Here is a 72,089-nt window from a genome sequence, read left to right as displayed (position 1 = left end):
GAGACATTGATTTAGTAGCTAATCAAATCCGCTCCTTACATGGTGACTGAATGAGTCAAGCAGACCATAGGAGTGGAACTACAGATGTTAGAATGTTAGAATTCAGGCATGGCAACACAGGAGTGATGCCAAGAATGAATGTGGATGACCATTCCAAACAAAGAATTTGATAAGTAGACAAGTGTACATTTTACCCAAGCTGTGTGTCTTGGGTGTATTTTGAGAAAATTTCCTTTACGCCTAGAAAGGGGAAATTTTTTTGAAAAGCTCCATGAAATCTTTTGCTTTCTTTGTGTGTGAAGACCCACCATATACGTAAAATGTTAAGAGAAACAAAAATCTGGAACTGTTTTTCTTGGTAAAGCTGTAGCAGAGATGTATGTAATGTGCAATAGCTTTTTTCCCTATAAAGACGCACCAAATATATGAAATGTTAGCAACATTACAGAACATCTTTGCACAAATGCAGTAGAGCTTTGAAAGTGTAACACTTATGTAGACATACACTGATCCTAACTGCAAAAAGCTATTGCATCTTATTTGGGGTTTGAACATTCTGTTTATTTAAATTTAGGAAGTGGTTATTACATTTCAAGTTGTATCCCAGAAAAAAGTAGAGTTTGGTACGTCACGTAATGCATGATGGGGATTTCTCTAAACAAATTAAATTAACAAGAGTTCTCCTTTTAAGTTGAGAGTGCAACTGCTCATATTGTTTTTTTTTTTTCTTTCTTATGGAGTGTCTGCAGTTTTATCAAGCTTGGAAGGAGAGAATTTTTACATGGACTGCAGGTGAGAACTGAGAACGCCTGTCTTCTAGACTCAATGACTCCTTATCTATAAATTCTGTGTATTTTTTTGCAACTACTGAATAGTCAAAAAAGTCAAAAGTAGATAGATTACAGTTGTTTTACTGGTAGCAATGGAATCAGCCGCAGCGTTAGTCTTTTCTATGCAATGTTCAGTACCTTTTATTTTATATTTCTGTGCAGTAATACATCTGTCCACACATTTACTTTCCTTATGTATATTACCCAGTTTATTTAAGTAAATAATTGTATTATTCTCCCTCAGCAGCTTGTGGTTTGGTATATATTATACATTTAAGAATAACTACACTAAGCTGGTGAATTTATACTGTTGGCTACCATCTTTTGGACAGACAGAGAGAGAGACTGCTCTGGCTGCCATGAGATGGTTGATTCATTTTAACAGGGTGCAGTAATTTGTTACCTTCGTGAGCCAGACTGATATAGTTTGCGGCAGTCAGTTACTGTGAAAGTGTGAAGGGGTTGGAGTTGTAGCATTGTAAGGTGTTATTAGCTTATGATGGAAAGTATTTGATCATTTTAGCCCGTATAAAGTTGCTATTGTTAAAGTAATACTGAGTGAGGTCATTGATCTCATGATTATTCCTCTGCTCCATATTTGTGCAGCGTGAAGCCTGTTTAGCTTCATCTGGTATTGGTCAAAAAAACAAGGCAGCACTGTTCATTTAGCATACCCCCTTAAGGCCATTTCTATCTTGCAGATTTGGCACACCAGTATTATTTAAAGCTTGTAACCTGACATCAACATAGACCAGCTTTGAAGCCACAAAGATATTAAGCAGAAGTTACCCGTAGTGCACACTTTCCCTTCCTACAAGAATAGAAATTAGAGAATCACAGAATTGCTAATATAGCAAGAACAGTGTTTAACAGTTGGGAGAGCATTCCTGATTTGAAGGTTAACTTCTTCACTACTAACTTTCCCAGGTAAGTGTCCTCGTACGTCACTTTTTGACTGCTTTTCCTCCATGTATATAGGGAATGATACTAGGATAATTACTACAAAACAATGTAAGAATGTGGAACTGCAGTTCAAGAGCAAATAAGCAGCCTTATGTTGAATTGTTTTGCAAGCAACTTTAGTCATCTAATGTGCATGCAAAAAAAAAAAAAAAAAAAAAAAAAAGCTAGAAAGAAAGAAAAAAGAAAATAATTTTTATTCCAAAGTACACATTGTTAGGCCCAAAAAACAGAAAAACACTATCTACTTTTTGGTTAGTTTTCACATTTGCAAGTTTGAAGCAAAATCTTAGGCTACATATCCAAATGCAAGTGTTGCAATTTATTTATTTTAATATTTTCCAGCCCTTCTTGAATTTGATTCTAGGTACAAATGTAATGCTTCCAAATATTATTAAATAGATTTTCAGGAAACAAAGCCTATACAGAACATTTTGCATGTGCTAACAACCGCAAAGGGAAGCAGAGGTGAGAGTCTCAAATATTGCTGTGTGCATCTGTCTGAGTAAGTAAGATAATGGTTTTACTAAACTTACAGAAATCTTTTTCAGAGTATTTTTTTTTTTTTTCATTTTGTAAGTCACAATCAATATGAATCAGATATATGTTACATTCATTTGTTGGCCAGAAAATGCTAAATATGTTTTGTTGTGAAGCAGATGAATAAAATATATCTAAATGGCTAATGTTGGCATATAGTGGTACATCATAAGATAGGACCACATTGTTGAAATATAGCAGGTAAATGTTCAATGCAGATAAACACTAAATGATTAGATATAAATGCATGACTTCATGCAAGGAACAGTTCAATAAAAAACTTTTATGTTAAGTTTGAGAGTATATATAATTTACTTCAGAAAAAGAATGGCATCGCAGATATTTTCTTGATGAGCTGCTTTTTCTACCCTGAAATCATACCACCCCAACTGGAAAAATGAACAGTACAATATGCCATGTTGTCCTTGTTAAGGTTCTTTAATATCATGCCTGCGGTAGCTATGTGTGACATGAGCAAACTACAGACACTAAACCCATCCCACTTTGGCTTTAAGAGAAGTTCATGCCTACTTAACCTGGTAGACTTCTTTCAGAGGGTCACCAAGTCAAACAACAAGGGTGCCTAAGTCATCTGATATAATACTCCACTCAGGCATTGTTGACAAGTTCTATGAGCTAGGTGTAAATCCTTACATAACTCACTGGATTGCCAGCTAGCCCACAGACAGGACCCAACAAGTCAGGGTTGGTGAGACCTCCACCGATTGGTCACCAGTGCAGTACCCTAGGGCTCCATGCTGGGCCCTGTCCTGTTTGTCAGCATCCACTTCTCAGAAGTTAATGCAAATGTTAAAGGCCTCTGGCTCACCACGTTTGCAAATAACTGTAAATTGGGAGCTGTTATAGATCCTCCCAAGACACAAACATCTTGCAAGTGGGTTTAACACAGACAAATGACTATTGCCAAAGCCATGGCCTAAAACTGAATGCCAAAAAATGAATTATACTGCCCTTTGGAAAACTGTCAACACAAGTTAATTACTCCATTAATAAATGGAGTTGACTTCACTGACAAAGAGTAAACCCAGTAGTAAGGGATCTAGAAAGATATGTAGATAGCAATCTGGCCTTTGATCAACATGTAGCTGAGATAATAAGAAAATCACTCTATGTCACCTAACTTATGGGAAAGGGTATGGCATCCAGGTTCAAGGAAGTTATAGTACCACTCCACTCGGTCCTTATCAGACCTAACATTGAATACAATGCCCCCTTTGGCATGTATCTAACCAGACACTTGCAACAGTTGGAGTGCCCATGTGCCCACAAAGGCTTCTCGCCAGCATAATTCAGGGCATGAATACCCCTGTCCTACACGGAATAAAGAGACAGATCCTTTAGGCAATCTCCCACAGGCTGCTGAGAGGGGATCTTTGCCTGGCTGACATGGCTTTCTCAGACACAGCCCTGATAGATTTGTTGCACATTTTCAAAACAAACAGCACAAGAAACACTAGTTCCAGGGATCTGAATTTCACTTCTGACATCAATAGAATGTGCTCTAGAGAAAGGTATCTCCCAAAGGGAGCCAGCACCATGGAATAGGCTCCCCATCCTTGTAAATCAAAGTTCATCCTTGATCCTATTCAGACAAAACCATGACAACTGGATGGGAAATTGTAAACTTGTTCCTGCCCTGGCCCCCATGTCCCTTATAGAAAGGGACAATCACCCTGGCCCCCATGTCCCTTATAGAAAGAGACAATCAATAAAAGTATTATCCTTACAACTCCCCGCTACAAATTCTTAGTACCATCCACTAACATGCCCACTCCTGTATGATGCTTGGGACCCAAATGGTTTGTTGAGCATGGCTAGGCTTGTAAGGGCCCTAGTGGTCATTAGCCTAATAATAGCCTTTGAACCTTATGTCAAAAAGCAGACAATGGAAAACCAATCCATTGTGCTAAAATACATTGTTATAAGTTTATTAAAATAAATTATAAATGGAACTAATCAACAGAATTAATATTGCTAACATTTGGACTGTTTTCAACTGATGTCACTATTCAGTGGGCTTTTTAATCTCAGAGTCAGCCATATTTTATATACAAGTGTCAGATTTTGTTGTGGCACTCATTTATTACATACCACTCTTTTTGGTAACTTTTGTCACTGGTGAGAATGGTTACATTATCTTACAGTTGAACTGCAACAGTTTAACTGTGTTATACTGCAAAACCGGTCTATGTTAAATATTCGAACATCCAAAATGTCGAAGGTTACATGGTGGAGACCAAATGTTCGACATTTGGATGTTCGAACATCACATTAAAAAAAATAAAGAAAAACACACCTTAACAGTGTGAGCAGGGTGGCAAGCCCCCACACACCCCTACTTAAATATACCAACTCCGAGACTGCACTTCAGACCAGAAAAGGGAAATTCTCCCTATCTGCACCATACAGTGCCAATGAAAGTCAATGTTCGAACACTTGAAATTTCGAACATTTGGTCCCGACCATGTAACGTTCGAAATTTTAAGCGTTCGAAGACTTCACACAGACCCTGCAAAACCCCACATAAAAGCAGCATTTCTGGTTATTTTAAGTGATTTCAAATGTAATGCATTTGTTTCATATATATATATATATATATATATATATATATATATATATATATATATATATATATATATTTTTTTTTTTTTTTTTTTTTAGAAGAAAGTGATCACTGATAAACTTGTTTGACATATTTATTGTGGATAAAAGTTAATTGGCGATCGAAGAACATGATAATTCATTCCATGGCTTTGTGTATTAGGTTCATAGGTTCATAGGTTGATACTAGGCTATCGGCCCTAGGGCCTATACAAGCCTAGCCATAACAAATCCCTGGCTATTTCTTCCCACACTATTTACTTCCCTGGACCCATGTCTAGCAGGGCGACTAATGTGATCCCCAGGGTGAGTTTCCTCTCTCCCATCCAATCATCAAGGTTCCTTTTGAAGAGGGCCAAAGAGGCGCTCTGCTTGACATGTATGGGCAGTCTATTCCAGAGTCTGGGGAGTCTCTGGGTCAGGACCCTATCCCTCCAGCATGTTTTGTTTATTGTGATGACAAGATTTAGATCCCCGGAACATCTGACTCTGAGGGATTTCTTTAAGTGTAGCATGTCCAACAGCTCTGGGTTTGACATGGCCTTGTATGTTAAGCAGAAATCGCCTCGGAGTAGACGATATGTGACAGAGTATAGCTGGAGTTTTTTAAGGCGGTCAGCATAGGGCATCTGCTTTAGGCCTGTGATTCTTTTAGTGAGGTATTTATGCTGCCTTTCCAGTTGTTGCAGATGTCTTGAGAGGTACATACCAAATGGGGCATTGTATTCTATAATGGATCTAATGAGTGGTGAGTACAGTGGGACAATGACCTCCTTTTTTCTGGATGAAAAGCCCTTAGTGATGAGGTGTGCCACATAGAAGGATTTCCTGACTGTTGTGGTGATGTGTTTATTGAAGGTGAGACCACTGTCCACCTGTATCCCTAAGTCTCTTATCACACTTTCGGTGTTTAGTGTACTGCCACCTATGTGATAATTCAGGGGTACATGTTTTTTCCCAAAGGGGATAACTATACATTTCTTGGCATTGAGCTTGAGCCCATGGCTCTGGCACCAAGCATCTGTTTCTGTAAGGCCCTTTTGTAGAGTATCCACATCATTTGGGGATTCAATAATGGCTCCCAGTTTGCAGTCATCTGTGAACTTTGTTAGCCAGAGTCCCTTAGTGTTGACCTGTACTTCAGTGAAGTAGATGCCAAACAAGAGAGGTCCAGGGACTGAACCCTGAGGTACTCCACTTGTCTGGAGCTGGATTTGGAGTCAGCTACTTTTACAGTGTGGGTTCTGTCAGTAAGCCAGTTGGCAACCCATCAAGTGACGTAGGGATTAATGCCCAGCTTAGTAAGTTTATCTATGATTCCAGAGTGGGGGATGGTGTCAAAGGCCTTGGCGAGGTCCAGATAGGCTGTGTGGACTGCCTTACCCTCGTCGACGGCTCTGGAGACTGATTCAAAGAAGTCAATAAGGTTCAGGAGACAAGATCGGCCCTTCACGAATCCAAATTGGGTGGGGTCCAGTGTTTCAAGGTTGCCAATGTCTTTGTTTATAAGTTCCATGATAATACATTCCATGGCCTTGCAGATCAGGCTCGTCAGACTGATTGGGCGGTAGTTCCCAGGATCCAAGGTGGATCCCCCCTTGTGGAGTGGGATAACTGTAGCTGTGCACCACTCAGTGGGCATGAAGCTTGAGGTGAGGGTATGATTAAACATGACACTTAGGTGAGGTGCCAGTTCATTTTGTAGTTCATGTAGTACACAGCCCGGGATGTCATCTGGTCCCATGGATGCTGTATTCTTAGCTTTGGAGAGTGCGTTTTTTACCTGTGTGGCCATTATTACCAGAATTTGGCAATCTTCCAGTATTGAGATGGGCCATTTAAGGGGTGAGAGGGGGGTGAAGTTGGCACTGAATTGATCTGCCAGGATATTGGCAATATCCTTGAGATCAGTATATTTAATGCCATTCTGTTGTAGCTCAGAGCAGATCTGAGCATTGCCATTTAGATTCTTGACATAGTTATAGAATGCCTTGTGGTTGTCTTTGGAATCTTTGGCAATTTTATTTTCGTAACTAGCTTTGGAGGATTTTATGAGGGATCTCAGCTTCTTACTGAGGCTGGTAAGGGAGTTTTTTGCATCCTGGGATTTTCCTCTTTTCTGCAACAGTTTTTTTCCTTTTGTTGTAAAGTTTGTTTATGGCAGGGGACCACCAGATTGGCTTTCTTTTTTTGGAGGAGAGCATCTTGGTTCTATTTGGGATGGCACAATTCATGCATGAGTGGATGTGCTCGTACAGTGCCTTAGTGTAGGACTCAGAAGTCGAACTTTCAGTTCCCATCTGCATGGGTGTCATGAAGTTTGTAACTTCTGACTTGAGTAGCATGAAGTTAGCCTTGGAGAAGTTTTTTATGGAAGTTTCCTTACTGGGGGATGGGGGTGGGATGTGGATGTTAAGGGTGATTAGCTTATGGTCTGACCTGACCAACGAGGGGGTGACCATAGGTGTGGAGCATCGATTTCCCATGTTGGTAATGACCAGGTCTAGGATACTGGAGCCCCTGGTGGGGCTATGGATTAGTTGATCCAGGGCATTGGAATTTATGAATTCCACGAACCGTTAGGCAAAGGTGTTGGTGCACGAGTAGTTTCCCAGTTAACGGCTGGGTAGTTGAAATCACCCAGTATTAGGGTGTTTGGTTGTATATTAATATTTTCCACTATGTTTAGAAAGGTGTAGTGAGAATCGTGGGGGATCTGTAGCAAACTACAATTTGGATTGCAGTCTTACCTAGTGTTAGTTGCACCTGGAGAATTTCAGACGCATTGTGTTGGGCAACAAACCTGGTGGTGTGAATATCCTTGGTGAATATGGACACTCCTCCACCTTTAGTGTTTCAATCCTGGTTTGGTGGCCAAAAAAGTGTGGTAAGAGTTGTAGCCTGGTATTGCAGGGGTGCTCTCTGGAGCCTTGAACCAGGTCTCAGTTACTGCACAGATATCGATGTTCTCCATTTTTAGGAGTGCCTTGAGAGAGTGCATTTTGAGGTTTAGACTTCTAGCATTGAGTAGCATTACCTTCAGATTTTGCATGCTTGTACCTGTTACGGTGGTGGTTTTGTCCTTTGAACTTTGCCTAAAAAAGGCACTATAGGGGTGGCAAGAGCCTTAGCCAGTAACCTGAATCCCAGGGGCGACAGGTGCAGACCATCTCTGGCAAAGCATTGTGGTCTGTCGATCATGTTGTCCCAGGCAGACAATTACTGGATCCCCTTTGAATGACACCAGAAGCTTAGCCAATTGTTGAAGTCAATCATTTTGTCCTTATATTGTGGTATCATTCTGGGCAAAGGCAGGATGCTACTCAGGGCTAGGGTCATACCTGCCTGGGCCACATGATCCAAGAGCTCTTCCATGTCTCTTTTCATGTAGTCCAGGGAGGTATGTCTCAAGTCATTCACTCCAACATGGACAATGACAGAGTCATATTTGTACTTGTTGTGGAGTGACTTGGGTGCATGAGTTATGTGGCAGATCCTGGCACCCGACAGGCAGCTCACTGTAATTTTCTCCTTGTTCAGCCTGATGAGTGGGACATCAGTGTGCCCGACTATAGAGTCACCTATGATTAAAATGTTAGGTACGTTGTCTTGCCTTAGGGGTTGTTGCTGGGTGGCACACTGGTGGTGTGAGCTATGTGACACTTTGGTTGTGACTGGTGTTTGTTTGCGTTTCAGGTTTGGAGGTCCTTGTTGCTTGGGCAGGTTACAGTTAAGGGCCTCCGCATATGTGGAATTAGTGTTGCTATGTGTGGGTGTTGGTGGTGTGAGTTTAGAAGGGCTATATGTAACTTGAGGTGTAGTGCGGGTGTTAACCTTCTCCTCTTGATTGTTGACCACTAGGCTTGTTAGACTGTTGGTTCTATAGTTCTAAGAGGTTGAGAGGTATGGGTACCATTCACCATCATTTCAGCACAGTGTGTTACCTTTAAGGTTTCAGATCTAGCAGAAGGTGGCCTTCTAATTTTCCTTAGCCTGACCTTACAGTTGGCCTTGTTGGATTTAATTAGACGTCTTTGTTTCTTGTTTAGTTGTATAAGAGCTCTTGTCTTTAAGGGAGTTGTTTTTCCTGATTTGTGGCCATGGGTTTTCTTTTATTATGTACCTTTTTTAGGGGAGGATTCCACTGATGGGGGTTTGTTTTTAGTATTTGTTTTAGGTTTACTCTGGGAGGTATGACAGCTTCTTTTCAGCCATTCACGTTTGTATAGTGACTCTGAATAATTCTCATAGGTAGTTGTGGTCTCGGGGTTAGGGGGAACCTTGACTTCTGACAAACTGTTACTTAATGAGATATAGTTTGTCCTTGAATAGTTCCTAACTGTTCTTGGTTTAGCTGTTTTTTAATGGGTTGATTTTTACTTCAAATGAGACAGCTTTGCGATCTGACCTCATTAGTGAGGACATGACATGGGGGATGGGGATGCAATGTTCTCCCATATTGGTGAGTAACAGATCCAGTATGTCTGATCTTCTGGTTGGAGTTTGCATTATCTGTTCCAGGGTGTTTTTGTTAAGTCTAGGAAGTATTGTGCCTGTGAGTCTGAGACAGTGTACTTTTCCCAGTCTATAGAGAGATAGTTAAAGTCACCAATGAATAGGGTGTTTGGGTGGATGGTGAGTGCCTCTTGTAGGTTTAGGTAAGAGTTGTGAGTCTTTAGAGGCATAGGTGGTGACTTGTAGCAAGTTATCATATGGTGAGGGACCTTATCTATGGTGACTTGCATGTGGATGAGATCCACAGTATTATCCTGTTTAACCAGCGAGGAGGTATGTGTGTTGCTCACATAAATCAAAACACCTCCACTTTTGGCCCCAGTCTGTGCCATTGTTGGTCTAAATGCGTGGAAGGCACTGTAGTCTTGCACTTCAGAAGTACTTTCTATGGCCTTAAACCAAGTCTCAGTCATGGTATAGATGTCTACATTCTGCAGAATGAGACGGGTTTGAAGGGTGTCGAGTTTTTTTCATTTAGTCTCTTAGCATTAAGCAATAACACCCTAATGTTGCTTGTAGACTTTCAGTATGTTGCCAGTTTTGTCTTTCTGGCATTACCTAAAAAAGGCTCTAAGAGGGTGGTTAAAGTTTTATCCAACAGCCAAAAGCCTGGGGGGAAGGTGCAAACCATCCTTGGTAAAGCAATGCGGTCTTTTGACCATGTTCTCCCATGCTGACAGACATTGGATCCCCCTTGGAGTGATACCAGAAACTAAGCCAATTATTTAAATCAATCATTTTATTTTCATATTGTGGCATCATCCTGGGTGAAGTCAGAATGCTTCTCAGTGTAAGACTCAGACCCATCTGTAACACATATTCCAAGAGATCCATTATGTCTCTTTTCATATACTCCAGTGAGGTATGTCTTAGATTATTTACATCCACATGGACTATGATAGCATCATATTGATACCTGGGGTGCAGTAACTTGAGTGGGTACGTTATCTTGCAGATCTTGGCTGCAGATAGGCAACTAACCATTATTTTCTCCTTATCTAACTTCATGAGTGTCACACAATGGCATTCCCAGTGACAAGAGTGTTAGGTAAAGTGCATGCTGTCCTTAAGGGCTTTGTGCACTTGGGGGACCACAAGGACCAAGTTTTCATTTGAGGCCAGTATTAGTTGGAAGTATAGATAAAAGGCAATAAGTCATCACAATTTGTCAGTTCTCACAAAATCTTCTAGCAATTATAATGGAATATTTTGGTACAGAGTCCACCTAAAACTACCATTCTACACTTGGGGATTTCAGGGTAGTTCAATGCTAATTCCAACTGTATCAGATTTCCCATGTCTTTACATGAAGTCAGTATAGTTATGGAATAGCTCCAATGGAAACAAAATGATAAATTCTGGTTGGGGTGAGTGTGTATGTATATATAAATCAATGTAGTGACATTTCAGTTGCATGAGAGTGGGTTTTGTTGAATTTTGTTATTAACTTTTGAAGTAGTTGTGCTTTAATACAGCATCTGTTGTATTATTTTATTGTTGTAGCTTTGAAACTATGGAGTTAGTGAGGTATTGTAGTGGTATGCGATATTTCATTTTCTTTTCATGTAGATGTCACATTTTTAGTTTTTGTAGTGTTACTTTTTGTGATCAGTGCTTGGAATTCAAAATGTAGTAATCTGATACTTTGTGTGAATTGGAATGCAATGAGAAAGTGACTTTTGATTAATGTTTTCAGCTATATGGCTTTATGACAATGTGCGGTTGCCAAGCTATTTTTTTTGGATAATATGATGTTTATTAAGTGTATGTGTGCTGTTAATGTATGATGTACTTGTGGTATTTACTTCTGATGTACTAGCAAGCAGACAGCAATGTATTCACAAGTGATGTATTTCTTCCCCAGTTAGAAGATATGCACTCACCTGTAATGAAAACAAAGTACATTGCATCATGTGAGGTTGTCATTGTCAAATACCTGTAAAGCCCTGCATGTTGTACTAATGCATAAGGAGTCCTGTATCAGGCCTTTATTTCAGAAAGTTGTAGCTGGACACTAAGCAGTCATATGTGCATTTTGTGCCTATTTTTCTCTAAGGTACTTAATTGCAGCTTTGTGCTGAAATTTATAGCATCGCACTGTCTTCCTTTGTACAGATTGTTTTGGTTGTGGACTTTTTTTCTACTTCTGGCAGTTAATGTTGAGGATTAAGGCTCTGAACTGTAAACTGTTTCCTGTAGTCAAGTATACAGGGTTTGATTCCTTGTAATTCTATCTGCCTATTATATGACTTGGAGCTAGTCACTTGTCAGTGTGCATTGGGTTTACTCAGTTAACAGATGAATACAATACAAAAATGAAAATGTTTCTAGTGGAAAAATTCCCTTTTCTTGATAAGTATATATGGCCTTTGTTTCTGGTGTAATTATAATTCAATATAGATATATTTTGGACAAATGCTGCATTCAACATTCCTAACAGAAAACAAATGTAATGCAACATGCCAATTTATCTCTGTCAAATGCATGTAAAATATAGCATTTGGTACATATACATAAATGGCCATACATCAGAGCTTTTTTGTGAGTCATCTGTAATTTTTTTAGAGAATTGTGCTTTTTCTACCTCCATACAAAATACAACGAAGACTGCCACTCTTTCCTGAGGAACGCAGCCAAGTACAGAATTTGACACCACCACATTGCCACAATCAGTACTGGTATTTTACTTCATGGCATGTTTCTAGTGACAAAAAGTTTTTTTTACTGAGAAATATACATTTACTTTCAAAGCAATGGCAGCACAATGCAGATTGATCAAGGAAATGTGCTGTATTCAACATGTGGAAAAGAAGTGCATATACTTATCTATAATGTAAAGTGAACATAATGCAACACTTTGACCATCATTGATAAAGGGTGATGCATGCATAATACACCAGGCAATATCACAATTTTACGGACACAAAATCAAAGTAGAAAACTGATAAAAAACACAAAATGCAAGGAAACAGCTTAGAAGAAATCCGCACGGGCTTTAATGACAGTAACTGTAAGCGCTTTCGGTTAAGCCAATTGCTCAACCTTCATCAGACAGAAAAACCATGCTCAAGATTTAATTTAAATACAAAAAACACTTAATTACATTATTAGATAATGAGCCATGGAAGGACCTCCCACTACTCAAACTTAAATTCATCCAAAATCAAAAGTCTCTATAAATTCATGTTAAAAATACTATACATACAATAAGATAAAATGTTAATGCCTTTAAAAATTTGAAGAACTGTTATTATTAAATTTTAAATTTTGAATGTATTTACTACCACACTAAAATATCTACACAATGAGATTAGCAATGGTTCAACAAGCTTATATTTAAACAGAGTTCAAGCAAGTAATACTTATTGAAAAATAATAAAAATACTAAACTCTTTCGCTGAATAAATAAATAGATATTTAACCCTATTTGTCCTTTATGCCTAACCAATACTGGATAGAAATAATAGACTACCTTAACAGCACTTTAAAATGTTTTAAAAAATAAAAAAGGTAATGTTACCTATATACAACTAAGTTCTTTTACCTTCGAAGTGCTTTAAGTTTAAGTATACTTCTAATTGATGCTACATCATTAAGTCCTGGTGGAAAGTGTGCATCCGTTCTCAACTGCCAAAAGAGTTCCTGCTCTTCAAGATGCAGTTGCCAGGGTCCTCCCCTAAGTCTGTTTTCTATTACTTGTACTACACAAAATCTAAAACTATGATCAGGACATTCAAGAACATGTTTGGCAAGTGCATTTGTTACATCTCCCCTCTCCATTGCATATAAATGCTCGTAGACTCTTTTCTTAAATTTTCTCTCCGTCTTTCCTATGTAAAAAGAAGGACAGTTCTCACAGAGAGCCACATAAACGACTCCTTTAGAGTCACAATTGTAGTTCCCTTTTAAAAAATAAACCTTATTGTTGATCTCAACTGTCTTGTCCAAGTACATATATCTACATTGTGGACACCTCCCACATTTTCTCATTCCTACTACTTTCTTTGTGGTTCTATCCATAGATCTTTCCACCAGATTTTTAAGGTTAGTCCCTCTTCTATATGTAAACTTGGGACGAGTACCTAAAGTTTTAACTAGGGTCCTGTCCTCAAGGATCAACTTCCAATTTTTAGACACATTTCTAATGGCGCTATGATCTAAACTAAAAGTGAAAAGGAAACTAATATGAGGAGGGAGGGGAGAACTTCCCATTTTATTACTAACAGTAGTTGATCTATTCATTCTCCCACCACCTAATAAGGGTTTGAAATGCCCATCTAATCTCTTACGTTGTACTTCATGCATGATTTCAGCAATGAGTTTCTCGGGATAATCACGAATAAGAAACATATTCGAAATATTATTACATTCATCCAAGAAATCCACTTCTTCTGAAATCATCCTTGCTGCCCGAACAAGTTGACTTTTAACAACACTCCTTTTCTGATGAAAAGGGTGGCAGCTAGAAAAATGTAAATAACTATATGAATGAGTGGGTTTCCTATAAATGAAAGACTTAAATTTATTATTAGAAGTGTCTTTGACAATTTTGACATCCAAAAAATTCATTTCATCATACCCTATAGTATGTGTAAATTCAAGGAAACTAGTAGTACTCAAAATATATGCCATAAATTCAGGTATAATTTCAGGTGAACCCTTCCAAATGAAACACATGTCATCTTGGTACCTAGTGTACCAAGTAACATGGCGTTTAAACAGGTCACAGTTTAATAAGTATTTATGCTCCCAATAGGCCATAACACTATTGGCGAAACTACAGCCACACGGGGAGCCCATTGCTATGCCTGTCTTCTGCAGATAAATTTGATTTTTAAATAACAAAAAGTTGTTTTTCAAAATCACATCCAGAAGAACACCAACCAAATACATGACTTCATTAGGTGCCTTCCTCTCTAACAAAAACTCTCTTGTCCATTCAATACCCTCATGGTGGGGAATTACTGTGTATAAGTCTTTTACATCAACTACAAGGAAAATTAACTCAGAATTAAACTCTATGTTATTAAGGCTCTCCAAAAATTCCCACAAATCTCTACAAATTTGTGTTTCTTTATTAATATAAGGTTTTAAGATGTTGTCTATGTACTTGGCACACGCATATGTGATAGACGCTCGACCATCCACTATGGGTCTCAGTGGGGGGGTCTAAGAGATTCTTATGTATTTTCGGTGTGCCAAAGATTGTGGGGATCTTGGGTGCTATCATAGTTAAATACTGAACGGTATCACCATCAATACTACCCTCCAAAAAGAGATCATCTAATATTTCTCTGATTTTTTTATATGCCATATTTAATTTATTAACACTTGCTATCGTATAAGTGTCTGATTGCAAGAGAGCCATCATTTTGTCCTTGTAGGTGCTTTCATCCATGAAGACAAGGCCTCCTCCCTTATCTGGTTTCATAATTCTCACTCGGCATTCATTCAGAAGTGTGATAAAGTCCAGTTCATAATTAGATATATTACTTTTAATGTTATAGTTAGTTCTTTTCTTACCAAACATCTGTCTAAAATCAAGCTCACACATTCTTTCAAAAATGCCAAGTACACCGGAAATAGGAGGGATGAAAACACTGGACACTCTCAGTGGGTTCAACAATCCGGGTGTATTCCCTAATGATGCTGCCAAGTTTAAATTACGTACATACAACTTAAAGTTTAATATTGTTTTCACAAGGTCGCATCTTTTTTCTGGTATAAAGGTGAGACCACGAGAGAAGAACTCAATTAGGGGGGGCTCAATAGTCAGGACTGTATAGTTATAAATTTTAAAATCACTATTGGTGGATTTAAGTATAATAGGTCCTGTATTCATGAGTGTAATCATCTCCTTCGCTGGTTCATTCTCCTCTTCCTCTGTGGTTGCCTCCTGTTGTTGGATTTCATATTGGTGCTGTTGGACACTTGTGTGTCCCTGGGAAAATCCTGGTGATTGTTATCACCCTTACTCATGTTTTGATCTTGCCTCTCAGAGGTAGTAGTATTATTCCGATCTTTAATACGTTCGCTACGACGAACAGCACCCTGTTCGTCATTACTCCTATTCTCCTCCAAGTTCAAATTATTTGTAGAGGCTTCACCATTTGTTTTAGAAGACCAGACTAAAGGGGAAGGGGGGGTAAGCTTTATTGTTAGAATAGTCCGAAATGTCTCTGTCCATCTTACATTTTTTATGCAGCACTAACTTAGAAATTGATGCATCAATGCTGGAAAAAATTCTCAGATAGTCATATTTGTATCTTCCAAAGTCATTGTCCTGCACCAAGCATCTTTCCAAAATTTCAAAATCTTGTCTTAGGGTAACAATTTCTGCTCCATAAAAATTAATTAAAGATGCCAGAAACTCGAACCCTTGCTTATCAAACAAGTTAAGCAATTCTTTATGATAAGTAGAGTCTCTAAGGAGCCCTGCAGGGTAATGCCATTGTCTTAAACCCTTTGGAACCACTTTATTAGAAATACATTCTTGTAGATATGCTACTTCCAACTGTAGCTTCCTACAGCAAAATAGCTTGCCATCAAACTCATGTAAATTGTCTAAAAATGTGGTTACAGGAGCACCAATATTGGCATTACTTATTTCACCAACATTAGATTAAACAAAAAAATCTTTCTTACCCAAGAAGTTAGCCATGGAGGGTAAGCAATTATCTTCGGGAATTCTGCTCAGATTTGTCCCTTTTTCACCTCGTTGTAAGTTGTTAACATCCTCGCCAGCTCCCAAGCATGCCGCACGAGGCTCAAAACGGTTATCGAATTGCCCAACCATCGTTTTAGCATTATTTCCAGATTGCCCAACCAACATGTTGACATTATTTCCAGATTTGAATATTGCCTCATTAGATACATGCCCAGGAGAAGCTCTAGCAACAGAAACCAGAACAGGAAGTCCCACAGTACCATTCGATGTAATACCTTCCCCTCGAACAGACACAGGGTTATTAGTAAAGTACCTTTGCGTACACAGATCCACTTTCTGTGTTAATGCTTCGACTCTGTTCAATAAAAGATTGACTAAAACTGAGATTACCATCGCCATTCTCATTCTGAGTAGTATCAGTCCTGAAACTTACTCGCTCACTGTCTTGAGAAAATAACGGCAGTTGCGAGTCAGCCCCATCATGCTCGATCTCTCCCACAACGTTGCTTCCACTTGCCATGATACAAATGACATGGACACAAAATTAAAGTAGAAAACTGATAAAAAACACAAAATGCAAGGAAACAGCTTAGAAGAAATCCGCACGGGCTTTAATGACAGTAACTGTAAGCGCTTTCGGTTAAGCCAATTGCTCAACCTTCATCAGACAGAAAAACCATGCTCAAGATTTAATTTAAATACAAAAAATACTTAATTACATTATTAGATAATGAGCCATGGAAGGACCTCCCACTACTCAAACTTAAATTCATCCAAAATCAAAAGTCTCTATAAATTCATGTTAAAAATGCTATACATACAATAAGATAAAATGTTAATGCGTTTAAAAATTTGAAGAACTGTTATTATTAAATTTTAAATGTATTTACTACCACACTAAAATATCTACACAATGAGATTAGCAATGGTTCAACAAGCTTATATTTAAACAGAGTTCAAGCAAGTAATAGAAGATATGCACTCACCTGTAATGAAAACAAAGTACATTGCATCATGTGAGGTTGTCATTGTCAAATACCTGTAAAGCCCTGCATGTTGTACTAATGCATAAGGAGTCCTGTATCAGGCCTTTATTTCAGAAAGTTGTAGCTGGACACTAAGCAGTCATATGTGCATTTTGTGCCTATTTTTCTCTAAGGAACTTAATTGCAGCTTTGTATTGAAATTTATGGCATCGCACTGTCTTCCTTTGTACAGATTGTTTTGGTTGTGGACTTTTTTTCTACTTCTGGCAGTTAATGTTGAGGATTAAGGCTCTGAACTGTAAACTGTTTCCTGTAGTCAAGTATACAGGGTTTGATTCCTTGTAATTCTATCTGCCTATTATATGACTTGGAGCTAGTCACTTGTCAGTGTGCATTGGGTTTACTCAGTTAACAGATGAATACAATACAAAAATGAAAATGTTTCTAGTGGAAAAATTCCCTTTTCTTGATAAGTATATATGGCCTTTGTTTCTGGTGTAATTATAATTCAATATAGATATATTTTGGACAAATGCTGCATTCAACATTCCTAACAGAAAACAAATGTAATGCGACATGCCAATTTATCTCTGTCAAATGCATGTAAAATCTAGCATTTGGTACATATACATAAATGGCCATACATCAGAGCTTTTTTGTGAGTCATCTGTAAATTTTTTAGAGAATTGTGCTTTTTCTACCTCCATACAAAATACAACGAAGACTGCCACTCTTTCCTGAGGAACGCAGCCAAGTACAGAATTTGACACCACCACATTGCCACAATCAGTACTGGTATTTTACTTCATGGCATGTTTCTAGTGACAAAAAGTTTTTTTTTTTTACTGAGAAATATACATTTACTTTCAAAGCAATGGCAGCATAATGCAGATTGATCAAGGAAATGTGCTGTATTCAACATGTGGAAAAGAAGTGCATATACTTATCTATAATGTAAAGTGAACATAATGCAGCACTTTGACCATCATTGATAAAGGGTGATGCATGCATAATACACCAGGCAATATCACAATTTTACTTCTATAGTTTAGTAAAACTTTCAAAAAGTTATACCTGGACACTCTGTAGAATGCATGCAGGATTCTTATTTTGCTAACTAATGGTTTACATGCAGCTCAGTGATTAACTTATCTATATAACCTTGCCCTCATCAGAAAAGTTAGCTTTATTTATAATATTTTTCCAGTGACACTTTATACTCACTCTAGATTAAAAAGAGCATAATGCAACTGAATGCCAATGTAATGGAGACATTACCTCAATTTCCTTTTGACTAATCTTAATAAAACTGACAGGAAGTTGTATTTTGATACTCTTGTACAAAATACACTTAAAGTTGTATTTCTGCCATTAAGGAGTTACGTGCAGCAGTGCTGAAGTTGATTTCAATGTGTTGTATGCAAGTAGCTTGTGATGACATTTTTTTATAGTGACTAAAAATTCACGTTTGCAGATGTCAGTTTTTTTACATCTGATGATAATTATCACCTAATAGAAGCATACTTTGTCCTTGTGGAGCATTCCTCATCATGTGTAAGTACACAATGCAACATGTCAGACTGTCAGTGTAAAATGTTTGAGAGTGTGTATGTGTGTGTGTGTATATATATATATATATATGAGTGACAGTATCTCACTGAAGTTTCCTTTGCAAGTAAAACCTTCAAGTAATTCTACTTAATACTCCTCTACAAATGGACAAAACCAGGTAATCTTTCCATTAAGATTTTTAAATAGTGAAGTTTGCAATACTACATTCCATGCAAGGAGTTTGTTAGTGGAAACTTTCCAGTGATAAAAGTTTCCATTTTTCGACATTTTACTGTCATTGTAATGACAATTCTAAGGAAATATTTTCTGAATATGTGTTGCATTTCTCATCCAATGCAGCAGCTGAGTGTTGTCAGTATGGCTGCTTAACAATACCCCCTTGAGCTAGTGATATCTTTCAATAGTGTACCTTAGGGTTTTATATTAGGCACTGTTCCATTTACAGCCTTGATGTATTCTATTTATTGTCAGACTTTCACATTCTTTATACTGATGATCACTGATACAATGCATTGAGTTTTCAGCATCTGTCGGTTAAAATAAGAGTTGCGATTTAGTGGCTCATAGGCTTAGGACTTTTTAAATGCTACAAAGTGCATGCTTTTTGAACTTGAGAAGCCTAGAAGTAGTGAGAAAATGGAAGAATGAAGTTTTAGACCCCATATTTCCACAACAATTATTGCCCATGTCAACCATCACCTACTAATTAAACAAGAATGAGTCTTGTTGAGAGGTACACTGTACATTAAATTATATATCATAAGATTCCAGAAACTAGAAGTAAAGATTATCAGCCCAGGGAAGGATAACTAGTACTATGAAATGGATCAAAGTGCTTTCCCATAACCTACAGGGGTAGCTTTGAGATTTATGCCCTTCCTTGCCCAAATCTATACCCAGATCATTAAGGGCCATCCTTTGTTTTATGAGCCTGCCAACCTTGCCATGATTTAGAGTGGAGGCGCCCAGAGTTTTTTGTATGTATGCTTGAAAAAAAATCAGACCTTATCAGCAGCTCAGTGCTAGGATGTTTTACTGTTGCATTTCATTTGTTTTCTGTTAGGAATGTAGAAAGGAACTTTTGTCTTTTTAACCAAAGATTAGATTCTACTTGGCTAGACAATCTATTTTATCTTGCAGAAGTAGTGCTTCTTTTTTCTATTTCGCCCCTGCCAACCATCAAGCCTTCCTGATTGGACTTTAGTCCATTTATTATCCCTATTAGAAATCCCCAGCATAAAAGATAAAGTGTCCAAAGTGGCTATTATTCTGGCAACATCAATTTGTGTCAAAGGCTCTCACTCCTTTCCTGTGTGAGGAGGAAAGGTGACCCACAATTACAGGGACCCCAAAGCCTTCACCCAGGGAGGATGCATGCTCCATTTGCTCAGTGAAGGCTTCTGTTGTACTGATTTGGTGGTCAAACAAGCAATTATGGCCTGCAGCATCACTATACCTAAGCTACAGTATGCACCTAACTCATTAATTGATCCTATGTTGCCTTGCTAATATTCAGGACTTTATCCTTGCAATTACTTTTACACTTTAGTAGAATAGAATATTAGTGCTTTGGGGGTTACTCAACAGATTTTGCTGAAGATAGGCCCCTCCATTTAGCATAGACTTTCAGTACTGCAAATCTGTTGGAGATCAATATCCTTTTTATAGAAATACATTGACTTTTAAGTTTGCGACTAAAGGGCATGTTAGTCCCTCCCAAGTGTCTAATTTTGGACTGTCTGCATTTTTTATACAGGTATGTCTTTTCCTTCATACTGGAACCAATTTCTGCAACAGAGTATTCAATTTGACTTGATATGGGGATTTTGTATCTTCAGTAACTTAAGATATTTCTCTAAGACATGCATGATTCAACTTAGACCTGTTTGAACCCCTTGCCAGGAGGAGTTCATCCCTTAAATGGCCTTTGACAGCTCTGTAGTCAATAGGACAAGGAGACAAGCCAGTGCCTTGTGATCAAGTTATCAGGCCCAAGGTAGCTAAATTCTTTAAGAAAAAGTGGATAAATCCATTTGTTTTCCCATTAAAAGAGGTGGTTAGCATCATCGCTATGTCTTTCTTTCAAACATTTAAGTTTTCTTTCCCTTTCTTATTCATCTTGTATGAAACAATTACATCTTTGTTTTTAGCAGTTATGACAGATCTCTGCAGAGTATCAATAATAGGTTAAATGTTCCAGCTTAATGCAGGATTTCCTTGGACAGTCTCCCAGAGGCTGATTCCCCATTTTCCTAGGTTTAAGGATCACTTCTTCAGTTCTTCTTCGATTCAGAGCTTGATAAATTAATTAAAATAGATTAATTAAAAACTGCAAGAATTATATTTTATATATATTTATCACTCATATGCCTTCCATTTTAAGAATCCTAGAAATAGAAATTGTTTCACTGAGCCCTGGTGGTACAGCTGCATTTAAATATAGTGCCCACCAAAGTTTTCTTTGCTCTAAACATTTTCTGAATTGTTGACATATTTATCTATTGAGTATGGTTAGAATCTAGTAGGTCACATTTTTAGTATTTATTATGGTCCATCATGATTTATAGCGGGATCGTTACACCTTCAGCAGTATAATAAGTGTGTTTCATGTAGGAGTAGCAACATGCATAACAAAATGAGTTAACAGCCAGCTGCTGCTGTTTAGATATTTATTCAGTCACAAAGTGAATGATTTAACTATTCACTCGTATTTCAATACATTGTTTCTTTTAGATTTTGAACTTGACACATGATTTTACCTTATAAAAGGATCATATGACATCATAACATTATCTGAAAACGTCTTATCAAATTATACATAAAAGCAATCATTGTGGTTTTTAATGTGTGGTCCATTAAGATGGACGATTTGTTTTATCGGTCTGGTAATAAATACTTAACTTGTTTCCTACTGCAAGGTGTTTCACTTCTTTAATTAGCCATACACAGTCAGTCAGCTTCTGGAGTGCTAGAAAGCATTTACATAGATCTTAGTGCACTAGTACTTTTTAGAAACTTCACATATGCCCCTGTCCGCCAAAGTCTAGTATCTATTTGACACCCCTTAGAGGCAGCTCCATTGTGTGTATATAGCTGCTGGAAAAGCAGACAAATCAGAAGTGGTATAAACATATTCTGTGGGATGTAAATTGTCCTTCAGATTGAAGCTGTTCATGAATAATATAGGTATTTCTGAACCCTATTTACTTCACCAGTCTGTAGTGTTAATGTGCTCGTCGGATTCTTCATTGTAGAATAGAGTATCCATCACTAGTTTAATTTGATTTTCTGCAGTTAGTGTGGGGGAAATTTTACATGTCAGCTAGATTCTTGTGTCATTATGCAGGCTATTAGTCTGATTTAGACAAATGCAGCTACTACCCAATTTTCCACTTTGGATTAAAAAAAGCAATGAAAAAGTGCATGTTGTACAGTAACATGAACATTTTCTTTTTTGAATTACATAACTGACACCGCAGTGTCATGTGGAATTCTTGGTTTGATATGGTACCCATCCTTATGGGAAATCTTTTATGCTGGGATTTTTGGTTTCTAACAAGATACAAGCTTAGTGGAGTAGATCACACAAGCTCATACGTAGTACGAGTAATCCAACATGGACATTTACTATTGCTTTGCACAAACAGCAAATAATCAATATTTATTAAATCTATAACAGGGCCTTGTACAAAACCAAAATGATCACCGCACTAACTGGCCAATTTCAGATTCTCTCCATCGTGGATTTCACTACCAAAGTGAGATAGGGGCATTGCGAGCATGCTTACATTAAACTTTGGAATGCAGCTTAATCCAGCCTCACATTTGTGATTTAGATGTCTGATCCTCAGAGTTAGAGGTAGTCTCCTCCTATCCCACCCCTGGCATTTGTGAGACTTGTTCTAACCTTCCTGGTCACTTATAATCGCTCCTCCTTCCCATCTCCCTATCAAAACTTAGGGTAGTTTGGTTTTCTGCTTTTAGCAGACCAGTTACACGGGGCACTCTGGCCCAATCCTACATAGTTTCACCAATTAAGATAAAGCTTCATCTTCATTTTCTGGTGTCAGTAAATATCTCTAGCATAATCAAAGTATTTCAACGGTAACCAGAGTGATGGCTGTAGGGAGTCAACTTAGTGCAAATTATGTACACGTGCTGAGTGCTGACCAGCCACAAACCACATTCCATTGGTGTGGCTCTAATCCAAATTGCCTGCGAGTTTCACCCATAGAAGATTTTTCACATCCCACCTCATTTTAATGAGGTAGTATGCTTAATTACACAGTCCTAGCAAAGGCAATGCCAACCAGAAAAAAATGTGGAGATTCTTAACCTGTTGTATTTGCTAATGTATGCCTAGTTATAAATAGAATTAAAAGTAGAACATGTCATCTATTAACAGATGCACTGTTTAATATTTACATGGAGAAACCGACAGGTTGTGTGGTCACATGTTCAGACTGTCAAGTGTAATCCATCTTACTGTAAAAGCCATTTACAAAATTGAGCTGCTATCTGTAGCCTCAAAAGCATCAGGAATCAAAACCTAGAACCCGTAAACAATAAACAAGACAATCAAAATTATGAAATTCAAAATTCTGCCTCAAATCTTTTGGGGATATAATTTAAATCAATAAGAGTTTTACTCTAAGGCTAGAGAGAGACAAGTTATAGTACCCTAATGAAAGCTTAGTGGAGTAGATCACACAAGCTCATACGTAGTACGAGTAATCCAACATGGACATTTACTATTGCTTTGCACAAACAGCAAATAATCAATATTTATTAAATCTATAACAGGGCCTTGTACAAGACCAAAGTAATCACCGCACTAACTGGCCAATTTCAGATTCTCTCCATCCTTTAGGTTCTGCCTGACTCAGATTCTGTAAACATGATTGGCTTCCCCTCCTTCCAACTACATACTGGGTCAACTCCAAAAATACCCCTCCCCCAGATTAATTGTGTGCCAAGAAGGTTGACAAGGTACTAATTAATTAAGTCCAGTATCTCGTAACTGAAGTTATGCAATGACCACACATGGATACTGAATTCTGGTAATAGCAGTTTAGCACCACAGAAGGGCAGCTACTTTTCCACCCGTGTAATTCTTTAAAGGAGTTAAATGTTTACTTCAAGAATGAGCAGTTTTAAGAAATTCTTGGGGTACTTTAGCTGCATATCATCAGATGCTACAACTTACAGCTACTCAAGACTATTACCACATTCTGTGTAGAATACCTTCCCATTTATTGGCCATATTTTAGCCAGTTTTTTATGCAACTAGTAGCTTTAGCAAAGGACATCGTTATGCAAGGCATGCAACTGGTAGCTTTAGCAAAGGACAGTGTTACGCAAGGCATGCAACTGGTAGCTTTAGTAAAGGACAGCGTTATGCAAGGCATGCAACTGGTAGCTTTAGCAAAGGACACAGTCATGCAAGGCATGCAACTGGTAGCTTTAGCAAAGGACACAGTCATGCAAAGTATGCAACTGCTAGCTTTAACAAAGGACAGCATTATGCAAGACATGCAACTGGTAGCTTTAGTAAAGGACAGCGTTATGCAAGGCATGCAACTGGTAGCTTTACCAAAGTACGCAGTTATGCAAGGCATGCAACTGGTAGCTTTAGCAAAGGACAGTTATGCAAGGCATGCAACTGGTAGCTTTAGCAAACAACAGTGTTATGCAAGGCATGCAACTGGTAGATTTAGCAAAGGACACAGTTATGCAAGGCATGCATCTGGTAGCTTTAGCAAACTACAGTGTTATGCAACGCATGCAACTGGTAGCTTTAGCAAAGGACACAGTTATGCAAGGCATGCAACTGCTAGCGTTAACAAAGGACAGCGTTATGCAAGGCATGCAACTAGTAACTTTAGGATGTGGCACTGACTTGCACTGGCAGCTCATGTGCCATTAGTTTGGAATTCATTAAGGCATGCATACTTGCATTGTTACCATTTTGCAAAGTTGTTTTGTGTTTTTACTTGGGGTCAAGTTAGCAAATTTGTTTTCCACTTTTCCTGTAAAATGATCTACTCTAGCTAATCTGCAGAAGGAACAGAAAAAGCATCATTAAGTTAATCAGTATAGGAAATCTTTTCCCTACCAGCCCTGCCCAGTTGCACTTTAAACTCAGTAGCTTGTTGAAAGGCCTGCTCCTACTGTTCGCCTTACTTTGGTAACTCCTCCCAGTCTTCTCTGACTAGAGACAGAAGATCAAAGTGGGAAGGCCCTCCACTTAAGGGTCAGTTACCATTTATTTTCCCACCTGCTTAGTGCACATTGCAGGACCCACATGTTAAACAGTCTTCCCACTAACTTACTTTTAAATCTGCAATCACTAGGGCAGGACTAATGATCACTGGTAGCCTACAGACTCTCAGGCGTCAGTTTGGGATTTTATTGCTATTGTTCATGCGAGTAGAGTAACATTTCCTAGTTTTCCTACAGATTTACGTAAAAGCTTAAACTACTTAGGAGCCACGTTTGGTATTGTACTGAGTGGATCATGATGGAACATATCATGCATGTGTTAGATACAGGAAGGATAAAAAAAAAAATGGTCTTCAATATCTTGTTTTTACTAAGATCATCTGGATATTGCGACATAAAAGGCTATAATTGTATTTCCAAGGATATCCAGTATGTTGGCCTGGGATGAGATGATTGATAAGCAATCTCTGGTGAAAACAAATATGTCATACCAGGCCTTGTATGTACCTTACTTATAGTGCCTTTTATGCAGCCTTCCACTACTTGACAGTTCTGCAAATCAAAATTAAATTCTAGACATCAGGGTGCCACAAACTGCAAGGAGTCTAAATAGAAAGATGGCAGAACTGTAGGCCCTTCTGCATTTTATTTACTGATTGACTGAGTTTGATTTTCATTTGTTTACCAGGAGTGTCCGACTGGATCTAAAAATACCCTTTTCAGCGGAGGCCCGGGGAGAAAAGCTCCACCGATTACAGTGTTGGCATATTAGAAAAAAAATATGTAGGAATAAAGTGTAAACGGTACAATGTTCATATAGGATACCTGTAGAGAAATAAATATATTAACATTAAATAGTAGAAGAAAAGACAATTATATAAAAAAATGAACAGTTAATAAAGTTTTGTTACAAACTGGATAATAAATTCAAGGGCTCAGGAATCTGTTACCTATGAGATAAAAAGAAATGAGGCAATTAAAGGAGGAAAAAGTTATGAGAAGAAAAAAGGGGGGGAGAGCTATTTGGAACAGCTAACCAGGAGTTGTGCAGGAGCAAAGCCAATTATTTTTAAGAAATATATTTCTAATGAATATAATTTATAATAAAGAATATATTTCTAAACATATTCATCAATTATCATGCATAACTGAGTGCAATGACAGCACTCTGTCTCTAGCTAGGTTCATCATCCCTTCAGGGCCCTGGGTAACTGTCATGGAGTATTTGTCAGAACTGCCTCACATCAAGCTATCCGCCACTGTGACCAGACGTCCACAAACCTTAAATCCAGCTTACTTCATTGCTAGCTACAGATACCCATGAATGTCACCCAATATCATGGAAATTACTTTACTACAACTGAATAATCCAAAACGAAACAAACCAAATATGTGAGCTTAGGATCCACCAATAAGTATCACACGTCCGATAAAAAGAAGCCGGTTTATTGCAAAAACATGAAAAGTTCTGAAGCAGCCCAGCTGCCATGGGTGAAAGCGCTTAACTTTTGAATCAACTTCTTGAATTATTAACGTTGTTTTTTGGGGGGGTTTCGACTTGTATTTCGTCCTCTTTTCATGTTTTTGCAATAAACCGGCTTCTTTTTATTGCTCATGTGGCACTTATTGGTGGATCCTAAGCTCACATATTTACTACAATTGAAGTGTTAAATGGTAAATCAAATACCTTCTTGTGAGGGGATTCCTGATTAGCAAGCATTGATTTGTATACTTACAACTGTATTAAAGGATATGCTCAGAAGTTTTCTAGACTTTGCCAATACACTAGAGCAGATTGTGAAACAGCGTACTAGAGGTTTATATCATTGACCCACTTAGCATATTAATTTCCACATGTATACCTCAACCCACATTTTATCCCTTGTTAAATCAGGTCAAGGCCAGTGGTACCACTCAAAGACAGTTTTTGGGGACTTTTTTGAGGCAAATTGAATGCGCCTGGAAGGCCTACTCAAAATTCAGTCCACCCCAAATCGATCTAGCTGAGAAGGCTGTTGCATTCAGCTGTGATTTTATAAGCACCTAAACAGCTGTTGTAGAGCATCTGTGCCCATCGGCCCTAAATGTAGTGCTATTATTCAGGAATAAACAATTGATGAGACTTGAAAGTATGAAGGGGAAAAAAGAAATCACCAGCCCCATAACGACCATGCAGAAACTGGCCAGCAAAACTTTTAGACACCTTTAGAACATGAACAAGTATGAGGGTGCTACAGAACCAATAGAAACTACAAATCAGGAAACTAATGCAGTTTATCCATAACTCATCATAAATCAGGGATACAGCAAATAAGTTTTATTGCCAACTTTATTCCACATACCCATAGTATTGCCTCCCCATCCCTTAATTTTTTTTTGTAATGATCACTTTAGAACAAGTCTGGGGATCCCTGTCAAAGGTTTAAAGTGATACTTCAAAGGGACCATGTAACATACCAGGTTGCATTGTCAGTAACAGGATTGCACTGACCCTCTACTTAAATGTTGAACTTTGTATAGGTATTTCATTGTAATAGGTTTTCTTATTTTCTGGTTATTTGTTTTGATTTCATTAAATGTATTTTCACTGGGCTGCAGTGAAAGTGGGCCTTTCTTGGCTGATTTTGCCTCAATCTAACCACAGGTTTTCTACTTGATGGCTAGAGAATAGCCAATTGACTGTTCTGCACAATGGTAGTCCCTTTACAGAGGCAGGTAATTATATACCCATCAGCCTCAGCCTTCTATGCAAAACTAGCATGAATGATGTGAAGTAGAAACAAAACTAGTGAACAGGAAAAAAAAAAAAAAAAAAAGCATCACACTGAGTAAAGAGAAGATAATGGCAGTAAAAATACCTTTGTAGTCCAACAAGGGTTCACTTCACAAAACGTGTACCAAAGTCCAAAGAATGGAAAAAAAATTAATAAAACACACAGAACCTGAATAGGCAGTAAAATCCAAAAAGAAATCAAGGGTAAACGGTTAAGCGCTTTCATCCCTGAAATTTCTGTGGGACGTCTTCAGAACCATACAACCTTATAATACTAATAACCTTTAAATATACATACAACCCTTCAATTTAAAAAGTCATATGACAGCAACTAGTGTACTATGCAGCACTGTTACTTGAAACCCTTTCATGTAACTTTAATTGGCTAAGTCGCATTAAAAAAAGCAACTAACATTATTAACATTTTAACCATCGAATTATTACATTGAACAGCTGAACACCAAATGTTAGACATCGAAGCTGACTTTTACCAAACAGACAAATTTTTGAAAAGAAATACATTGAATGGCCATAGCTGGCCATCAAACAGCGACCTGCTAACAGGTAATGTAGCTATAACAGAACCTGCCCTTTCCCCAATTTAGTGCAACCTCAGAGTTGGTATATATATAACTAACATGGAGTAGGGGATGTGGAGGATAATAACCCCCTCATAAGTATTTCCGGTGTTCACAAATCCTCTTGTTGTTGGGAGCTGTGCCTCCCAGCCCCCACTAATTATATATACCAACTTCCAGGTCGCACTAAATTCAATTTTGATGTCTATCATTTGATGTTCTGCCGTTTGATGCAATATTAATTTGATGGCTGAACACAGACCCAGTGTAGATGCCACTCAATTTGTTCTTGCATCTGAAAGTCCTGCTTTCTTAAACTAGGCTTTTTTAGAAATCCAGAAGTGGACAATGATCCCTGAACACATTCGGCTTATCTTGACCTGGAGTCAAGGCTTTCCAAACTATATAACCACACTGGAATTAGTAATTTAGCCTTAACTGAATGAATACCTTTAATGTGTTTTATTGCCTTTTTTTGTAAATGACACCTTTTAAACTCTCATGCTACAAGTGGGAAGCCAAGCATTATAATGATATTACCTCATGTATACTGTACTGTTTGCAAACATTTTTATGGTGTATGCAATACTTTGTGCAGCTTTTCTCCCCGGGCCTCTGCTGAAAAAGGGTACAAGCTCAGTCAGACATTCCCGGTCAACAAATGTCAATTAAATAAATAAATACATGGTAAATCCATGTCATCTGCTTAAATGTAAATTGGCTAAGAGATCAGAGGAGAGCAGTAGCACTCTGTGAATGTAAAGTTGTAGTTAGTGGAACACCCTAGGGACTGGTGCTGGGCCATTTGTTTTGTAATCCAAACTAGTAATTTAGAAGTATGGTTAACCCAAGTTGAATTAGGATTGCAAGATAAGCACTTAATCAGGTACTACACTTCTCCAACAAAGGCTGGAATATGTGCATGCCTAATGTAATCAAAATGTTATTGAGCTCAATGAAAATAATGCAGAAAAGCTTTCAGCAAAAAAGCTAAATGGGAGCAGTGATATTCCTCCTTATGAGTCATATGAGATGTGGGTACTTATGTGGACAACTCTTATTTGATCATGTTTTACTTTAGTATGGATTCTGTTTGGTCCTGTTTAAATTTTAAGATATGTACAAGATGCAAAGGTAATCTTATCACTACATTTTTTTCCAAACCCATCACTGAATACAATTTGGCATGTACAAATCTAACCAAAAAAATTGAAGGATTTAAAATACTTTGGTTTTCCTGATTGGCAGTCTATAGCCTACTAGCTGCTGAGCTAACTCTTGAGTCATGAAAGATAAGAGCCCAAAAATTATTTCTAGATAATGGAATATGTTTTCAGTACAGGTTAAGCAGAGTTGTACTTCAAGGCTAGTCTTAACAACTGGATGAGTAGACGAGCTTAGTCTAGAGGTCATCATACATGGCCTTGCCCAAATGCGTGCTTATGAAAGGTGGGAAGTTGTGCAAACTATGCATACGGGTAGACATGTTATGGTTCCTGTGGTTGTTGGCCTGATTTTGTTCTTATATATGCAACTTTTTTGTGGGGACCAGACCTCAAATGGATTAACTGAAATAGAGCCCACTACTTATGCTTAATATGTCAGCTGTCTTCCTCCTCAGATGAGACCATCTATGACCACATGCTTTCCTGTGGCCAAGTGGTGAAACATTGCAAACTGTTCGTGTCAGTGAAGCCAGTTGCATTTTTCTACATCTGTGGAGAAATAGTTTATTTTTGGGCTTATGTAGTAATACGGCTTTGACTATTCCAGTTTAAACATAGTACGGTTTACTACTGGGGAGTTAAAATCTCACCATGGAGTTAATTTTTAAGGTGTTTAATGAAATGCAGGCCAAGATGCAGCATCATTGATCCAGTAATACATGATATGACAAGGGCAGTAACTCATCTGGTCGTTCAACAGGATGCCTGCCTCTAGTACTGTGTAGTTGACCTACTGATCTCTTCAATGTTGCTGGTAAGTTGTCTAAATGAGGGAAATTCCAATTCCGATAAATCACAATAGAATTTGCAGGGCAGTTGAGCATTCTTCTAGCCAAAACCGGCTCTACCACTACTGTGCAACATGTAACATATACCTAGGTGTGTAAATACCCTTTAGTTTACAGCGTCTGTTTACCTTGTCCTATCCCCCTAAAACATGCTCTCCCAATAGCAATTATCTTCGTTTCACCATTTCATTGTTTCCTAATTCTAGCCCAGCCTACATTACTCACTTAAAGGTAGTTGTATAGCAGTACTTCCGACCTGGCAGTGTTAGTGTGGCTCATTTAGAAAAATAGTCTGGTTTCATAAGATATGAACCCCAAATTCATAAGCATAAACAAACTACTTTCACCTGAGTCTTGCGGTTTGAAATTACTTCATGCATTGCAGTACAAAGAGAACAGCTGGCTGCTCTGAATGAAATTGTAGGAAATGTTTCCTTACAGCTGTAACCAGTTAAATGTAAGCCAATTCAAGCTTCTACATCTAGCTACATTTGTTTGATGGTATAAGAGCAACGTGGATTGCCCTTGAGTGCATTTGTAAACTTCTTCCATCTGTCAATCTCCCTTCATCCTGGAGAACATTTTAATCAGCGTTTATTGTAGTTAACTGGGAATATGCTAGGATATGGCACATACTTGCCCTAACTACCCCAAGGTTGAGTAGTCCCTCTAATCTGATTGCTAATCACTGCCATGTTCTAGTAGAACATGGATGCAGATCCACTGTAGCTTGAATGTTGGAATTAGATAGACAGTGAGGCTGGACATAGATTATACTCAATCCGAGGGGATTTGGATGCAAAATGCCTGGGGAAAGGGTACCTAGACTTTTGTATTCACCCAAATTAGTCTTACACCCGGTTTTGGCACCATTTTATGATGGTGACCTACTCAGTTGGAATATAATATGTGCACAGAATATGTCAGGAGTAGATCCCACTACTGATGCAAGTTTTCTGTAGGATAAACTCACCTTCAACAGCTGGTGCTTCTACTTAGATCAGTAGAAGAGAATTGTGAATTCTTTCTTCGGCCAAAAGTTTCCTGGCCAGGCACAGGAAGCAGCCCATTCAATATCACGGTACCATCTCTTGCATGTGAAAAGTTAAACTGATTAGCTACTTTTGACACCATGTTACCTAAACCAGCTCCTCCCCCCCCAACAAACCATTTCTCAGTGCTTTGAAGTTGAGTTCATGTGAAGTTATATGGGCAAGTATAAGAAGCTGAGTATAACAGGTTGCACTGCTTGCTTTTTACCATCATTTCTACATATACATTTCTCATTGGTCATATTTCAAACTCAGGTAATTCTATATGTTCAGCAGAGTTGTGATTAAGAGGCCCTCAAAATATACTATCAGAGAATCCATGCAACCTTCTCCTTGAGAGAAGGACCCCTTTGCTAAATCAAGTGGCCAGAGAAAAACACATTGTCTTGCTTTACACATTTTAATTTTTATATTTCATTTTTTATATTTTAATTTTTATCATCAAAAATGCACTGGAAAGACAACAACCGTTGCTGTAAGTAATATAAGTGTGAGACTATTTAGCAGATCATTTCTGTACATCTCAACTGCTAGCTGCCAAGTCAATGTCATGTCTTTACGGTCCTTGTTGAAGCTGATGTTCCATTTTGTAGCCTTTCAGTTTTGAAGTATTCTACAGGTAGCTCTTTCTCATAAGACAGAAAAAGTGCAATTGTTAGACTAGTAGTCCGCACTGGTTTTGATTCACTAAGTGGAATGAACAGTTTAGCTCAGAAGCAGCCTATTATTGGCCATTGTTTGTCAGCAAATATTACATTATTGGAAGCACAGCCAGCAGCTGCTTATGGCTAGGTGCAGTTCTAGTCTCTCCCCTATGTAATATGACCATGACATTTTATTTACTGGGAAAGTCTGACTAGGTAGGAGCCCAATTCCAACAAAGGACCAGAGAGAAAAATCAAGTACGTTTACAATCTTCAAAAATACAAACAAATCTACAGCTTAGTTATATCAAAGTAGACATTATGTAAAGACATTGGTTAACAGTCGATACAACTTATGTGACAGATTTAATATTTAGGGAAATGTTAGCCAGTTTATAGAGATATTAAAGGTAAGCTTGTATAATACGAGCAGGAATTGCAACATGAAGTGGGGAAAAAAAAATCAGGGTTTTGATGTATTTCGAGTCAGGAGGAAAACTGAAGTAAGTGTAAGGTATGAAGAGGTACCTGTTCCTATTTAGGGATATGATTTATCCTGGGTCAAACAAGAACAGAGCCAGATTTTGGCTAGGAAGACTTTCAGAATGGTTTTAAAGGATTGGAGGGAGAGTACTGATCTGATAGTATGAGTGAAGATCATGCCCATCAAATTTGATAGGTTTGTGGCCAGAGAGGAGTTTTTGGTCATTGGATCTTAATGACCAATTGAGAACATGGTATTTAGTACTAGACAAGTAGGTGGATACTGCACAATTATATAGGTGGTAAGAAGCTGTGTGCATGTTAGTTGATGGTGTAGTTCTAACCATTTCCAGCTTTTTCTAGTGCTATACATTGATGGGTTCTGAAAGATATTGCTGCAAATTCAGCCACTTTATTATAACATTATTCTAGTTTTGATTTTTGTGTTGCCTGGAGGTTAGTAAGTACGGCAGTGCCATAATGAAGTAGTAAGGGGAGGTTCCAAGTAGTGGCAAGCCTAGTTTTAGTTGCACTGGGTAGAAAGTTTCTCTGTAAATTTTTAGATGAGTTTATTCAATTTTGTATACGCAAATCAATTTTAAGATTATCTACCATCATCCCCAATTACTATGAGAGGTGACATTCATTGTATTAAGACAGGATGTAACATTTTGATTTGTATCATTGTACAGGAGTGGTAAGTACTGGTTCACATTGTACAGGAGTGGTAAGTATTGGTTCACATTCAAGGCTCATAGCCACTCAAACTCCAAAACTCTTCTCCAATCTCACATCCTTTCAAAGTGTGAATATTCCTGTACCCCTACCACATAAACTCTAACAGCATCTCCCATGCACTATATACCTCAACCATCTATCAGAGTGCTCTCTTACCCTTTGCCTCTACTTCCTCTCCTACCCTACACCTCATAAACGCCCCCAACCCACTCCCTTTCTCCACTGTTTACCACCCTTTACCTCTTCCAGCTCTCATCCTCTCCTCATATTTCTAATTTAAAAAAAAAACTTGTTTTTATATGTACATAAATGTTTTTACTTACATGCTTTTTTCATCTGAAATGCCTATACTTTTAATATGTTTAGACTATATGAATGGCACTTTTGTAAATTATTACCCAAGATTAGAAATGTCATGTCTTTTTTTTAACAAACTGTATATTATCTCTGTATTTTTCACTGTTCTACTACTTTACTTTGTATAACTATTGCATAATTGTCTATATCCTGTGGAGCTTTTCTCCCCGGGCCTCCACTGAAAACGGGCTCTTCCAGGCCCAGTGGACTATCCCAGTCATCAAACTGTAATAAATAAGGCAAGAGTTACCAGGACCTATTGCAGTTAGTGATTCCAGACTTGAGTGGCACTTTCCTGCAATACATTAGATGAGCACAAAAGCATGGGAGTTAAGCAAAGTGTATTTGAAGCAGAGATCTGTACTGTTTTTGTCATGTTTGCTGAAAACAAGGAGAGTGTATTGTGCTCTCATTAGAAGCACTACTGCTGTTGTACAGCTAACTTAATGCGGTAGTGCATTTAGCAGAGGTACAATCACGACATCAGTAGGTCTAAAAGTATATTTTGCAATGTTAGTTTCATGGCAAAATGCATGTGTATTACAGTTTGGGTGGGTCCTTTAGTCCATTAAAGGCACTAGCTAGTGTGTGTACTGCTGTCCTCCTAGGTAGTTTTGTATCACAGCATAATCTTAAAGACTTGTACAGATAATAGGAAAGCTGACTTAGGACAGTTAGTTCCCTACTCAGACAGGGATTTATTCTGCTCTTAATCTAAGTATCTTTTGTCATAGTACACAGGTGCTAAAGTGTGCAAAATCCATTATATACTGTATTAGCCAAGCTTATCTTGTCAGACATTCAGATCTGCAGAAAGCACCCTTTCATCTACCAAAGGCGATATTCTGAATGAGATGCTTTCACATCATTCTTTTACAACAGTTTTAGACTTATTTTACACTGCAGCCCTACATGTAGTCACCTGCAAATATGTTCTTTGCCTGCTTCAGTTGTACAGGTTCCAGCTTACTGAATACTAAAGGACTGATTATAGACCAATGTTTATCCCACATGTCATCCATTGGTAAGGTGTAGCTGAATTAATTTGGATTGAACCTACCTACTGGGTTCCAAAAGCCAATACCAGATCAGCAAAGGTGTCTTTGTATCTCTGCAACTTATGATCAACCATGACTTCTTGCTCTTTTGCTGGTACAGCTTACAACTAGAAGAATAAAATCTGAAGTTTAGGATGTGTGTTGTAGAACTGATTAATTAAGAGACTGACATGCTACGTTAAAACACATATGCCAGAAATTAGGCCAGTTGACCTTTCCACAGCTTTGAGTTGTGTGATGGTAGCTACCTGGTAATCAAATACAGCTGCACAGTCAAAACTACTAGCAAGTATTTCCATTTTTCACAGTAATTTTGGTCAAAAGAGTCTTCATTGAATATCAATGGAGGCTACTAGTTATGGTTAGAGCACAAATTATAGTGGATCATTTGAAAACACTACCACATTTTACTTCATATCCTATAAGCAAGTATTTTAGCTATGGAAACCTCCCTTTTCAAAGCTAAACACAGGTGGAATTCTAAACCCTTGCCAGTTTACATAGCAAACTTCATTCTCCAGCCAAGACATCTTTTTTCCTTCCTTTAAGGACTACCCTGTCACATGATCCACAAGACAAAGCCATCAAGTGGCCAAAGGTTATACACTTAATGCTCAATCATCGGTTAGGAAAGGGGGGAGCAGATACTCATCATACCATTTAGATTAATACTAATACACAATAGACGTGTTGCAAGGAGAAAAAAAACTGATTGACCCTTTTCAGGAAACAGCCATGTTTAAACTTAATTATGGCCATAAAGTCACGTTATTTAAACAGTGGTGAGTAAACTTCCTTGGTGGTTTTTGCTAAAGCCTTTGTGACTTAAGATGCTCACCAGTAATGTCATTTTTACTCCTGGTCTTGCTTTCCTGTGCAGAGGAATTCTGCCGCACATACATCTATGTCAGTCTTTGAGGCTTGGCAGTCTTCTTAACAGCAGATTATAAAAGCTCTCAGGCCAAAATATTAAAGTAAGACAAATATGAACTATGTTAAATTACAGCCCCAAAAATTCATTGACAGTTTGCAGTGTGATTTGTACTATATTACTCAATAGAAGGCAGCATCCTTTATTGCACATACTTATAGCTGTGCTGGTTTACACTTCACAGCTCTAGTGGCATCTAGTTATGAAAACTCTACATGAATTCAATTCTTTAATGAGGTAAAGAAACTCTTCATAGGGTGTTCAATACAAAACAGTATTTATACACTCAACATTTCTGAAAATTTTGTAGATAATTATATAGATTGATATAATCTACAATAAATTAAAGCTATTTAAGATGGATGAAACCAATGCAAGGACTGTATTCTTTGTAGGCATTTCCCCTCTATGCCTACTGCCCATAATTCTGTTTAAACGAAAATAGTCCATTTGTTCCTAAGTGGTGGTGTATCCTGTATAATCATGGGGAGGAAAGTTGTCTGAGGGAACAGTCATTCACACAGATAAGAGGGTTGTTTGTGTACTTACTGTCATGAGAATGTTAACATGGCACATAAGCAAGATGTCACCACACAGGCATTTCACCATGCCTTCCCCACATGAAGCATTCTCATATCCTACAGGAAGGGAAGCATCCATCACAGTACCTTAATGTACACCTCATGGTGGGCCATTTGCATTTCAAGATTTCCTAGTCTGAGTGAAGGTGTGCATTCCACAGCCAGTTTTGCCACTCTAACAGGGTGAGCATCTCATTCATGCTAGGTGAGTAAGGCAGTTGAGCTGCATATTGATCCTGGGCCAGTTTCAGTCTATGCCAGAGCCAACAGTTTTTCAAACCAATGACAGAATGGCAACATACATGGTAGAGGACGTTAAAATAGATAAGTGAAGCTTTGTCAAGCTTTAAGTAAGATTTTAGACCCATTTGGCATAATGGAGAATGTCTTAAAGAGAAACAAGGCTACCAAGAGAGCAACAAGAGTTTTCTACTAGAACTAGCCTATAGCAGCTTATATGGAGGGTAATACAATAAGTGTTCCTCTGGTAGTTTGAATGTGCCAATAATGCTGTACAGCATTTAGAGATTTTCAGTTAGGTTAAAGCCAACTCCCCCAGAAAAGGAAGGGGTATTTTCAAAGTTTGGGCTCTGTCTCCATGTGACTTGAGAATCACACCTGCATGAACTGTATTACTAGTCTCAGCTGGACCTTAAAGGCTACAAGGTCTTACATCTATTTGCTACACACCTAAACTCTACATGGATTTAGTCACAACTGCAACTGTCTCAAGTCAGCTGTGTAAGACTTGGCACAGGTATACGTAGTAACTCAAATCAACTGTAGTTAGAGTAATGCATTAGCTTTTGTATCTTCATTGTTTTCAAAAACGTGGGCAAAACTATCTTTATCACCAGTATCTGTCTCAGTGTACCCTGAATACCTAGGTTTCAGATTATTGTGGACCTTTACATGTATGGTGATTGCTTTCTTAAAACTGAATTCTCAGCACTATTGCCAACGATGAGATCTCTCATTTACAGGGCCTAGAGAAGCATTGTATTGTGAATTAGTTTAATATGAGGCAAGCCTATATAGCCTGACCTAAGAAATACATATCCTGCTTCCTTAACTACCTCCACCCTTAACAGGTTTCTATGCCATCCTGAATTTATCTGGTTCCCCTCTATCACCCTTTTAACTAGTCCATTCATATTTGTAGAACCTTCACAGAAGGAAGTGTCTGCTTCATCTTCTCTGGTAAGAAGGAGATCTGCGGCCTGTGCTACTTTCAAAGGGGATCTGCGGCCTTTGCTACTTTCAAAGTGGGCTTTTCAGACATGATTTTCTGCACTTGGGTTGTGATTTCATTTCTTTTGTGCTCTACAGAAGTGGTCTAGCTCCTTTTGTCATCCTTTCCACTTCTCACTTCTTACTTTCCTTTGAACTGTTTTCACAGTTTTATTTTCATATTATAGCCTCTCAGAGGTAGAGCACTGAGGTATGTGTAAAACAGGAACTAATGTCAGCCCTCAAGCTGTATCATTGCAATTTAAAATGTGTGACCCTCAAGTATTACTTTACATAAATCAAGCTTCAAGGTCTCTTCCCCAGCATTTGTGTGCCCCTTACCTTTCCTCAGAATTAAGCTTCTTTAAGGACTCTTCCTCATCCTCTGTTGGGATCTTAGCAAAGATGTTTATCCTTGTTCTTTATAGTCTTATTTGTCCAAATGAGTACTGAACTTCTCCCTCATCATTTTGTTCATATCCGCAACCCTTTATCTTGCCATTCAGCAACCAGGTTCCCCATTATCTTTATTCTATTGCTAAGGAGTCCTCTTCCTATAAACCGCCGGTGAAGCACTGGGCCTGATTTCCTGCCAGAGAATGTCTGAGCTGTGAATGTGCTACAGCAGTACTGTGATGCAATGAACCTGATTACTTGTAGTTCTGGAGCAAATTCTACTCTATGAATACTATCAGCTGTAAAATTTGCTACCATCTTTTACTTCAGACTTGCCTTCCTCACATGCAGAGTTACTCCTGTATAGTAAGGAGCACAGAAATTATGTCATCTTCTCCCACCCATACTCTGGCATGATACCCTAGTGTCACATCATTTATATGTGTATTCCTCCCATCCACACTAGAAATGTGCCCAAGATCACCACTGGTGAAATAGCTGTATAACACACAACCTACAGTTTCTCTGTCAATATATTAAGCAGATACATGAAGCTTAAGTAACAGATGAGTAAAACATGGAGGACAGGTTAATAACATAGCCGCATGTTAGGCAGTGCAACTGTCTTCCTTTACACAAGCTTGTGCTGGACAGGTATCTCAAGTTTACTCTGGGAAGGACTGATCTGTCTTTTCTGGAAAGAGCAGGTACAGCCTAAGTACTGGCTAGATAGAGTCGTAGGACTCGGTTGTCTTTTGAATATACAAAGTCAAACCCTCTTTCACTGCTTAGTGCCACATTTTGAGCTTATTTTGAAAGTCCTGCATTAGTTTTATAGAACTTCCTTATGGTCTCAAACTCCTGTTTACTCCATATTTGAGCTCAGCCTTGTAACTTGTAAGTCTTTGGCAAGCTTGAGATATGCAAGTGTTCTTGCTTTTACTTCCCCTCCATTGAAGTACACTGTATACTAGCTAACCATCTATCCTGCTTGGGTGTGACAAAATCCTGATGACTGCTCCCCTGCCCTATTAAGAGTATTTTCTCCAACCTCTCTACTCTTGAATCCTACACAAAAAGATGCCTGGTGCATTGTCCAAAAATGTTATACCTCAGTTTCATGTGTTCCTTCCTCTCAGTGCAAACAAGTTAAAGTTACTGCAGTTAATATCCATAAGTGTTCATATCTATACAGGGATCCAAGTAATCCCCAAGTTTATTACGATGAGCTGGTATTTACCACAAATAGCAGACGAGTGGAAAGTCCTTGATGATCTCATCTACTTCTAGTCTCAACCATACTAGTTAGAGGCACATCATTGTCAAATGGGGCTCAAAGCAGGGTAATGGACTAGGCCCTCCTCACAGCCACTACCTGGCAACTGTTGTAATCTCTCAGTGCACATCATATTATCTTTACAATGGTCAGAATTTTGTATTTACTGTACAACTTTTATTTAAAAATTATAGCAATAACTAATAGCCATTTACTACATAAAACAAAATATTCACATTCAAAACAGACTTGGCATTAACAAGAGTAAATGTCTCTTCCCTTATGTGTTACACTTATTGGAAATGCATCTGATAACCCATTAAACTACAAGAGATTCGGGAATTTAGCCAAACATATGATGATTCATAAATGTACATGAAAGGTACAGGGATTCAAAAGACAAGTGTGTCTTAACAGCTTGGTACAGCCCCAATGGATACACGTGGGGTGGCAGTGTAGGACTGTTATCCAATGAAGTGATTGTCTGAGTCACACTGTAGACAATCAAAGGCCAAGGGAATCAAACTCTCTTACAGGAAACAGCTCATTAATGACTCATAGCTTTACTAAGTACCAGGCAGTAGTGTCCTAGCCTAATACTGGTGTCCCACACATACAGTTTACACTCAACAAAAGACAACCATACAAGACACAAGTTATAGATCACCTCCTTAAATGCCCCAAGATTAGAATTTTTGTTTTGTAATCTCTCTTAAAACATACATTTTACTGTTTTATAACTTACACTTCTTTTCGAGTAAGGGTTATTGCAAATATGTTACAGTCATAATAGTCATATAGCATGTTTAGCCAAATGAGGTTATTGTTGTGTCTGTCCGGCCATTCAAATAATTAAGGACTCTGTTTACATTTGCAAAATGCTTTACTTTATTTTTTTAACTTTGCATTAGCAATGGTAGACCATTACAATACAGGTTTTATTTAACACTCACCATCATAACAGTAGTGAGTGACCCATTTAACTGCTAACATAGCCAAAAGAATGTGTTTAAACTCCTTTCAAACCCTTCACTGACTTTCTATGACCGCATGTTCTTGTTGACTTTGACAGCAAACACATCTGTTTAGTATTCTAATATACTTGGCTACTTCAGTAACTGTTGGCGTGTAGATTCACTCCTAAATGCTCTGAATGGGTTTGGCAAACAAATTGCTATTATTTAAGGCTGATTAAGTATAAACAAGAGAAAAGGAGGATCTTGTTCTTCCTCCTCTTCCACCTGAGTGCACAATTGAGAAATCAGTTGCAATTAACACACACAGATGAAATAAATAGTGGCATGTTCACCATCCACCTTTCTATTGTTACACAAATGCATTCAGCAGAATCTGAAGTAAGGATTTGTTCATAACTAGTCAAAGTTAAGCATGAATTATCTTCAAGTTTCCTGTGCCTGCTTGACAAATCTGACACATAGAATATATTTATCGGTCCAACTTTTTTCAGCAATATGTGAGTGTATTACAGATTTATACATGATCTTATTTTTCTGTGGGCAGAATGAGGGGAAAGCATTTGTGGAAGAATTACAAAAAAAAATAGATTCCACCTTAAGTTTGATGGTTTAAAGATAGGTAAAAAAAAGTGTAATTTTTAGATGTTGTGTTGGATATTTCTAGTGGAGCTAGTAATAGGACATCTGTACACCAGAAGTTTCAAGAGGGTAACCTATATTGAGAGTGGAAAGCTGTCATCCATTGCATACAATTCAGGCATTACAATATAGTGAATTTATACGTATATATAGATAATGCAACGAGTCAGATTTCTCTGAAGAGATAATTAGAACAGTCCGTATGCTTAAAAATCAGGGTTATGATGACCAAGTTTTGGGAAACTGTTGGGAAAGATTTACTAACCAATATATTAAGAAGAAATCCAAATTGATTAGAGATAGGTTGATGGAAGATAGTGACAATAATAAGGAAGATATCTATTTTGTTACAACTTAATAGTTGCTTGGGTTAAACATTATTGGGAATCTAAGCTCTTTGAGAGACTTCTCACAATGGGTGAAAAAGATATCCAAAATATCTTGTAGAGTAGGTAGAAACAGAACTAATTTTATTGTTCGCAGCAGTTTTGTCAGCCCTCTTGTAGATTATACACTTAGCCCCTTTGAGTATGGTACTAAGGCATGTGGGACATGTAAAGTGTGTGAATATGTGGAACTGAGTTTTGAGAAAATGAATGGTTTAAGTTTTAATGTAAAAGGGAGTTATACCTGTGAAACGGAGGGCATAATTTATGCCCTCAAATGTCCATGCAGCAAAGTTTATGTGGGGGGAAAGTAAAAAGCCCTTTAAAGTAAGATTAAAAGAACATGTTAGAGATATTTTGAATAATAAAAGAGCGAGTTCAGTGGCAGAACACTAACAAAAAGCACAGAGGTGAATTAGCAGGGTTACAATCTACTATATCAGAAAAGGTGAAATGTAACCAATATGGAATTAGTGACATAAAAATATTTTATTGTATGAAGAATCATTTGTATATTTTAAAATTCAACATTGTTTCCACATGGACTAAATCAAGAATGCAATTGGAGATTTTTTTTTATTGTATAATTGAATGTAATTAGTTAGAACTGCATATGTATACAGAGGCAGGTATTTGTGTGTGAATTTTACTCCTTGAAGGCAGTTTGCGGAGATGTCAGAGTGCAATAAACTTTGGATACTGGTCTTTTGTGGTGCGCGTTTCATACAGTGGGGTTTTGATAGTGGTTTTAAAATCTGAAGTACTTCCCAAGTCGCAAAGTAGTGAGAAAAACCATGCATGCCAATAGGAGAACTAGACTGAAAATGTTAGGAAAGATGAGTCACTGATAAACATGCTACTCGGACATCCTGTGCTGCAGCAGGGAATAATGCACATGCTGTCCACTCAGGATGTATGATTTCATCTCATTTAGTCAAGTCCTTCTTATCCATGTGCAAGTTAATCTATAAGAAAGCTTGTGCATATGTGCACTACCCATACAATCACTCTTGCACAAATGTACTGTCGAGTATGCGCGCACACACCTTGGAATTATATAATGGAAATACAGCAATGGCAGTACTGTTTTCTGATAAGACTATGCTGTACTAGCTTTCCTGCTTTAGCTGCAGGATGCCATTGATTCACATGCTCTTCATTTGAGTCAAAGAAAAAAGAAGGTAACTGGGCTTGAGAGAAGTGGGTGTTTTTTTTTTTTTTAATGCTTATAGGCCTCCCCAACCAACACTGGGCCCTAGGTAATTGCTTAGGTTGCCTTGTGCTGGATCTGTTGCCAATTCCAATGCTTGAGCCAGAATCACGGTCTTAAGCAGTATCACTTCAGTACTGTAATATTTATAGGAAAATGTAAAAGACCTGCATTTCTAGTCAGGTCAGAGCAACAAGACATCTTTTTCTGAGTCACAACTTTGTAGTCAGCCAGTGGTCTCAGGGTGTTATTACATGCTTAATTTTGTTCTGCAACATCAACCATTTATCCTTTATATACCTCAGTTTGTAAGATACAGACTATACCCCTTTTAGCATGAGACACAGGTGTGTTATTTCTGTGCAGCCTCTTGGCACCATCATCTAGCCTTATTTATGCAGACTTATTCACTGAGAGCTGGTGCTATTCATTGTTGGTCTGCTCTGCCTTTATAATACCTATGGAGCAAGAAAGACTAGTAGCTATGGAAGTAACTCTGTTTTTTTTTTTTTTTTTATAGACATCAATAGAATTTCATTTTATAGCACCCCCCCCCCCCCCCCGAAACTGTGCCAAGTGCTTGTTGTATTAGTACTGGGTTTGACTTGGGCTGCAGTAGTAACATAAAAACACTATACAAAATGCACCCTGCCCTCCCAACCTAAGTGTGTTGTATGGATCTGACACTACCTATGACACAAGAGTGAACAGACTCCTTTGTCATAGTGTCATCTTTATCTTTCAGACCAAGGGCTTATTAGCTACCAACTGATGCACCACTAGTGACAGCTACACAGAACAGACCTGTAAGACAAAAAGTGCAACAGTTTTTCCTTACTGCCCTCACAGTTTCATTTCCAGTCTTTATCAAGTCCCTGAACCTCTTTTCTATCTTTTAAATATTGGACTTCAAAAGCAGCAACCAAGGTGGACCTGAAGGCAATTATTAGCATAATTCTTTATGCACACCTCTGGGCTACTTTAGAGACAATGGCTCCAATGACACCTTCCAAGCTATTTCCTGCAATACAAGCAGACCAGTAACTGAATATATTCTGCCCTGGCTAGCCTCTCATATTACACCAAGGCATCTCATTCTGCACCTATTTTCTTATTTAAGGCTGTTCTTGTGTGATGGCTCATCTATGCTTTGTTGAAATTCTGATTCTAGCCAGCTGCTAGTCTTACAATAAAAGTAATAGCATATAAGAATTCATTAGTCTTCAGGATTTGATGGTTTAGCACATTTTAGTTCTTCTAGCTTTATATGACTGCACTTGTCTCCCTTCATTAAACCATGCAAGTGAGAACTCCACCTGAAGAACCACAGTTCTCAATCTGCAAAACATTAGCAAAATGAACTGTATTTTGAAACTTAGGAACATACAGGTAAAAATCCATCCATTCTCCCTTTTCCCCTCAGTTTTGCAATGGGGAAGGGTATCATTTCAGCAGTTAGAATCATCTAGAGCCAATGTTCACACTAGCCTTTCCATGTTTGTTCTTTTCACATGGCACACACACACATATCTATGGCCAATTTTGAATGTCTAGTCCACCTACTGCATGTCTTTGGAATGCAGGAGAAAACCAGAGTACCCAGAGGAATAGCCAGCCTTAGGCATAGGCCAACTAGGAGGGAGTCTAGGGTGCTACTCCAGCAGGGTGCTTTTCCAGTATTTGTTTACTACAAAAAATATTCTTTAAAATATGTTGAATTAAATACAGGAAAAATGCAGAGTAAGAAACTATGAGAAAAAGGAAGAAAAATAATCTGGATGGTGTAGGTAGACCAGAAAGGGGGGGGGCAGCGGGTGGTGTGGGAGGTAGCTGTAGAGCCCTTTTGACTAGGGCAGTGGTTGACCAAAGGCCAGCCCTGCCCAGAGGAAACCTGTGTGAATGCAGGGAGGACAGGTGGATAGTAATAGTAAAAAATCTGAGCATCAGGTAGCAGTCAACTTCACATTTCCAGTAAGCATGGGAGTACTACTCAGAAACACTTGTTTAAAAACAATGTGACAAAAATGATGGAAAATAAGCATATTTTCAAAAACGTTGGGGTAAAATGTGTAGACTTTAATGAAGTGTTTTGTGAAATACTAACACAAAAGGTAATTTATTTTTGGTTCAGAAAAAGTGAGATGCAAGATGCAGCCTCTCTGTAAACTGCCACTACTATATTGTAGTGTTGTGTTGTTTGTATGTACTTGACAGCTTTAAAAATCATATGCAATTAGGGAATTCAAACATTTTTTGAAGGGCTAAATAAAGTTTAAAAACAGGGAGACAACTCCAACCATAGCAGCATCCTGTGCAGAGGTGTATCAGAACTGAAAATAAGTATGTTCCTCTAAAATAGGGACAGTTAAGAGCACTGCTCAGTACTATATACAGTCAGAGAGCTTTCATAAGTATTGGTTTCTACAGAAGAATTTATGCTCCTGTCAATTCATAGTTGACCTCTATTGTGATGTTAAAACAAGACTCAGGATTTTAGAAGTGTGGAACTTACTGAATGTTGTGTAAAGAGAATGTCTTTTTTTTTTTTTTGCTTTTCAAATAGTTGAACTTTGATCGGGTATTTAGAAAGCAAAAGTAAGGAAACTGTTATTGTCAATTAATGTTGAAGTAAAGCAAGCGTTTAAAGTGATCAGATTAAATACCTCCCTACAACATTCAAGCAGGACAAATCTTTGAACTTTCCCTACCTTACAAAACTAAATATCAAATTCTAATTTCTCAAAATAATTTGAGTGTTTTCAAAAGCTTTCCAAGGTTTTCAGTCTCTGGGCAAGTCTTCCTAATTTAAAGTTGGAAGACAAATCTGCAATAAGTTATTGTTTTTGCAATTTCAAAGTACTATCAGAGATTGAGAAGTATTTAGAACATGCCCCCCCCCTCCCCCATTTGCTCAAGCATTGCTATAATAGTGCTGCATTTAGGATTATTTCACAATTGAAGCATACCCCAAAAGCTTATTTCAGAAATTCCATTGTAGTTTGATGGCAGGCCTCAGACTGGTCTGCTATTCTTCCTAACAATTACACAGAAGTATTCCCAACTCATTACAGTTGGGTGACAAACATGCAGGTAGGTGCATGTGTGAATGGGTGTGCCTTCTTTGAAGGTTGGGTGTTGGGTTGGCAATTCGGCAACGTAAAAATCCATTGCCAATCATTAGCAGACCAGAGTTCCACTTTGGCGACCCCTAACTGGAAAAAGCCAAAAGACAAACCATTCCCAACTCGTTGCAAAGTGCAAAATTCCATGCTTGTGTCCACATTTCAGTATTATTTATTTATTTATTGGCATTTGTTTGCTGGGAAAGTCCGACTGGTCAAGAGCTCATTTTCAGCAGAGGCTCGGGGAGAAAAGTTCCATGGACAGAAAAAAATTACATAGATACCAAGTCAAATAAATCATAGGTTGCATAGAAACAAATAAAGCCCAATTACATGGAATGCAGAAAATTATGTGACTGAATTGGGTACAAAATTAAATATAAACCTATCAAAATGTTTATCACAGAACACCATGAAACACTTCTTGATGTGTCTAACAATCTTTCTCTGTTTAAATATGGACTCTCAATTGAGAGGCTTGTGTAAGAGAGTCATCAAATTTGGTTCCCCTTCTACTGTTTTTCTCTGGCTTTCTATTCCTGGCTGAGGGTAGGGAGATTGTCCTCCTTATGAGACTTTTTCTATATTTTGAATTAATGCCTACAAGAACTGCTCAAATGGCTGTGATGTCCGTCTTAGTTATGCTATGTTGTGTAAAACTTGCTGTGCTGCTGTTACTCATTAAGGATCATGTTGCCCCAAAAAAATAAGAGCAGCAGTTAAATGGAAAAGGCCTTACTTTTTTTTTGGTGGTGGTGGTGGGGGGGGGGGGGGGGGGGGTGAAAACAAAAGGGACAGTTTTCTTTAAACTTTAACTTCATGATTATTTTTTCAAAAAAATACATGGCTCTAATATGTCTGTGGAAGTTCCTTTATGCAAGAAAGGTCAAGTATGCTATACTTGTAACACCATGTGCTTGTCTTCAGTAAGGGTACTGAAGATTTTACTTTGGCAAAACATTTTATGCCATACTAAAGTCTAAACCCTTACACTTGTTAGCATACTTTGATGCATACTGGCAGACCTCTCATTCACAGTCAGTATCTAAGAGTGGGTACGTTCAGACTTGTGTTTTTGAAGGGTGTTAATGGAATGCTGGTTAAGTAGTTGCTTGCCAAATATACGAAGACCGTTCTCATTTAAGACCGTTGCGATATCATAGCAATTAGATTTATCAGTGCTCCATTCGGACTTTCATTGTAGTCACTCATTTATTTGAGCAACACAAGTCTGTTTGCCATCTTAACCTGTTCAGATGTTAGTTGTTGACAGCTATAATTATTCACAGAGTAAACAATTTTTTTTCAAGGTACTGATATGCCCTTTTAGCCTTTCGACAGGTAGTAATGGAGGTCCGTTTGTAATTGAGGCAAACTGGATTTGCTTTACAAACCTAGGGGATACTTAAGTTATACAATAGCAGAACGTGAATGTTTAGATGCAAGCTTGTTGCTGGCTTTACGATATACTTGCTAGTATGTAGAGCTTAGGGATGTCATAGTGCATGCTTAGAACTAGTTTAATGTATCACCTAGTTCGCCAGGTAGCCCTCACTTGCTTGCAGAATATAACTGTTGCAGTGTGTTCCAGCTTGTGTCAGTGAAAGCCATAAACATACTGAACTGTCTGTGGACCATTTAGGAGCCCAAATTAAACAATAGAAGAAATGGGGGCTTTATGGAAATGCATTACTTGAAGTAAGACTCCCCTCTCCTCAAGACCCATGCTAGAAAAGCAAAGAAAGTCCCTCAAATTGGGGTAAGACTTCAAGTATGTCATGAAAAGCCAAGTCTTGTGTGCGCATTCCAGGTAAAAGAATGCTTAACATTTTAATGGCACAAAGCAGAGTCTTGCAGTTTTGAACTATTATGATTTTGCTACTCTCTAGACATAGCATGAAAGTTGAATCAGAAGAGAAGTAAAGTGAAACCTGCTAGTATGGATGCTGTAGGAAGTTGCTTATGCCAGCATTTAACCCTGGAAGGCAGAAACTAGATCCATGGTATGATAATACAGCACAGAACAGCTAACATGACCAGGGGTCTAGCCAGTGAATTCCATTTTGTACTCAGACACAGTTATCGCTACCCTCCAATCTACTTGGCATTTAAGAATTGGTCATATTGCTTTAGCTGTTGCCTCACCCCAACCCACAGTTAATGTGTGGAACATTTTCAGCTACTCAAACACTATTAGACATATTGTTTTTAGATTTATAATCCTCTCTGTAAGTAAGCTATATACATGTTTTTAGAAGAATTTATCTAGATGGTTATAGACATCATATGGCTTGATAAAGCCTCAGTGTTTCTAACAGGTTCAGAAAAAAAATTACTCTCTAGAGTACAGAGAGTATGCCTGGCTACACCCTTGGGCATGACCACAGATAAGGGTACTAACCCCCTCCCCCACAGACAGTATAGTTTATTTCCTTCTGTTCTTTGAAGAGCTTCTCTGGGGAGACTGGAGTAGGAATACAGCATTTAAACCTGAGCATTTGCAAGAATATTTTTCTCAAGAGTAAAGGTGATACAAACCTTGCAAAGTATTGAGAAGATTTTATATAGTAGGACAGTGTTTGTCATCTGTGCAAATAGATGAGACTTGTGTTGTGTTAAAAGGCAATATCGATGTTAGGATTTTGTACTACACAACTTTCCAAAAGTTATCACATGCATATTACTCCCATGAAGTAATAACTGATGAGCAGGGTTTGTTACAACTAGTAGTAAACAGTATAGCAATAATGTAGTAGCACTTTTAAAGACTACTTCATGAAATAATATGCTTTTATTTAGTTTATTATTGCCATAAAAATCTGTAACTGTCAACATTATAAATAGGCCTACATGCTAAACACAAAGTAAACATAAATAAATAAATAAAAGCATAGGTCATTGGTGGATAAAGCTCAGCTCCTACACATACTTAAGTGTCTGATAAAACCCTCTGATGGCTCAGAAGGTGATAATGTAAATGAATATATATACTTCAATGGGGAGTTTTAATATATGTATTACTTTACAGTTAGACGTTGCACGTTCGATTCTCAGTTAGAGCATCTTCTGTGTTGACATGCGTGAATGGGCGTTCCTTCGTTGAAGGTTGTGCGTTAGGCCCAGCAAGCCAGCACGTAAAAATCTACTGCCAATCATTAGTGGACCGGAGTTCCGCTGTGGCGACCCCTAACTGGGAAAAGCCGAAAGAAACAACATTACTTCAACAAAAGCATCAAGCAAAGACGCAATTATGGAAGTAACCCTTTGAGTGTTCATAAAGGCACTGATTGCAGTTAACAGAATATGATTTACTGCAGGAAAAATCCAAAATTAGCTGCATCTAGCAAGGCAACTAAACCATTAAAACCATAAATTATAGTAGCAGCTTTAAAAACTGCAGCTTCACATAGAAGAAAATATATACGACCCTCACCAGTAAAGACAAATTCAATTAGTTTGGGTAATAAAAGCTAGGGAGTTGAAAGGGCTGTAAAATATACCAGTCTACATCTAGCCACAAAAAATCTTAAAAAAAAAAAAAAATAATCAGTTACATAACCTACAATAATGCAGATAAACTTACAAAACAATTTCCATAGGTGTACCAAAAATTTACTTTTTGACTAATCCTTGAGTTTTTTTAGCTACCTTCAGATCTGTGTTTTATACTTTCATGACTACTGGTAGACCACTCCCTTATACAGTAAACTCTGTTAACCGGCACCCATGGGGATTGGTAGATGCCAGATAACTGCAGTTTCTGGTTGCTTGAGAGATGCTATTAAAAATAGGCCTAACTAATACTGTACTCTATACTATTTCATAGATTCATAGATTAGTACTAGGCTAACTGCCCTTACGAGCCATTTTAAGCCTAGCCAATTATCCCTTGTGAGACTCGAACCCTGCACCTTGTGTTTGTAAGGCAAACACATTAACCATTAGGCCACCATCCCATTTGTTTGGTTTGACTTGTTCTCAGGTTGAGGAAACAGAGTTTATTCCTACCTTCTTTTTAAAACTCTAAAAACATAAGGTATGTTTCTATTGGGGGGGACACAGTGCAACACATGAAAACTGTACTGCATATTTCTTTGATATTTTTTTTTTGCTGGTTGCTTGAGTTCCGGTTAATAGAGTTTACTGTACAGTCATTTTGATTGGCTTTGATTACACCAATAACATCAGTAGGGGGACTGGCTCTGAAAATTAATGCTGTGCAGTACTGCTGTTGATTCTCCTTATGTCAAATGCCACATCCTTATTAAATCACAGGTATAGCTCTTAATTGTCCAGATTTTTGCCTCATATTTTTGGTTTTTTCATCTTAGTGTGTGTTGTTTTCTGGCAAATCACTGGGATGAGGCAAGGATTGAAGTCACTAAATAATGACATGCATCTGAGTTTGACTTCATATCCTCTGGGAAATGCATGTTGACACAAATCCTCATATTCTAATGATCTTCTAAGTTATTAGAGCAATACTTAAAATCTGTCCCTATTTTGGGGCCTTTCCCGCCCCCACCCCCATTATGTCAGGCTTTGTCCGGATTTCTTGCACTAAGAGGTTGAGAAGTATGATCACATGGCATATCTACAAAGTACAGTTTTGTACCTACCATAAATGTAGATGTTCGAGGATTCCCTTGCTGCAGTCCTGACAATTGGGTATAGTCCGCGTCCCAGTCGGCCCGAATACCAGAGTATAAGGCTGACGTCGGTCATGGCGCCTTAGACTGACGTCAGTACGTCAGGGTACTAATGCGCATGACCGACGTCATTTCCTCAGTCTTTTCTTGCCCCAGATGTCAGAAGACCCAAAAAGACAAGTCCCAAAAACAACCTGCACCAAAAAACATGTACAATATATACAGTAGTATTTACAAAAAATATAAGCAAGTAAACTCACCTACACAACCACCCTGAAACACAGAGGGAAGGAGGGAGGGTAAATTGGACTGCAGCAAGGGAATCCTCGAACATCTACATTTATGGTAGGTACAAAACTGTACTATGTTCTTCGTCTTCCCTTGCTGCAGTCCTGACAATTGGGTAGAATCCCAAAGCAGAGGTAAGGGAGGCTGGCAAATTATAAAGTAGCAGGAGCTGACAACATGCCTTGTAAAACAGCTGTGGCAAAACCAGCTCTAGTCTTAGAGTATATAGGCAGGTGATAATGCCTAGAGAAAGTATGCACTGAACTCCAAGTAGCTGCCTCCAGAATATCCTTAGTTGCCACCCCCCTTAGAAATGCTGTTGAAGTGGCAGTAGCCCTAGTGGAATGAGGCCTAATCCCAGCTGGAACCTCTTTGCCATGATGGGAATAACAAAATGCAATGCAAAAGCCAATCCACCTAGAAATAGTTTGTTTTGACACAGGCTTGCCCTGTGAACTTAAAGCAAAAGAAACAAGTAACTGCTGAGACTGCCTAAAATCTTTAGTCCTGCTCAAATAGTAACGCAGTTGCCTGTGTACATCTAAAGTGTGTAAAATCTTCTCCCCTTTATTTTGAGGATCTGCAAAAAACGTAGGCAAATGAATAGTTTGGTTTAAAGCCACACTAGAAACCACCTTAGGCATAAAGGAAGGATTAGTACGTAATGATACCCTGTCCTTATGGAAAATCAAGAAGGGCTCTACTGCCATAAGGGCCTGCAACTCAGACACCCTTCTTGCAGAAGTAATAGCCAACAGAAAAGCAGTCTTCCATGACAAATATTTCAATTCAGCAGTAGCTGCAGGCTCAAAAGGTTGTAGAGTAAGTTTTTCCAACACAAAATTGAGATCCCAAGCAGGAGTAGGAGCTCTACGTGGGGTCTTATATTCTTTGCCCTCTAAGAAACTGCTTGAACAAAGGATGCGAAAACAAAGGTGGGTCACAATCATAGTGAGCTGAAATTGCTGCAGCATGAATCTTTATGGAAGAGAAAGACAAACCTTTGTCCAATAATTCAGTAAGATATTGAAGAGCCACACTCAAATTAGGCTCTGAAATCTCCAAATTCTTTGCTGTACTCCAAAATAAAAATCTCTTCCATTTTTCTGCGTACACTCTCCTAGTACTAGGCCTTCTAGCTTCCATAATCACATTTAAAACTTGTTGAGGAAGCTGAGACCTACCATGCTTCAACACAGAATATGCCAAGCCGTGAGATGAAGAGATTGAAGCTTGACATTGAGCAGATGACCGTCCTTCTGAGATAACAGATGAGGAATCAGAGGTAAAGGCCATGGAGGCTTCTTTACAAGACTCCTTAGAAGTGGGTACCAGTGTTGTCGAGGCCAATCTGGAGCTATCAAAATCATCCTTGGCCTGTCCTGTCTGACCTTTAGTAATACCTTTGGAAGAAGAGGCAGAGGTGGAAAGGCATAGACATGAAGGTTTTTCCAACTGAAAGACAGAGCATCCACTTTCCAAGCTGTGTGATGAAACCCCTTTGTGCAATACTTTGGCAGCTGGTGGTTTAGTGGAGAAGCGAACAGATCTATGTCTGGAGTTCCCCATGACACTGTCAATGTCTGAAATACATGAAGATCCAGTTTCCACTCGTGGGGATCCATGATTTGTCTGCTTAATACATCTGCTAGGGAGTTCTGTGCTCCTGGCAGAAACCTTGCCTGAAGAGTCAGTTGCAGGCTTAACGCAGTCTCCCATAAAATCATTGCTTGCCTGCATAGAGGATAAGAATGTGTTCCCCCTTGCTTGTTGATGTACCACATGACAGTTGTGTTGTCTGTCAGAATCAACACCTGCCCTGGAAGAAGTAACTCCTTGAACGCCATCAATGCAAACTGGACTGCCAACATCTCCTTCAAGTTGATATGTAGATGCTGTAGTCTGGCAGGCCACTTGTCTTGTATCCACTTTCCATTTAGATGAGCTCCCCAAGCAGTGTCCGAGGCATCTGTCGTTAAAATCTGACTCGCCTCTGGCCGGGTCACAGAGAGTCCCTTGTTTAGGTGACATTCCTGAGCCCACCACAAGAATTCCTTTTGAAGGCAAGGTATTATTTGAATGACAGTGTACAAATCTTGGCAGTGCTGTGTCCATACATTTTTGAGATACCATTGCAGCTTCCTCATATGCAGTTTGGCATTGGGAAGCACCAGAATACAAGATGCCATGAACCCTAATGCTTGAAGGACTGTCCTTGCAGTCAGCACGGACTGATGAGATAGTTGATGGAAGTAAAGTGACAGACTCTTTTGTTTGTCCGGGGTTAAAAAGGCCATCTGGGCTGCTGTATTCAGTCTCACACCCAGAAAGCACATGTCTTGAGAGGGTACTAGACTGGACTTTATTTCGTTCACAGAATACCCTAGGCATCTTAGCACTGCTATGACATATTCCAGATGCTGTAGAAGGTGTTCCTTTTCTTGAGCCAGAATCAGGCAGTCGTCCAAGTAAGGATAAATTTGAATGCCTTGAAGCCTGAAGTAAGCTATCACTGGAGCCAGAACCTTTGTGAATACTCTGGGCGCAGTAGATAAGCCAAAGGGCAATGCAGAGAACTGATAATGAAAATCTCCAGTTCGAAACCGCAAATACTTTCTGCAACTTAGCCTTATGGGCACATGAAGGTAAGCTTCCTTGAGATCCAAAGTTACCATCCAGTGATCCTTGCCCAGCAGAGGTAACAGTTGCTGTAACGTCAACATCTTGAACTTGGGAATGTCCAGATAAGTGTTGAGGATAGATAAATCCAAAATTGGTCTCCACGTGTTCCCCTTCTTTGGTACTAGGAACAGGCGAGAATAAAATCCAAGCCCCTTTCTGACACAGGGACTGGCTGAATAGCCCCTATCTGGAGTAACTGAGAAACTTGCTTGTGAGCCTCTTTTCTTTGTGGAGGAGGAACATCTGGCATGCCTTTGAAAGGGGCATTGTGTGGAAATAAAATCTGTACCCGTGATGAATGATATCCAGCACCCATCTGTCTTGAGTGATTAAATCCCAATTTTCTTTGAAAAGAGACAATCTTCCTCCCAAAGGAGCTGCCAGACGAGAGTCCACTGGCAGCTGAAAAGGCAGGTCATTGGTTCTGCTTACGAAAGGACTGACCCCTGCCCTCACCAGAAGTCTGAGCAGGTGAACTGTCTGATCTAGGCCTAAAGAACCTTGAGCCCTGCCCCTACCACGTCTAGACCTACCCCTAGACTGGGAACCATAAGCAGGATATGTCCACCCCTTAGCAGGCCAATTTCTACTAAACTTCGAGGCTGCACCTGCAAAAATCTTTAACAGTCTGCATAGACTTAGCTTTGTCCTCCATTTTCTTTAAAACTGCTTCCACAGGCGGTCCAAACAACACATCAGACTGTAAAGGAGCATCCAAAATCCTGGTCTTAACATGCTCAGCTAAATTCTGATCCTTCAACCATGCATGCCTGCGAAGAACAGAACTAGTAGCAGCCACCCTCGAGGAGGCCTGAACAGCATCAAAACCACACTGCAAAGAATGCTTACCCACTTGTTCAGACACATGAACCAAATCCAGCAATTCTTTACACTCAATACCTTCCGCCAAAGCATCCACCTTAGATTTCAATTGTGAAAGGAGATAATTCTGATATTTCAGCATATGAAATTGACAATTCAACGCCCTCATGGCTAGAGTGGAAGAAGTATATACTTTCTTACCCCACCTATCCAAAGCCCTTGCCTCTTTATCAGAGGGTACAGGATTTTTAACCACAGAAGCTTTAACACCTTTAGGCCCCTGAGAAACAGTTTCTGGGTCCGCCCTGGGACTCTTAAACAAATACTTATGAGCTTCGGGCACCCTATAATACCTATCAGGCTTGACAGGAGCAGGAGGCAAGGAATCAGGGTTCAGAGAAGCCTCTGCCAATACAGCGTCCACCACAGTCAACACAGGAGGAATAGCTAAGGGCCTATGCTGGGGCAAAACAAGAATTCCTAAGCCTTTTCTGGAGTCAGAGTAATCTTGGCCTTCCCATTTAAAGTGCTCCCTCATGGAGTGAAGAGTCTCTGAAAATGAAAAATCCTCAGGAGGAGAAGCTGAAGGAGTGGAATCATCCACATCAGAATCAGAATAAGTAGGAAACTCTTGCAAGTCTTCCACAGAAGACTCTGAAGCCTGTGAACACTGTTCAAAACTATCAAACTCCTGTTCCACCCTAGGCCTCTTATCAGGTGGGGGCATAGAACCTCTAATCAGAGTAATCAAATCTTCTGCCATTTTAAGCATATGTTTCTTAGGCACAGAGCCCGAAATGCTAGGAGAAGCCCCTACAGAAGCTGAACTTGGCCTTCCTCTAAAAGAAGCTTTGGCAACAGAAGGAGAGGCCCTAACTACCTTGGGAAGAGAGGGAAGAACAGTTACCTGAGAAGCCCCCTCAGCCTGGCCTACCTCCTGAGAGGGCACATCTTGTAACAGTAAAGTATCTGCCTGAGACTCCATAGAGACTCCTGGCAAAACCTCTGGCTCCCCTGAGCCTTCTAAAGGACCGACGTCCGAGACTGCCGGTTCCTCACCCCTAGACTTCACTGTTTTGTCCTTGCGCTTCTTAGATGAAGCAGGCGTCGGAGCATCCGACGGCATAGTATAATTGCAACGCTTTCCAAACACTAACCTAGCACAATCAAGCCTCCTCTTAATAGTGCGCTTGTTAAATCTAGCACAAGAGCGGCAACCAACAACGTCGTGCTCAGGCCCTAAACAAGGTATACACAATGTATGATAATCCCTATGCGGTATCTGCTTCCCACAAGAAATACAGTTATTCACTTTTTCTGACATCCGGTTAAATACTGAGGCAAGAAAAAACCAAAATGTTCCCCAACGGGGTTACTTAGCCAACTCTGAATTCGGTCTGAAACTCCGGTTCGGAAAATCTCAGAACGCCAACCTGCACTCGCAAAATTGCTTCTGCATCGGACCATGCGGCAAAAAAGACTGAGGAAATGACGTCGGTCATGCGCATTAGTACCCTGACGTACTGACGTCAGTCTAAGGCGCCATGACCGACGTCAGCCTTATACTCTGGTATTCGGGCCGACTGGGACGCGGACTATACCCAATTGTCAGGACTGCAGCAAGGGAAGACGAAGAACATCAGTATATCAGCTTCTTATGTGGATAATGCTTAACATTTTTTAAATGAGGTAGTCTTGTTTTAATTTTATTGTATTAAAAATATTTAATTTTTAATTTAATTATGATTTCTAATGGCATCTTGGGTTCAGTGTTTACCACTTGCTCAAGTATAGCCCTCTCATGTACATAATTTCCCTGTTGTGTGTCATTTTCAACATTTTTTGGTGTTATCTTGTTGCTTGTATATCACGCTGCAGAACAATGCAGTGTATTATGTGCTCTGGCTAACAGAACATTAGCTGGCCATTGGCTCATGTGAAATTTTGTTGTAAGAAGATTAATAATGCTCTTTATAAACATACCACCAAACATCACACTGCTAAATTTTCTTTTATGATTATTGACTTAAGGGTACAAGATTTAATAAAACAGGATGGCATTCATTGTTAGATTCCAAGGAAAAGAAATGGATTACTAAGTTAGGTGCTTTGTTTGCACCTGGACTAAATGAGCAATTCTAATTGAACCAATAGGACGTTATCTTGTCACTATTTAAATGCATCATTTTAGTTTTCTATTGTCACTGAAGAAGGCTGTGTGTGGTTTGCCAGCCGAAACCAGTCTGAGCTATTTTTGATGCTGTTTTCACAATAAATCATATTTTTTACTGGATCCTATTTGGTTGCTGGCTTCTCATTGTGGACATGGTTTGTGGCTGTTGCCGGGCAACTTTCCTACGTGCAGGAGCTATTTTTTGATTGGCATATTTTGTTCTCCTTCCTGCTGGGGGCTTTGGATCTGGTGCTGGCTGCATGATTAATCTGCAGCCCTTAAAAAATCCTTTTCGTGCATATTTACGTTCCTATTTTTGGTATTATTTTTGTTTTTGAATGCCATTGGGGTTGTCGTTGTACCCAATAATTCAGTGTTTGACTGTTTGGGGATTTTCAAGTGGTCTTTTCGGCTTTGCTCTTATGAGTAGGTCGTGTAATTGGTTTACTGTTTTGAACAACTGAATCAAGACTCTAACACTCTTATTTTGAGCTTAAAGCTGTCACAATTGGGCCATTCATCTAGAATAGCAGTCGAGAAGTACTGGTGGGGTCCTATTTACGACGTGGATTTCATTTTTCTTTTTGGTTTTGTTTATCCAGCAAGTCGCATATGTGAGCTTGGCGTCCGCCATTACCAACAGCTACGCATATTGGATCTACGCACATTTTGCTTGTATTGGTAGTTATTTACCTTTTTTTCCTTTTGGGAACTGCCATGTGGTTTGCTTGATAATTGAGCTATACGTCTTCAGTTTTTGCTACAAGGGACTTGTGTTTTCAATCAAGGTACTCCTTATCCAATGTTTAGACATTTTATTTTGGTTGTGATTCACAATATGAACAATCGACATCTTGTGTTATACATTAGCGCAAACAGTTGGTAGCTGGTTTGGCATTTGCTCTAAACATCTACAGTTCTGTGGTTCGAATGAACTTATGATCATTTTTTGGGCAGTTAATTGAAATTGCCATGTGGTTTGCCTAGCAATATATGATACTATCTCCATCATTTTGGGCAAGGAATCCATCTCCTTATACAAGGTACTGTGTAACTTTCATTCGTTTATTTTATCCAGCCATTTGCCCTCGTTTCTTTGGAAACGCAGATACTTTTTTGGCCCCACATTCAAGCAAATATTGATGTCAGCTTTGGGTCCATAGGACTTTAGGGAATTTGTTCAATACGTTTTTTCTCGTTCATTGAACACCAGCGGCTTTGGACAGATCTTTTGCGGATGTATGGACTTGCTTATAACTCTGCAGTTCATAACTTAATGTTTTTTGTTCACTAAATTGCTTGTCTCTATTATGGAGGCTAAGTTTTATTGTGGCTCATGATTTTGTGATACTGATAAGCATTTGCCAGTTAAACACAACTATTTATTCATTCCAGCTTTATAGAATAGATACTAGAATCAACGTACTGAATCATTTTTGTTATTGTGATATGATTATTTTTTGATTCACATTATACTTAACACTTCATGTACAATTGATGCTGGTTGTTTGTTCTAGCTACTTATAGTAATGTCTGACTTTACACTGATTTAAGTTTAGCTCATAGGGGACCATTAATGACTTGGGTGTTGCTTACTTATATCGTTGGGCATCACCTTCAGTCTAAATAGAACAATCAATATTAGATGACTATTTTTCAATACCCAATGATTATATGAATAACTAGAACTTTGTATATCTTTATGGTTTATTATCAGTGTGCATGTACTATATGGTCAGACTACTGGTTTATCAAAAGTGTTTGTACTAGCATATTGGTAGATGCTTTATTTAGTATCATTACATGGGTTTGGGTTTGTATGGAAATCATTGGGTCTATGTGGGAAGTTACACATTTTTGTGTCTTTCATTTGATATAGCTTTCAATATTGTTGAATATTATTTTTTCTGGATCAGTTTTTCCTTATCCAGTGAATTACACAGGCCCAGATATATAACAAGTTTTATTGTGTCCAACTGTCATTTATGGACGTTCATTGTAAGCAACCCAATTGATGTATTATACCAGTTATTATTTGTAATCTAGATCAAGGCTGTTTTTGAAATCGTCAGAGTTGGATACAGGATTTTTCTTAAATATCATCCATTCTCACAATTTTGGTGACATAATTTTTTACATCATATATATTTTTTTTATACATTTTTGACATCATTGCACAGTCTGTTTCGATATTCAGATTATATACTTAATTTGGTTTATCAATGGGAACGTAGCATTATTAGACAGGGATTTGTTGTCTATCATAGCTACTATTGTTCCTTATTTTTGACGTGGCATATATTTTATATAGCCATTATTGTCATTTGACCAAAAAATATATACAATGGATCTTCTCAATTTGGTTTCAGGGCTTTCTGCAGACAGAGCAGATTTAAGTGCATTTGGTGTTGGCCTAGGGCCAAGTGGTAACAATTCTAATGACCCCTTAGGACCTGAAACAACATGCAGTTTGGCTTTTGATAACTGATATAAACATTTAAAGTTGTTAAGATCTAACATCTGGCATTCCAAACTTTTTAAAGCCTATATCGTGAAAGGCATTACACCAAGGGGTCTTAGAATTAGAATCCAACCACATGTAGGGCAGGTGGATGAAGAACTTAACCAGCAATGGTCCAAAATCCAGCAGCATGCCACCATGTCATTTGTTGAAGCTTTGGACAAATGTTATGATAGAATAATTGATTCAGAAATAAATATGGTTACGGATTTGTGCAATGATGTGAAAAAATTTGAAGGTGAAATATTTTTTTTAAGAAAAACCTCAACAAAGTTACTAATGATCTCACCACTCTTGAAGAGCAGTTGAAATCTAAGAAAATAAAGAAATTCAAACGTGACTTAAATGATTATCAAGGGTCCAATCCTTTCAGTTTTCCATCCAAACAAGTCCGTTTTAACCCTTACCCGGGTAAAACACCTAGAAGGAAGAGACCCAGATCGATTTTACGGAACAAAAATAATACGGACGGCTCATCCACCGATCTGTCTTCATTTACAGATGGTGGCATGCAGCCAGCATCGGATCTCCCAAACCCCAAAAGAATACAGGGTTTTACCCCTTTAGGGGGAAATATAAGCGTGGAGGCAGGAAAAGTACAGTTTTGTACCTACCATAAATGTAGATGTTCGAAGATCCACATTGCTGCAGTCCTTACATATGGGTAGTCTGCTGTCCTCGGTCGGCCCGAATACCAAAGTATTAGGCTGACGTCGGTCAAGGCGCTTAAAACTGACATCAGGACGTCAGGGTACAAAAGCGCATGACCGACGTCATTTCCTCAGTCTTTTCTTGCCCCAGATGTCAGAAGGCCCTAACAAGAAAGGCCAAAGCCAAAAACCAGCAAAACTAACCAACCACCCGTGCACTAACCATATTTACAATATGTACAACACAAACCCACCACCACCTTCAACAACAGAGGGAAGGAGGGAGGGTAATTGGACTGCAGCAATGTGGATCTTGAACATCTACATTTATGGTAGGTACAAAACTGTACTATGTTCTTCATCTCACATTGCTGCAGTCCTTACATATGGGTAGAATCCCAAAGCAGAGGTAAGGGAGGATGGCAAAACTATAAAGCATTAGGAGCTGCCAAAATGCCCTGTAAAATAGCAGTGGCAAATTCAGCCCTAGATTTAGAGTAAAGTGGAAGGTGGTAATGCTTAGAGAAAGTATGCACTGAACTCCAAGTAGCTGCTTCCAAAATATCTTTAGTAGCCACCCCTCTTAAAAAAGCTGTAGAAGTGGCAGTAGCCCTAGTGGAATGAGGCCTAATCCCAGCTGGAATCTCCTTACCATGATGGGAATAACAGAAAGCAATACAAAAACCAATCCACTTAGAAATAGTTTGTTTTGAAACAGGTTTGTCCTGAGAACCCAAAGCAAAAGAAACAAACAACTGCTGAGACTTGCCTGAACCCTTTAGTTCTGCTCAAATAATATCGCAACTGTCTGTGTATATCCAAAGTGTGCAAAATCCTTTCCCCTTTATTTTGGGGGTTTGCATAAAAAGTAGGCAAATGAATAGTTTGGTTTAAAGCCACACTAGAAACCACTTTAGGCATAAAAGAAGGGTTAGTACGCAAAGACACCCTATCCTTGTGGAAAATTAAGAAAGGCTCAACTGCCATAAGGGCCTGTAATTCAGAAACCCTTCTCGCAGAGGTAATGGCCAACAAAAAAGCAGTCTTCCATGATAAATATTTCAACTCTGCAGATGCTGCAGGCTCAAAAGGTTGTAGAGTGAGTTTCTCCAGCACAAAATTGAGATCCCAAGCAGCAGTAGGAGCTCTACGTGGGGGTCTTGTATTCTTTGCCCCTCTAAAGAATTGCTTAAACAAAGGCTGAGAAAATAATGGTGGGTCACAGTCATAGTGAGCAGAAATTGCTGCAGCATGAACCTTTATAGAGGAGAAGGACAAACCTTTGTCCAATAACTCAGTAAGGTATTGAAGCGCAACACTTAAATTAGGTTTAGACACATCAAAGTCCTTTGCTGTACTCCAAAATAAAAATCTCCTCCATTTATCTGCGTAAACTTTCCTTGTACTAGGCCTTCTGGCCTCCAAAATAACATTCAAAACTTGTTGTGGAAGCTGAGACCCTCCAGGGTTTAAAACAGAATATGCCAGGCTGTCAGATGTAGAGAATGAAGTTTGACATTGAGTAAATGACTGTTCTCCTGAGACAGCAGGTGAGGAATCGAAGGCAAAGGCCATGGAGGCTCCTGCACCAGACTTCTCAGTAATGGGTACCAGTGCTGTCGAGGCCAATCTGGAGCTATTAAAATCATGTTTGGCTTGTCCTGTCTGACCTTCAGGAGTACCTTTGGGAGGAGAGGCAGAGGTGGAAAGGCATACACGTAAAGATTGTTCCAATTGAATGAGAGAGCATCCACTTTCCAAGCTGTGGGATGAAACCTTTTTGTGCAAAACTTTGGCAGCTGGTAATTTAGTGGAGAAGCGAACAGATCTATGTCTGGAGTTCCCCATAACACTGTCAATCTCTGAAATACATGAGGATCCAATTTCCACTCGTGGGGATCCATAATTTGTCTGCTCAACACATCTGCTAAGGAGTTCTGTGCTCCTGGCAGAAACCTTGCCTGAAGATTTAGCTGTAAACTGAGAGCAGTCTCCCACAAAATCATTGCTTGCCTGCATAGAGGATAAGAATGCGTTCCCCCTTGCTTGTTGACGTACCACATGACAGTTGTGTTGTCTGTTTGAATCAACACCTGCCCTGGAAGAAGTAAATCCTTGAAAGCTATCAATGCAAATTGGACTGCTAACATCTCCTTCAAGTTGATATGTAGATGTTGAAGTCTGGCAGGCCACGTGTCTTGTACCCATTTTCCATTTAGATGAGCTCCCCAAGCTTTGTCTGAGGCATCTGTCGTTAAAATCTGACTCGCCTCTGGCCGGGTCACAGAGAGTCCCTTGTTTAGGTGACATTCCTGAGCCCACCACAAAAACTCCTTTTGAATGCAAGGTATTATCTGAATGACAGTGTCCAAATCTTGGCAGTGCTGTGTCCATACATTCTTGAGATACCATTGTAGCTTCCTCATATGCAGTTTGGCATTGGGAAGTACCAGAATACAAGATGCCATGAACCCCAAGGCTTGAAGGACTGTCCTTGCAGTCAGCCTGGACTGACGAGACAATTGGTGGAAGTAAAGAGAAAGATTCTTTTGTTTGTCCGGGGTCAAAAAGGCCATCTGGGATGCTGTATTCAGTCTCACACCCAGAAAGCACATGTCCTGAGAGGGTACTAGACTGGACTTTATTTCGTTCACAGAATACCCCAGGCATCTTAACACTGCCATCACATACTGTAGATGATGAAGAAGTTTGTCCTCGTCTTGGGCCAGAATCAGGTAATCGTCCAAATAAGGATAGATTTGTATTCCTCTTAGCCTGAAGAAAGCTACCACTGGAGCCAGAACCTTCGTGAACACTCTGGGCGCAGTAGATAAGCCAAAGGGCAATGCAGAGAACTGATAATGTGAAGTCCCAGCCCGAAAACGCAGATACTTCCTGCAACTGGGCCTGATAGGAACATGAAGGTAAGCCTCCTTGAGATCCAGTGTCACCATCCAGTGATCTTTGCCCAGCAGAGGTAAAAGCTGTTGTAACGTCAACATTTTGAACTTGGGAATGTCCAGATATGTGTTGAGGATAGATAAATCCAAAATTGGTCTCCACGTGTTTCCTTTCTTTGGTACTAGAAACAGGCGTGAGTAAAATCCTAGGCCCACTTCTGGCAGAGGGACCGGTTGTATGGCCCCTATTTGAAGTAGTAGAGAAATTTGTTTGTGAGCCTCTAGTCTTTGCTGAGGAGGAACGTCCGGCATGCCTTTGAAAGGAGGCAAGGTATGGAAATAAAACTTGTAACCCTGGTGTATGATATCCAATACCCATTTGTCCTGGGTAATCAACATCCAATTTTCCTTGAAGAGTGCTAACCTTCCTCCCAAAGGTGCTGCCAGGCAAGAAGGATCTGGCAGCTGAAAAAGTAGGTCATTGGGCCTGTTTACGAAAGGACTGGCCCCTGCCCTCACCCGAAGATTGTGCAGGTGAACTCCTGTTCTAGGCCTGAAAGAACTCTGAGCTCTGCCCCTACCACGTCTAGATCTACCCCTAGACTGAGAATCATAAGAAGGACACGTCCACCCCTTAGCAGGCCAATTCCTACTAAACTTCGGAGGCTGAACTTGCAAAAAATCTTTAACAGCCTGCATAGACTTAGCCTTGTCTTCCATTTTCTTCAAGACTGACTCCACAGGTGAACCAAACAACACATCAGACTGCAAAGGAGCATCCAAAATCCTTGTCTTAACATGGTCAGATAAATTCTGATCCTTCAGCCAGGCGTGCCTGCGAAGAACTGAGCCAGTGGCAGCCACCCTAGACGAGGCCTGCACAGCATCAAAACCACACTGTAATGAATGCTTACCCACCTGTTCAGAGACATGCACCAAATCTTGTAATTCTTTACACTCAATGCCTTCCGCCAGAGCATCCACCTTAGACTTCAATTGAGAAAGAAGAAAGTTTTGATATTTCAACATATGAAACTGGCAATTCAAAGCCCTCATAGCTAAGGTAGAAGATGTATAGACCTTTTTTCCCCCATCTATCCAAAGCTCTGGCTTCTTTATCTAGAGGAACCGGATTTTTTACAACAGAAGCCTTGACACCCTTAGGTCCCTGACTAATAGTTTCTGGGTCCGCCCTAGGACTCTTATAAAGATATTTATGAGCCTCAGGCACCCTGTAATACCTATCCGGTTTAACAGGAGCAGGAGGCAGAGAATCAGGATTAAGTGAAGCCTCTGCAAACACATCTTCCACAACATCCAGAACAGGGGGTATAGCCAAGGGCCTATGCTGGGGTAACAGCAAAATTTCCCTAAGCCTTTTCCGAGAATCAGAAAAGTCCTGACCTTCCCACTTAAAATGGTCCCTCATAGAATGAAGTGTCTCTGAAAAAGAAAAATCCTCTGGAGGAGAAGCAGAAGGAGTGGAATCATCTGCATCAGAATCAGAATAAGGAGAGTACTCCTGCAAGTCTTCAGCTGAAGACTCTGAAACATCCGAAGCCTGCTCAAAACTTCCCAACTCTGGCTCCACCCTAGGCCTCTTATCAGGAGGGGCAAAGAACCTCTAATCAGAGTAATCAAATCTTCTGCCATTTTAAGCATGTGCTTCTTAGGCACAGACCCTGCTGAACTAGGAGTGACACCAACAGAAGCTAAAACTGGCCTGCCTCTGGGAGAAGCCTTGGAAACAGAAGGAGAAGGCCTAACCACCCTAGGAAGGGAGGGGAGTACAGTAACTTGAGAAGCCCCTTCAGCCTGACCTGCCTCCTGAGAGACCACCTCCTGCAAAATCAAAGTCTCCCCCTGAGACTCCAGAGAAGTCTCCGTCGGAACCACCGGTTCCACTGAAGCCTCTAAAGAACCGGCGTCCTGAACGGACGACTCATCTTGCCTGGGTTTAACTGCTTTGTCTTTGCGCTTCTTCGCAGAAGCGGGCGCCGGAGAATCCGACGGCATATTATAATTGCACCGCTTCCCAAAGACCAGCCTAGCACAATCTAACCTTCGCTTAATAGTGCGTTTATTGAACCTAGCACAAAAGCGACACCCAACAACGTCGTGCTCAGGCCCCAAACAAGGAATACACAACGAATGATAATCCCTATGCGGTATCTGTTTCCCACAAGAAATACAGTTATTCACTTTTTCTGACATCCGGTAAAACACTGAGGCAAGAAAAAACCAAAATATTCCCCAACGGGGTACTTAGCCAACTTGGATTCGGTCTGAAACTCCGAATTCGAAAAATTTCAGAACGCCGAACAGCACTTGCAACGCTGCTTCTGCATCAGACCATGCGGCAAAAAAGACTGAGGAAATGACGTCGGTCATGCGCTTTTGTACCCTGACGTCCTGATGTCAGTTTTAAGCGCCTTGACAGACGTCAGCCTAATACTTTGGTATTCGGGCCGACCGAGGACAGCGGACTACCCATATGTAAGGACTGCAGCAATGTGAGATGAAGAACATCACAAAAAGAGTAGAGGATATTCAGGGTCTGTTACAAATGGTAACACAGAAGTAAGCATTGATAATTCAAATGTTCTTAACTTGTCTGATTTCACCTTGTCATCAATACAGCTGGCCGTTCTCAATAAAGGCTTAAATTTCATCCCTGGCTTTGTTACTTCTGAAAATCATTTGGTTCAGGACTTTTTGTCTTTTTGTAGAAGTGTAAATTTGAAATTACAGTTTGGGGATGGGGATACAAGTTATGATCAAAACAAATTTATTTATAAATCCAAGTATCTTCCACCAATGCATCCTGTTGTACATTTATTTCAGAATATGATTCTCAAAGATCTACACTTTTATAGTTCAGAGACTCATTTTAAATCTAACAATTTATCACTTAGGGAGAAACAAGCCATTGAGGAATTACAACAAAACAAGGATCTGGTCATTATTTCAGCAGACAAGGGCGGGGCTGTAGTGGTCATGAATTGGTCGGACTATGATAAAGAGGCAATGAGACAACTATCAAACAAAAGGCACTATGCTGAAATGTGTCTGAATCCTACGCTTAGATTTAAGCAACAGATTGATGAATTCATGACCATTGCTAGGGATACTGGCCTCAACCAGTTCCACTTTACAACAATTGACAATCAAGGACCCTATCGATCAATACATCTACTTCCTTCCCAAAATTCACAAAGACCCTGTACATCCACCAGGCAGACCCATTGTTTCTGGTAGGGGTTACCTTACTGAACCATTATCCTTGTTTCTGGCCAGACACCTCAAGCCTTTGTTGACCCATGTTCATTCTCGACTACAAGATACAACAGAATTTTTACAGATTATATCGGAGGCACAATTGGAATCTGGTTGGTTGATGTGCACATTGGACGTCAGTTCCTTGTACACAAATATACCACATTCAGCAGGATTGGAGGCTTTATCTTATTGGCTTATGATTGCCCGCATTTATGAAGAGGATTTCAATTCCTTTCTTGTTGGCTTGGCAGAACGTGTTCTAACCAGCAATGTCTTTTTCTACCGAGACATTTGTTTTTGGCAAATCAAAGGTACAGCAATGGGAGCATCTTTTGCTCCCATTTATGCTGACCTTTTTATGGCATACATAGAGGAACATATTATTTACAACACTAGTCACAACATCTTTTTGCCAGAAATCGATATTTGGAGGCAGTATTTGGATGATTGCTGGATGGTGTGGAGGGCTGATGTTGAATATTTAACTGAATTTGTTTCATATTTGAATGATAATATATGGGGCATAGAGTTTACTGTCAACTATCATGCTGAAACAATTACGTTTCTTGATGTCCTGATTACTAGACAACAAGATCATACTCTCAGTACTCAGGTATTCAGAAAATATCCTGAATACAACACAGTCCTTCATGCCTCCAGTTTTCATCCACCGCATATTGCCAAAAACATACCTAGGTCACAATTTATACGTTTAAAACGTATATGTTCCCAGCAGGATGTCTTTGAGAAAGACAGATGTGATTTAATCAATAGATTTCGTGACAGGGGCTATCCCATGGGACACATTCTCGCTGCTAGCAATTGGGTAAATTCTTTACCTAGAGAGGATTTTCTCCAATATAAAGCCAAAGATCAGAGGACTGTACAGCCATTAAGGTTTGTTACAACTTATGCTAGAAACTCAAATTTACTTATGGACAGTGTTCAGAAAAACTGGAACATTTTGTCCAACATTCCTGAATTATCAGATGTATTACCTGAAAAATGTTTATTTTCATTTCGGAAAGGTAAAAACTTGGCTTCATATTTCAATCATTATAAACACACACACTTTACCAGTAGCACTGATTCAGTACAAACAACTTTGGTGAAAAGTTAGTGGGTTGTTTCCCATGTGGTCACTGTAGTAATTGTGACAAAATCTTTAAATCAAAGGAATTTACAAGCATGAATTGTTCCAAAGTTTATAAACTATCATTTTTTTGCAAATTGTAGTAGTGAATGGTTAATTTATTTGGCAACATGCAGTTGTGGTTCATTTTATGTTGGCCAAACCTCTCGGCCTTTAAGACTGCGCATTTCTGAACACATGAACAATATTAAAAATAAGATGATTAATAATGCTCTTTATAAACATACCACCAAACATCACACTGCTAAATTTTCTTTTATGATTATTGACTTAAGGGTACAAGATTTAATAAAACAGGATGGCATTCATTGTTAGATTCCAAGGAAAAGAAATGGATTACTAAGTTAGGTGCTTTGTTTGCACCTGGACTAAATGAGCAATTCTAATTGAACCAATAAGAAGTGATCTTGTCACTATTTAAATGCATCATTTTAGTTTTCTATTGTCACTGAAGAAGGCTGTGTGTGGTTTGCCAGCCGAAACCGGTCTGAGCTATTTTTGATGCTGTTTTCACAATAAATTATATTTTTTACTGGATCCTATTTGGTTGCTGGCTTCTCATTGTGGACAAATTTTGTTTCGCAACCACAGATGCTGGGACTTTGTAAATAGACCTCACTTACTACCAAGACAAGGAAGGGAAATATCTAGCATATTTGTTTGTGCATGCATGTGATACTATTTCATATATACTTACTTTTGTAGGAAATGCTATGGTTTATTCTCTTCAGATGTTTAGATATTGTGAGAGGGCTGAATAAGGCGAGTCGCTGTGTATTCCTGCACAGTTACAAGAAAAGTTTCATGTCTTTGAAGTTGCTTCCAGATGTTTTTCTTTCGGATTTTCCCGGTTAGGGGTCGCCACAGCGGAACACCGGTCCACTAATGATTGGCAGTCGATTTTTATGATGCCAAGGTGCCAGCCTGACGCCCAACCTTCAACGAAGGCATGCCCATTCATGCACGTCTTTCAACCACAGGGAGGACATGCAGACTCCACCCAGAAGGCGCTCCAGCTGAGAATCGAACGGGAGAACCTCTTGCTGAGAGGTAACAATGCTACTGCTGTACTACCACTTCCAGATAAATGTTTGATATCCACAGTGGTAGCCAAGAGTCTGAATTGTGGCTTCAGCTAGAATAGGCAAGTTCAACTCTGAAGAAGACATAAAAGTAGGAAGGGGTGAAAAAAAATTATGGTAATGAATATTTGGGGGGAGAGAGGATGCCTCTCCATTCCCTTGAGAAGTAAGAAGAAGCTGTAAGAACCTATGTTGTCTCTCTCAGAATGTCTTGTCAACTTAATTTTTCCTATTTGAAGTCAGTCTTATGATATATATTAATGCCAGTGAGTAAATACTGTAAATAAAGCTCACACGTTAATGTATTTATTTGAATTGTATAGATAGAATTGTAGTTTAGATCTATTAGTATTGTATTAAAATTGAGTTTTTTCCCCCTGGGTGTCTACTGAGAAGGGGTTTAATATGTCCATCTGGACTTTTCTGGTAATTAAATGTTAAATAATTAAATATATAGAAAGGATAAGCTGTGACATGCAGTTCAGACCCACTGTAAGAAAGACTAGAAGTTTTAAGTGGATTCAATTAATCTACTTTCTTTCGTCCTGTCTACTTGTTCTAGATGTTTATGTGCTACTTAGTGAAAATGTTTAATGGATACTTTCATTAGGCTATAAAGCATGATTGAGACACTTTTTTGATATTTACATATAGTTTCTGCTTGAGCTGGTGTGCTCAGTTTTTATCTGTTAACATACAGTGTACGGAAGGTAAGTTAACAATGGGTGGGAAGGATATTTAACAGGAAGAAGCAAAGTAAACGTTTGTGTCATTCTTTAAAAGAAAATCCTTTACTGTAAAATGGAGTTGTAGAAATTATATATATAGTTCTGTTATGTATGACTGAATGTGTTTAATGTTGAACTGAAAACACTGACGATATGTTTGAACATACATAATTTTGAAGAGCATTGACTAAAAAAGACTGTCAAAGAAAAACATTTTGATCTTACTACTAAAGTCCCCCCACAGCAGTAGCCTAAAAATTATCTGCCTAGTAGAAGTGTTAACACTGCATGTTCCTTCAAACCTAAATGTACACCTTATCTTAAAGGGACAGTCCCAAGGATTTTTTTTTGTTTTGATTCAGCCTTTGTTTACATTTCAGGTTCACTTTTCTGAGCATGCTCACCTTTGGCTGCAGGAGGGGGGGGGGGGGGAGTGACTGAAGGAAGTTTCAAAGGTGTTAGCCAAATTCCATCTCAAATTGCAGTTATACTGACAGTAGCTCTCCCTGTGAGCCATTCGTTAGTTTAATCTGTGCATTTTACCCATTGAGAAGAGTAGCCTTTCAGGCATTTTATGACCTGACTGCTGCTGCTACTCTAGAAAGTACATCAGTAATGCAAGGCTTTTAAAACATTAGTAAAACAGAGTTTTTTCTTTCTTTCACTTGATATTTTAGTCTGTGGTGATTGTGAATCCTGGCCATCTACAATTTTATGGCATGGCTTCTACCTATAGAAAGCATGAGTCAGGCAAACAGTAGTGGAAACCATATTTCTCTTTCTTTCATGTTTTACTGTATTCTGATTTTTGAATACTAGCCTGGTGTAGTGACCTTCTTGTCCTGCTACTAATTCCATAGAAAGCAAGTGTGTGACAGAAGGTTGGAGCATTAGTAGACACACTATTCTGTGCCTTTTTTTCAGCTTCTAGTTTGATCTGTACAGATTTCGGACTACTACTAGACAAATGCACTATTTTTTTTATGAGCAGGCTGCTTTGTACATCTATAGAAGCATGAATGATACAAAATTTAAAAATTAGTATACACTGATATCCCCTTTCCCTGGCACAGCTTTATTTAAAATATGAGCCAGGAGCTTGGGGCATAGTTCCCCAATCTAATGTAAATTGGAGAGGAACATAAATCCAAATATTAGTTTATCCTGGGAGATGAAACAAGACTGGAACTGTGGATTTACAGGATATTTAAAAGTAAAATGACACTGTGGGTAGGAATGAAAGTGATGCATCGAAGTGGGCATGACTTCTGTCAGCTTAACTTCAACCCTAATTTTAAACACTGGAATTGTCCCTTTAACATTAGTTGGAAAAGATGGAGAACTAAGTATTGTTGTTTTAACAGTGGAATGGAATCATCAGATCAGTGAAGCAGCTGGTAACGCAGCCTGATGACAGGGTAAATTCATGAATATTTTATAAGCTGAACATACAGGGTTTTGGTGATGGTGGTGGGTTGAAAGGTACATGCTATGGTTGGTCAAAATTTTGACTAAAAGTGTTGCTATTAGTGCTTGTGTAATGGTAATATTGTTTGTAGCCAATTTTCTTCTGACTGTAGTGTGCACATCTAAAGAATTGCAAGAATAGTGTCATTTGCTATGCAAGGAAAAAAGTATTAGAAGAGTAAAAGCAAGAAAAATAATTTTTGTTTTGGAAAACATGCTTTATGATTCAGATCTTCAGATTATGTCCTAATTACAATGGAGTTTGTTGTGGGATGTATAGTTTGAAATGATAGTTTTAGTAGGTAATCTGTAGTCTGCTGTGATGCCCTTGGTAAAACAGTAATCTTGTTATAAAACCAGGCATAGTTCAGCTAATAAATGCTATAGTTCTGTGTGGGATTACTGGTTGATACCTGAAGACTATTGAGAAGGCACCTGAATGTACCCAATGTTTACCTAATGAGTATAGTGAGATGCCTATTAGCTGGCTGGCCTGAAGACTTTTGCCAGAAATGCAGTTCATGTTTGTAGCGGACATTGTTGGAAGATAGGTAAGTCTGTTTTGTTTAAAATGTATTAATTTTTTTCTTTCATTCATTCTTAGTTTTGAAAGAAGAATTTGGGAAGATATGAGATGAACACAGATAAGGATTGTTGTTTTAATGTTTATTTGTGCTTACCTGTGTTTTGTTTCTTGGTGGTGGTTGCTAGTTGCGATTTTAACTGGTTTAGCTGTCTGAAGTACTTTGTATTTGTGAAAAATTAAGATGTTTATATTTTTGTATCAAGTTTTTATAATACCTTTTAAAATGTGTATTTTGCCTTCCTGAAAAAATCTTAATATCTGTACAAGATGATTATAGCATGTTTATAGGGAGTGTGCTATCAAATCAATTGCAGCTTTTTATAAGTAAGAATTTATGTCTCGTTCAGCTATATAGGGTGTGCTTTGAAATAGGAGGAGGGAGGCTCATCAGTTTCATGGTCAAACTTTTTTCCCAGCCCAACAAATGTTTTAGTTTCATCTTACCAGTGAAGTGTATTCTGCTCTCAATGTGAGTTGTGTAGACTTATTAAATTAAATGGAAATGAAAACATTCTCTAGGGCTTTACCTGCACATTGTACCATGACTTTTTTTCCTGTACTCTTCCACAGAGTATGTTATATAAAATAGTTATCTGCATGAGTGCAGTGACATTTGTTAAAGTACCCATTTTCCCCACAGGATGTTTTAACAAGGAGATAGCTGAATTGGAAGGAGTGGCTGCTTGTAAACGGATGGGGAAAAGTTTATATCTTTTTGAGAAGACTGTATGTAGGTGGTGTGCATCTCAACTTACCAAGCATTTAATAGGTGAATGGAACTGGTGGGTGTTTATGGTTTAGAAATTTGTGTAGGAACAGAGGGCATGCTACTTTATTTCTGCTAAGCAAAGTGTGTTTATGTGCCTGTTCTACTCGGTCCCCACTCCTCCTCAATGTATGGGATATATGGCATATTTCTTAATAATGCTGTGTTCTCTCTACTTGCCAAGTTTTTTTTTTAGAAAGTAATCAATATGTCAGTGTTTATATTTTGTTGACTGTATTAGTTCTTTTAGACTAGTAGTATTTTTTTTTCTCTTGGGAGATCTGACATTTTTTTTATGCTAGTACTGGAATTTTCTTTAGGGAATTGGGAAAACTTCCACAGTTCCTTTTGTTAGGTGTTAATGGGAACTTTTGCATCTGCCTGTTTTTGCTATCAAGTATATATATGATGATGAGAGTCAAATTGCCATCTGCACCAAAGCCGAGTGTACTATGGGTTGCGAAGGGGAGTAAAATTGAGCCCCTGGCAAAAATGGTGGATTTTCATTTAAAGGAGTTCTTTGAAGGAAAGGAACATGTATTAAAGGACTCCTGGCATTTGCTTAAATCCATGGCAAAGATAGAGTTTAAGGAGGATTTAATCTTTGTGAGTATAGATGTTAAGATTTGTTTGACCATACCCCATGAGGATGGGATTGAGATGTTCCAGGAAGCATTAAAGGAAGGTACTAGATTTTCCAGGGACACCATTTATGTAATAGGAATGCTCATGGAACTACTGCTTAAAAATAACTTTGTATGGCTCCAGGGTGAGTACTTTAAGCAGACTGGGGGAGTAGCGATGGGTGCAGCGGTAGCGCCCATGTTTGTCAATATAATACTTTGGCAATGGGAGACCAAATTCATCTTGAACTCCAGGTTTAAAAAAAAAATTTATCAATATTTTAGATTCCTGGATAATATTCTTGTGTTATGGGAAGGTAAAAGGGAAGAGAGAGTTTTTGGAATACATAAACTCCACTAC

Source organism: Protopterus annectens, chromosome 7.part0 (genome assembly GCF_019279795.1).
Source record: "Protopterus annectens isolate FY-2018-M chromosome 7.part0, PAN1.0, whole genome shotgun sequence".
Classification (NCBI taxonomy): domain Eukaryota; kingdom Metazoa; phylum Chordata; order Ceratodontiformes; family Protopteridae; genus Protopterus; species Protopterus annectens.
The sequence above is the reverse complement of the archived record's forward strand: the minus strand, read 5'-3'. Positions refer to the sequence as shown.